Raw genomic sequence first — 72,089 nt, forward strand, 5'->3', positions numbered from 1 at the left:
AATAATTTTATCTGTATTTTTCATTTAAACTTGTTTATATCTGCTAAAAATTAGGATGTGATGGTCACACACATGGCTTGCTATCCCATGGCATGCTATGTGGTGAAAAAAGAAGCTTTATTTCAAACTCTAATGGTGACACACAGGTCAAATTGCTCGAATATACATTAACCACACTAAAACAAACACAATGCAATTTGTAGGCAGCAGTGTAATCGGCCCTAATATTGCAACATTGAAACAAACAACTTTACAAACATCCAACTCCATCCCATCCCCGTGATTTTTTGGCATATTTGTAATGTTTACACATGTCACAACTTGCACCTAAATGGAATCAGCCAAATTGGTTGTGTTTGTAGGTAAACAGAGCAAAGTTCGACATAAAGTCATAATTCAAGAATTATGACTTTGGATGTCCTCCTATAGAACTGCGTGTTAAACAGCCAAAATAACAAGCAGTATTTACGTCGTTATTTCAGCTCAAAATGGACAGAAACCATTCCCGATAATTATCACTAGTATTATTTCAGCATTTTTGAGTATATAATGACAAATTTAAAATTGGAAGTAAATTGTACATTAAGCCTTTAAGTGGTCTATGAATCACTGAATGTTCATTTAAATCTAGTAATGGTGCCAATATTCAAGCCGCGCAGGAGTTTTGATTATCATGTATTTATGCTGAAATTTCAGCTATATGTGACTGATATGATGACGGTAAAAGTTCTGTTATTTATTATTTATTTATTTATTTATTTATTTCTTATTTTTACCTGGGGTGACCAATCAATACACTGGCACTGTTCGCCCTTGGTTCCCAGGTGACCTAAAAAGCCTAGCATATTTGCAGCTCTGGTGCATTAAACAATTGAACTTTTAAGTTCAATTGTAAAAAGCCACAATTAGTACAGGGTGCTATTGGATATTTTTGAGTTAGCATCTAGTTTTCCTACATAATACATTTTTTGGCATCTTTACACCCAAAGCCTTAATGTACGATCTTTTTAAATTTTTAGATTTTTCTTTTTTTCTTCTAAAATGATAATAAGCAATCATTATGGAAGTTCCCAATACATTTGGACGCGAAAAACATTGGGATTTTGCAAAGAAACAACATCATAAACTTCACCTCTATCACTCGAAACATATCGCACTATTTGGATCAGGACAGCGAGTGCGGCCTCAGAGTTAGTCTCCTACGCGGCCAGTTTGGTTACGCTCCCTCCACATGTGGAGGGCGTAACAAGCTTAGTTTTGTACTGAGACTACGGTTTGCGATCGTGGCCGACATAAAGTCATAATCTAAAAAATTATGACTTTATGTCGGACCAACAGAAAATCCCGTTTTACTACAAATAGGACGAATTTGACAGTTTGCTCATAGATTTAAGTTATAACATGTGTAAGTATTACAAATATGCCAAAAAATCGGTTTTGAAAAAAATAAAGGTAAATTCTGAAAAAAGATCGTACATTATGACTTTAAAGGATAAAATTAGAATTGATTCCATTTTTTTCTATGCCCCTACCGAGCCCCTACCGAGGGTACGAATAAAAAAAGTCAATTGTCATAATGCACTAGGGTGCTTAGTTAAGGATTTATAGAGTAAATAAGGTCAAATGTCAAAATATCTCATGCACAGAAGTCAAATTTTCAAAATGCACCGATTCAATCAAAATTTGTCTTAAATTACTCCTCTCGGCAAATAGGATAATAATTTATTTGAAATATTTATAACCTCAGAATCGGATGAAATTGTGGGTCAAATGTTATGCTTTATATATATTTCTATTGGACTTCGGCTACATGAACTCTGAAAGGGGACATTATGACCAGGGTTGTAGCTAGGACATTTTGAGTGCTGGCAGCATTTGATGACAATCTTGCATGTACATGGTAATTTGTTGTCAAAATTGATCAAATTTTTGCAATTTTGGACTGAGTGGTGGGTTACAATGCCAAAATTGCAGCTGAGTGATGTAGCTACAACCCTGATGATGAAAATACAAAAATGCACTTAAAGTGAAATTTGAGACCTGACCATTTTTTAATTTTAATCTCTGTGTATGTAATTTTGGACATTTAACCTTAACTCCTGAACTAAGCACTGTAGAAAATTATGACAATTGACTATTTTTTTTACTCCCTGTGATGAGGATTACAACATAATGGGACTATTTTGGAAGTTTTGCCTCCACTGTGACTTGACCCATTAACATACCGAGGGCATAGAAAAAATGGAAACAATCAAATTCTTATCATTTCAGGTTTAAGTATGCCAAAAAACATTGGTTCCACTAAATATTATGCATGTCCACTAAAAATTGAAGTACTTTTAAATTGATTCAGACCTAACTTATTGGCTGGAATTGATGAAAGAAACATTTTGCCGTTTAAATAATTTTAATCGGACGTTTCCAGAGATATGGCCTTTCAAGTGTCACAGTTTTATATAGGGCTGCTAGAACATATTAAAAAGTTTAAGTCCAAAATGGAATACTAAACAGAAAGTACAATTTTAAGGTGCTTTTTTCTTAATGTATTTATTAACTAGCATTGTCTGGAACATTATATTTGCGTATAACCACATGAAATAAGATCATCCTAAAAATTTTAACGATTTTGTGCATGGTCTAAATATGCATTCTTTTGCACCAATAAATCTATGCATGCTTTCAGTGCGCCAAAATTCAAAATAATTAAAAAATCTAAGTGGCATTTTGACTGCAAATTTTTGTTTTGTTTACACCACATTTGCTGGCGTGAACAACATACCGAATGGCAGAGTTGTGCGCGTCACGCAACGCGAATCGTGCACGTAATCACAATATTTCGCATTCAGCGCATTTCTGATTCATTATTTCCGCCAATTTACTAAGCTGTCTTGAGCCATGTGACTTTTTAGAGTTGGAAAGAGTGAAACAAATCAAGCAAAAATACAAGTAAATATTAGAAAGTTGTATTTTATCACTTTCAAATGAAAGAATACATCTTAGTGTTGATAAATATCAAGAAATCTCAAATTCGGGGGTGAACGAATGTGTCTTCCATTACTCTGGCCTTAAATCTTCAGTTTTTCAAACGAAAAGTTCCTGACATTTTCGAGAAAATTGTAAAAAAAACTTTTTCAAAACAAAAAGTTCTATGGTCGGGACTGCCGAGACAGTCGATCGGAGGAGGACAAGCAAACACCTTTTTTTTGCCTAAGTGATGTACCGTATAAACTGTATGCTTATTTCACTATTCGTTGTATGTCTTGTCTGAACATCCCATCAGCTGTGTGTAGCTCCGCCAATAATCATGATAAATAATACACGCATTGTAGCCGCTGTACGTCGACTTGACACATAAACTGTGTGTATATTGCTATTAGTCTTGGCATCTTGTTTGAATTCCATCAGCTGCGTGGAGCTCCCAATAACCATGGTAATTATAATGGCGAGCTAGATACACGCATTGTAGGCACTGGAATGAAATACCAGTTTTACTTCATTTGTTTGGCTCGAAATAAAAAGGGGCAAAGCGATCAGTAGCTATCAGTGAAAACTAACATTTAAATAGGAATCTATTTTAATGCAGATAACACATTATTGCTTTAATCTTTTGTAAATTATGAATATTATCAATCATCCATGTAGATCAAATAGTTGACTAAATTATAATTCTATTCAACTGGACTTACTATTTATGATGGCTACGGTATCACGTCATATCCATGACGCATCATCAGGCCGAGTGATCTTGAATTGGCTCTGTATTCTTGACCTGTGGCGTCCACGATGGTAGAAGTGGCGTCACACGAGAATCGTCGAGGATCTTCCTGATGGTCAATTCAAGATCACTCGGCCTGATGATGCGTCATGGATATGACGTGATACCGTAGCCATCATAAATAGTAAGTCCAGTTGAATAGAATTATCATTTAGTCAGCTTTGTAAATTACACCTATAATGATTTATTGAGAACTTTTGATGTTGTGTGAAATACATATACTTTGTATTTCAAACTGTACCATTTATGTGGTGAAAGTTTTATAAATTATTGAGGGATTGATTATCATTAAAATGTATACATGTGCTTATACTTAATGTATTTGAAAGATGGGTATATGTATTCAAATTAGTCCCATGAACATGGCAGATGCTAAAATGCTGTGTGGATATAGCTGTTGAAAATAGTATCATCTGTTATAGAGTATTCACAATTAAAAGCGAATGATACATTTATTTTATCCATTCAGAATACACCAATTATGGTTAAAACAGCATGAATTGAATGTGCTGATCCTTTTGATATAATAGTACTGTTTATGAAACATTTATATATTATGTGTATACATATGAACTATGAATAATAAAAGATAAGAAAAACTCATTTATACCAGTGTTCCTGAATTTAGTTTTTTTATACAGAGTATGAAGAGTATTCACCAAAATCATCCTTATAGTGCAGAAATAAGGATTGGCCATACATATTATGTTCTTATCATTGGGAATGAGGACAATGTCAGTAGCTGCTCTTTGTTAGTGTAAACTGTGACTATCTATGTTGCAAAATGTACCTGTGGGTCATGCCGGAGGAGCATCGCCCCTCATCTTTGGCTGAAAGGTCATTTAGGTGTCAATGTCCAAATAGGTGTGATTGGGCTCAAATTTGGTGGATATAAAGCCAAAGGAGGGGAACATGTTAAAGGCTAAGTTAACTTGAGGTCAAAGTTTGTGTAGAGGTTAATTTCTAAATCCCTTTGATTAGACTCCATATTAATTAAATTGTGAATGCTAAATTCAGTCATGACTTCAGCATAGCTGCTATTGTTTAAGATATTGACCATATAGGCATCCAAATGAACTTTTAAAATTCACACACTGATCTGCAAAAAGATACCCCCAATCGGAAATAGACCAAAAATGAGAAAATGCTTTCAGGAGCCGGTCTAGCTCTGTATGATGAGAATAATTGCCTACCTGTTGGATGCTGCATTTATTATTATTTAGATAAATCATCATTTCACCGAGGAAATGAACATGGAAATTATTACCATTGATGTTTGTGGTCAATTCCTGCAAAGGAGAATGGGAAACTCTTGTTTTCTCCCTCACCTTAAATGAACACCAGGTAAATTCAAGTACATTCATAACCGCATAAATAAAGTGATGCATAAGGCCCAATCAAACTTATTTAGTAACCTCATGCAGTGTATGCGAAATGAACAATCCACATGCAAGCAATTATCGTGTCTGTATACATCGTATGATTAAGCACTGTCGACTATTTCTTGAGCACTGTCGACTATTATTTGATATCAGAAAGACATTCTTCAATGAGCTCTCATGTCCCACAAAAAATGCTGTCAAAATGCTCATTCCAGATGCCTTTATGACTTTGCGCCGGTTATTTTTCAGGTAATGTGAAGAGTCTCAACAGCTCATGTGGACCACAGAATATCCTTCACACCACTTGGGATTTTCCTTCGTTTTAAAACAAAATGTTTAGATTTTCCACAATTCCCTCAAAACAACTGGTGTGCAGTCATTAATCTCTAATTAATAAATTGATGTTGAAATGGAAAAAAACTTGGGGAAAATTATCATGCAGATAAGAATCACTTAGACATAACATGTTAACAACTCACACAACTTTACAACGAGATGCATTGCTGCATGTATGTACCCCGCTGTTTCAACAAAGAGTTTCTGTCCCTTTAAATATGAAAATGGTGAAATAAAATCCATAAAAAAATGCAGTTGGGGTTTACAAATCTGGATTATCTTTGCTTAAGCTCAATTCCTCTAAAGAAGCCACGTGTAGAGTACACATCAATGTTCTCAGCAGCACTCTCTTGTTATGACAACATCTCTGAGATACGTGTACTAAATACCAGGTATATTTCATGATGCTTTTACTCTGGATTTCTTGTATCCATGCATACCATATGTATACTGATGCAGGACTACAAGTCCGTATATAACAGTATGATTAAAAGTCCCATTTGGTGATCCCAGTGCAAATGTAAAAAATTAAAATTAATTGCTTAAAAGTGATGGATAAGGCATTCAAAAATTGTCGCTTTGAAATGAAAAATTTTCCAAAAAACAAAGAAAACAGCATGTTAGAATGAATATTTTAAACAGTTCTCTCAACAAAAGAAAACAGCAGTGTACATTTATATATATATTTGGTCTATTCATTAATTCAACCTATTGTCATGAGAGGGTTTGTTGCATACAAAATCAGAAATTAAAAAGTTGTACAAAGTGGTAAGTGCCCAAAACCATGGGGAAAACTGGAAAGATTGACAAACATCTCCCTAGTCGGTATATGCATGGTCTTACAAGTTGTGATTCACAACACAGGTGCTCGAGAACTCTAGCCATGCATTTGCTCTCCGATAGCTCTATTTTCGAGGCTAGAGACCAGTGCATTCGAAATCTAGTCAGAATCACTGAATCACAACACCATGTAAAGCAATAGAAATTCAGAAGTAAACAGCTGATAATGATGGGCGATTGCATCAAAATGGTCAGTGCAAAAATTGCACTTCAAGTTCAACTAAATTTGAGTTTGTTCAAAATATAGGCAACCATAAGTCCGATTCAGACTCCAAATCGCAACATCATGAGATATGATGTTGCACTGCTTTTTTACAACGTAACATCCTGGGGGGTCACTCGCATACCAAAGTGGTACACATGCTCGTCCTCAAAAACGTCGAAAAAGGGTTGATATTTGGTCTTGTGGCTGTGTCGACGTTTTTAGAAAAAACGGTGCTTTTCAGGTAAAGTTTCAACGTTTAGGGTATTTTTTGCAACTTCGGTGGGTTTATTTTACAATTTACACCATTTAGGGGTCCATTTTAGTTTCTTACGCCGAATTACGCCATATTTTAGGGGTAAGAGTTACAAAGCCTTACGCCAATAAGGGGAGAGATTTTTCCACACTGATTACGCCATTTAATAGGGTCCATTTTTGAGGTGCTGGGATGAGCATGCATACCACTTTGGTATCGAGTGACCCCAGACATAACATCTCACAATCAAATTAAAAGGGCATTTTGTGATCCACAGCCCCACTTTTTTCAAAAAAGTTGACTATTTTATACCACTTGAAACCTCTGGCTACATAATGTTTATGTACCAAAAATTTCTTGCAGATTAATTCGTTTAGAGCTGTTTAGCAAAAATATCGTCAAATTTGAATTTCGTTCTGGTATACCAGAACAAAATTACAACAGTGGCCTATGGAGCAGTGAACACATAATCATGCATAACTCATAAACGCAAAATCGCAATCATCCTAAATCAAATTTTGGGAATAAGCTTTATTCGTGGATATCTACTGAAAAATGTCATAAAAAGAGGATGCTAGCTAGGATCACAAAATACTCCTTTAAATGTACTGCAACAATATCGTGGTCATGATATGGAGTCTGCATCGGGCTTTAAGGTCATTCTGCCTACCTTGATTTTCCAGTAGCCAATCAAAACAAGAAAAAATAGTTGCACAAAATATAACTCTTGATTTTAAATCCCAGATAAAAATCCCAGCACCTGATGAGAATTCTCACTGCAGAGCTCGTGGTAGTGATGTGGAATTGAACTTTCATAAAAGATTCAGAACTTGAATCCTGGGTTTTCTTGACCCATGGCGAAATAAATTTAGGGGCTATCATTTTCTTTGGAAGGGGGTCACAAACCCGGTTCCCAAATTTAAACAAGTTAATAACGTCGATAAAATTGTGACCCCCCCTATTTTGGCAACAAACTTTTTATGACCCCCCACCACCGATACACCCTAACCCTAAGGGGTGGTGCAATAATTATCGTACCCGGGGGGTGAATTCTCAAAATGGTCTGCCAAAAATCGCTTGCCCCCCCCCCCCTTACACATGCAAGATTTTGGGGAACCCGAATTTAAAACCTTTTATTTAAGACAATTTAAAAATTGTCTTATCTAAACAGGCTAAAATTGTATTAAAAATCAGTCTTTAAATAAATAAACACACTATCTGTGTACCCCTATTTTTCTTTCCAAAATTAAATTTATGAAATTGAAGCTATATAAACATGATAAACACAGCATGCAGTTCAGGAAACGAGTACAGAATTTGGGTGCAAAGTAATCGTGGAATTTCAGGAAATATTTATCACTGATAATGAATCCAAATTCATATGAAGAATATTTAAGGGGGTACTACACCCCTGTTTGTAAATTCGTGACTATTTTTGCATTTTTCTCAAAAAATAATAACACACTGATAACAAAAGTTATGTATATTATTGGGGCAAGGAATCCGATTACTACACTGAAATTTCAGTGACTAACGACAAGCGGTTCAGTTTATATGATAGAAAATGAGGTACATTCTAGCGGTACCTCTTTTCTTATCATAAATAACAAACCACTTGTCCTGGGTCACTGAAATTCCAGTGTAGTAACTGGATTCCTTGCCCCTATAATATACGTAACTTTTGTTACCACTGTGTTATTGGTTTTTGAGAAAAATGCAAAAATAGACAAAAATTTATCGAGGGGTGTAGTACCCCCTTAAGGTCAAATATTTACTTTCGTCTCAAAACTGTAGTTGTTTTTGCAATATTAACACCTTTTTTTTTTTTTTTCATCTCATCGTGACCATTGTTTACATGTTTGTCCAGGAGGCGTATGCCACCAAGAGCATTAGCCTCTTGGCCAGTCGTTCAAAGTTATTTTGGGTCAGGGATCAAACCAAAAGATTGAAGAAGTCCGGGTTTCGTTAGGGTTTAATGTCAATTACCTTTCTCCTATACTCTAATAAAACATCCATGTTATTTTCACGCAATTACTGCTTACCATGCTTACAGACAGGGAGAGAGGAAGTCCGCTGTCAAGAAATACTACTAAAATTAGTGACGTTTATTATAGGCTTATCGATCTTTTGGTTTGTTCCCTTGATGTTAAGTTTTATTTAACAACAGAGGGCGGTGTTGCACAATTCGGGAATTTCCCTGAACGTTGTTGCCCCTGGAATATTACCTGGAATATCATCTCTTTAAATAGGTTCTTTTATTAAATTTGTTTCTACGGCATCATTGGTGGTACAATATTTGGGGAGAGGAGGGACGGGGGGTGTCCAAAGCAGGCATATTTAGGCCTATGTCTGATGAACATAATTTCACAATTATTTTTCCAAGTTTTTTTTTTCAATTTCTGTTTCTGTCAAATATTCTCATTTTGTGGCACTCTTTGACTATAATATTGTACAGGTTTCACTCTGTCTCTCTAATAAACAAGTTTTGATGCCCAGAAAAAGGTCAATTTCTGTTTCTGTCAAATATTCTCATTTTGTGGCACTCTTTGACTATAATATTGTACAGGTTTCACTCTGTCTCTCTAATAAACAAGTGTTGATGCCCAGAAAAAGGGCGATTTCTGTTTCTGTCAAATAGGCCCCCTATTCTCATTTTGTAGCACTCTTTGACTATAATATTGTACAGGTTTCACTCTGTCTCTCTAATAAACAAGTTTTGATGCCCAGAAAAGGCGATTTCTGTTTCTGTCAAATATTCTCATTTTGTGGCACTCTTTGACTATAATATTGTACAGGTTTCACTCTGTCTCTCTAATAAACAAGTTTTGATGCCCAGAAAAAGGGCGATTTCTGTTTCTGTCAAATATTCTCATTTTGTGGCACTCTTTGACTATAATATTGTACAGGTTTCACTCTGTCTCTCTAATAAACAAGTTTTGATGCCCAGAAAAAGGTCAATTTCTGTTTCTGTCAAATATTCTCATTTTGTGGCACTCTTTGACTATAATATTGTACAGGTTTCACTCTGTCTCTCTAATAAACAAGTTTTGATGCCCAGAAAAAGGTCGATTTCTGTTTCTGTCAAATATTCTCATTTTGTGGCACTCTTTGACTATAATATTGTACCGGTTTCACTCTGTCTCTCTAATAATCAGGTTTTGATGCCCAGAAAAAGATCGATTTCTGTTTCTGTAAAATATTCTCATTTTGTGGGACTCTTTGACAATAATATTGTATAGGTTTTACTCTGTTTCTCTAATAAACAGGTTCTGATGCCCAGGAAACGGTCGATTTCTGTTTTTGTAAAATATTTCCATTTTGTTGCACTCTTTGACTATAATATTGTACAGGTTTCACTCTGTCTCTCTAATAATCAGGTTATGATGCCCAGAAAAAGGTTCATTTCTGTTTCTGTAAAATATTCTCATTTTTTGGCGTTCTTTGACTGTAATATTGTATAGCTTTCACTCTGTCTCTCTAGTAATCAGGTTTTGATGCCCAGAAAAAGGTCTATTTCTGTTTCTGTAAAATATTCTCATTTTGTGACACCTTTTGGCTATATAGGTTTCACTCTGTTTCTCTAATAAACAAGTTTTGTTGCCCAGAAAAAGGTCAGTTTCTGTTTCTGTCAAATATTCTCATTTTGTGGCACTCTTTGACAATAGTATTGTATAGGTTTTACTCCGTCTCTCTAATAATCAGGTTTTGATGCCCAGAAAAAGGTCAATTTCTGTTTCTGTCAAATATTCTCATTTTGTGGCACTCTTTGACAATAATATTGTATAGGTTTTACTCTGTCTCTCTAATAATCAGGTTTTGATGCCCAGAGAAATGTCGATTTCTGTTTCTGTAAAATATTCTCATTTTGTGGCACTCTTTGACTATAATATTTTAACCCTGTCTCTCTTTGATTGCGATCACTATTTACGCCAGGGCAGAGAATGGAGGATTTTTGCAGATAAATGTCGCATCCCCCGCATATTGAAGGGAAAATTTCATGTCCCCTTAAATCCCCATTCCTTCTGTATAATTTCCTGTCCCCTCCAATATCAAGGTCAAATTTCCTGGCCCCCTCCTCATGTCAATTAAAAAGTTGCCATCCCCTAAAATCCTCCATTCCCCTGGGGTAAATAGTGATTGCTGTCTCTGTAAAAAAATTCTCATTTAGTGGCACTTTTTGAATGTAATATTGTACAGGTTTATACGCCCTGTCTCTCTCAGTGGCTTAGCCGGGGGGGGGGGGCAAAGGCAAAGGGGGAAAGTGGAAAGTCTAATGTGTACTTTCAATGAATGCCAAGGCTCAAAACCATTTTCACATTGATGTAATCATGGATTTGAGTATTGGTTGGAATTTGCCTAACTTCATGATACAGGACCTTAATTTGCCTAACTTCATGATAACATAATGGTGGGATTTAGTTATTTTAAAAGAGCTTTCTGAAGTTTTTATGGTAGGCAAGGCCTTTTCTAATGTTGCAAGTATCAAAATCTGAGTTTTCTTCTTACATAGCATTACATTTGTAAATTCTCATACCGTTTCTCATATCGCTTTTAGATCGATTTTTGAGAAATATATAACCTCGGAATCAGATTATATCATGGGTCAAATGTTATGCGTGTACATTTTTATTGGACTTGGGTTGCATGAACTCTGAAGGAGGACCAAGACAATAAAAAAATGCACTAAAATAGGGAATTAAGTATTTTTTGAGATTTCTTATGTTTGGGGAGTATTTTGAGACCAGTTTTGATGAAATTGGACCATTTTTTAAAATTTGGACCTCTATGTATGACATTGACCTATTCGACCTTTTAACTCCTGAACTAAGTACCATAGAAAAACATGACAATTGATTTTTTACTGTGGGAACAATTTTCACATTACAACATGGAATTATTTTCAAGTTATGTTCTCACTATGAATGGAACCAATCAAATTTGTATCATTTCAGGTCTAAGGATGCCCCAAAACATTGGTTCCACTATTTAAAATCCCAAACCCATAGTGCCACATACTAATATTTCACATACAAATAGACATAAACTGCTCAAATAAAGAAAGTCCGCAGTCATAACCTGTTCTACACCGAAGCCTGATCTTGTTATGACAATTTGATTGAAACGGTCGTGTGCAAACTCTTGTTATCTCCAATTTGATACCAAACACTTAAAAGTAACAAAGATTGACACCGGTTTATGGCATTTGGTGCATTTCAAAAGTTGCAAATCAAAAGTATGCATGCAGTCAAATTTGCTATGCGTGGCAATGTGGTCAAGCTTGTTGCCCACGATGGCCCCTGTCGACTATCCCAAATGCGCGCTTCATTCAATTGTCAATTTAAAACGCATGGATTGCTACAGTGCTTTACTGATGAATACTAGGCACGATGCGATTGAAATGACCTAGTCGTAGTTCTGGCTATGTCAATGTTTGCGCTCTGCTATTCACCTCTACAGGTCCGCGTGGTCTGTTTTTTAATTTGCAACTTTTGAATATGCATCAAATTTCATATACTGGAGCTAACAAGATTCTGCACACGACCTTATCAATTAAATTGTCATAACAAGATCAGGTTTTGGTGTAGGACGGGTTACATGACTGCAGACTTTCTTTATTTGAGCAGTTTATTATATGCACCTCAAAACTCAATCCCTGATTGATGATGATGATGATGATTATTAGTGATTCTTATTATTATTATTATTTATGGTAGAATTGGACTGACACCAACTGCAACTGTAATAATAACGCTACACAACTTCAAGTAAACACACTCCACCACATTTCTATTACTGTGTACATAACACTTTTTTATTGATCAACATAATACTTTACAGGAACCAAAGGTCCCGGTTTGAATTCTGGATGGCCAGTGGACTTTTTTTCACTGGTTATCATTCATGTTGTGTCAGTGGGAAGTTTAAATCCAATTACAAACACATCAAAAGAAGAAAGTCTCTGCTAGTTTGAGTGGTCATAACTTAGAACACAATTACTTAATGCAATAAGATTGATATGAATGTATAGAGATGTTAGCTGCAGTATGACACTTGTATAAAGGCGAATCATAATGATTGAGAAATAAGCGTAATTCGATGCAATTTTAAAAGTTACACATTCAAACAAATTACGCTGTGTAAAACCATGCATAATGCTCTCCAAATTGAAGACTAACATGTTCCACTCACATGAAGTGAGTGTCGATCAGTGTCATCGATCGAATAACAACCCACTTTGAATACAGTCTTTTCGATTTGGAGAGCATTATGCATGGTTGACACCCATTCCAACATGCTTTTACACAGAAAATTTGCATGCAACTTTTGAATCGCATTTACGCAAGTGTGGTACCATACTGAAGCTAACAATTTACAAAATTTTCCAAGCGTTCATATACATTAATACTGCTTTTACTTTCTTGTGCTCAAAGTCACGCCACCAGGGCATGCCACTCAAACTAGTGCAGACTTCCCTTTTTGATGTGTTTATTATAACATATAATACTTCATTTGAAATATATTCATATGAAACGCATCAGTGAAGAGGACGCAATGCCTCGAAATCAAATACCAATATTTCGGATATCATTAGCAAAGTATTACCATCACATGGCAATTGTTCATAACATAAACAGTGGCATAGATTTCTTTTTTACATGGGGGCAGGGGTTAGAAAAATTCTTGGAGTATAGTGAATGCAGCACCTTTTGGCGACACACTAAGTTTATGGTACAAATGCGTGCAAACATGTTTGCCATATTGAAGCTAAACTGATGAAATATGGTACAAAAGTGGAATAAAATCTAATGGCCATTAATTAGGTAATTATAAAAACTACCTCAAGCGATGATCGCATCCTTTAAAAAGAACAAACACTCCTAGTAAAATGAGTGTTTTGAGTGAATCGCGGATCCCTGTGGATCCCTGTCTTGCTTTTCAAAACCACCCTAAATATGTGTTTTCTTTCATGCGGATGCTTACAACTTTCATATATCAGTGACCACCTGGATAACAACAGTGGTTTTCTTCATCCCTGTCACTTCTGCAACACTAAGTAGGGCAGAGGTACATTGCATGATCTAGCAAATGTAATCATGTTTTGCTAAAAATAGAGTTGCAGTTTACAATGTATAATTCACAATAGTGACACGACCTGGTCCATGGAGGCCAAAGGCGGCAAATTTAAAACTGAGATAGAGGCAAAAATATGGAGTGAAAAAAAAAACAAATACAAGAAAATAGATATCACAAAAACTTCATACCTTTAGAACTAAGTATGCTAGACCTTTGGCATAGCCTAATGTTTGTATGAGGTAATGATTATAAATTACAATCTTTGATAAAGTGCCAATTCATTTTCATTGACTCCATTGTTTTCATACCTTGTGACCTTTCTCTGCAGCTCAGTCAGTATAATGTCAGAATGCAGAGTTCATTTTTTGCCGGCAAAAAGCCTGTTTTTGCCGGCAAAGTGGCAAAAAATGACAAAAACCTGTTTTTGTCAGTTTTTGCCTGGTTAAACCAGCAAAAATGCCAAAAACTGGTAAAAACTCATTTGTAGTTAGTCAAATATTAAAAAGTAACACTAATTAAAAACAATAGCACACAACTTTTGATCAATCATTCAACATACTTTTTGTCTCGCCAAGTCCTTAAAATGAAAATGTTTTGAATTTGATATGCCACATTGCAGTTAAATCCACTAGTGAGCAATGAAAATCCATGCCGTTAATTTCTTAATATGTTACTTACCAAATCTGGCCTTGTTACACTCAGGAAATTACTTTGTATAACTTAAGTATTTGTTTTGAAATGAAAAAAGTGAACTATTCATCACTTTTTTAGGTATTGCCATTTTAACAGCATTTTTAAGTGGTTAAAACCATGATTTTTCCCTCCTGCTTGCAAAAACCTGCAAACCCTGTGTCAGAGATGACAAAAATATATATTTAACATTTAAGGCACTTGTTAATCAGATACATTTATGCAACTTAGCCTGTTATTATGGCCATGATTTCTTTAAATACATTCTGTGTGCAAAGCTTATTAACCACTTCAAATATCAACAAATTACAAAATTAGTCAACCAACATGCATGTTTGGTTTAAGTTATTGCAAATCCGTCTATCTTTTGGCAAGATCCAACATAATCTGCCATGCAGCATTTGGTATAACTGCTGAATCATACACAACGTCATAAAATGGGTAGAATCACTGGTGGTGGAATCGTCAAATGAGCAGTGATGGCGCCACACGGTGGGGGTAGGGGCATGGGGTAAAATACTTCCCCCAGACAGAAGCTCTGCCCCCAGAAAAATTGAAGAGGGTGAAAAGCCACTTTTTAGCCAAATTTAGGTGAAAATGTCCCCCAGTCGGAAGCTCTGCCCTTTTGCCCCCAGAAAAAAATTTTCTGGTGCTGCCACAGCAAATGAGTCCAGAGATACCACTTGGTGTCGTCAAGATTTCCTGTAAAACATGGAAAAATCCTGAAAATTCATTTTTCCCTTTTCTTTTGCACAGGAAGGGTAGAGCAAAAATTTCCCGAAATCAGGAAATTTCCTGAAAAGCAGCATCTCTGAATGACGTCATTGGACATTTTGCACTTGTTCGAATACTGTATAACAAAAAGCATTCAATAAAATCTTTGTACAAGTTTTACAGGTGAATATTATTCAAAAGAGGATAATCGGATTTTACTTGTGCCTTTCCATAATAGTTGATTTACTTCATCCCCATTCCCAAACTCAACCTGTGGTGAATGAGAAGTTATATCTTTCACATTGTTCTTGTAATATCACTAAATGTATAGGCCTAAATTAGTTAACATTGGTTACATTTTATGCTTGCAAAATACCAACATTTTAGTACAATGCTTTCCCAGACAGGATGAGAAAAGTACAACTTACCACTAAATACCAATATCAATGTTTCATGCAGTGTTAAAAATGTGGACAACGTGGGAATGTAACTCTGAATTTTACCCTAAAATTTCATGAACTTTTCGTCTGAAAAACTAAAAATATCAAAGAAGAGAATTCCATAGACGAGGACCTGCGGTTTGAAACGCTTTGTCACCGGTGAGAGTCCTGGTTTTCGGAACAATGAGAAGTGTTCTGTCAAGTGATGAACGAGTGGCATACTTTGGTTTGCGAAATGTGATCAGTTCTTGCAGGTATTCCGGAGCTTGTGAGTTGACACACTTGTATGTGCATACATGTAGCTTGAATTCGACACGCTTACGGATCGGTAGCCAATGAAGATGGCGTAACAGAGGGGCACTAGATGTATCACGGCCAACCATCATTATAAGTTTTGCGGCTTAGTATTTTGTTTTCGTTGTAGGTCATATTCAGTGGCTCCAAACAGTAAGGCGTTACCATAGTCTATGCAAGAAAACACAAGAGCTTGAACAGCCAGTTTGCATGTGTATACGGAACACACCTTGGCTGGCAACATGGAGGAAATCAATGGATATGCATAATCAGCTTTATTGTTTTATATTTTTAGGCATGTTACAACCACTAGTCCCACACATTTTAGAAAGCAATAAGTCATATTAATAAAAGTCATTTCTTTCTGGTGAAACAAGTCTGAATGCGACTTAACTCTTTATCGGAGAATGTGCCATGTATGTACAGGCTTACAGGGTATCCCAAAAGTAACTTAACATTGTGAATTGGCCATAACTCGCGTTGGGTTGTATTGGGATAGTATTGTTACAAAAATTGTGCAGTATGTAGATAATTCTTTTAGAAATGTTATGATACCAAACATTTATATCTACTGTACCGTAAAACCCACTTTTATAAACACAAAATATAAGTCTCGACATTTGAGACGTGACAACACGATATAACGTGTTATCGTTTTCAAATCTGTTTTGTTTAATTTTGCTATGTTTGTTTGATTGTTTGTTTGTTTGTTTTCAATGCGTAATCTTCATTTTCTGTTTTATCTGGATTTTATATGGAAATTGCTTAAGTTGTTCTCCATGTAAAGTCGACAAACTGATCGTCTTGGGCTTTTCGCCACCGCTCTTCGTATGACATCGATGTTTGTAGCTGATCTTCCTGTTCTTCCACGTCTTGCCCGATCATGAACAGATCCAGTTGATAGGAATTTCTGCACTAGTTGCTGGATTGTATTTCGGCTGGGTGTATAATTTACATCAAAATGTTCCCTAAACTTTGCTTGAGTGAGTTTGTCCGACTTTGTCTCGGCAACGAATCTGAATCTGTTGATCTATAGGAAATTCATATTCACTTCAACTGTTTTAAAGTAAAGTTTAATATTGTCAATATATCCTAATTATAATCTAAAACAACAGTAACGCTTACGCTAGGCCATGTAATCCATGAATGTTCTTACCTAAATGTAGCGTGTGCAGTGTGTGAACCAACTCTATTGTTCAGGGAAGCACATCATTCATGTGCTTGAACTTGAGACTAGTATACCTATACTAGTCTCAGGCTTGAACAAACAACATAATAATGAGCTTGCTTTTGTGGGTTTGATACACACATATGTACAGTCGCACAGTAAGGTCAAGGGGTCATCAATAATGCTGTTTTTGGTATCAAAATAATTCTAAAAGATTGATCTATGTGAATATGTTCTCCATTTTGGTATGAAGTAGGAAATATTTGAGATATGGCAAATTCACAATGTTAAGTTACTTTTGGGACACGCTGTACTTACAAAATATAAAAACTGTGCATGCAACTTATTTGATTTTAACTTATGAACCAATTAATACGATTTAAACCAACAGGTGCTCACCCAATCAAAGTCAACAACTATGAAAAGGGTCAATATGAAAGATTTTGTTGATGTTTTGGTTGTGTTGGGCAAAAGACATGATACCCAGTAAAACTGTACTATCTGCAAGCATTAGATATTGATTAAATAATTTTCAGAACAAAATCTGCAATAATTTGCACATAGAAAATATGAGTAATTTCAATTTCCTGGCACATGAGATAACAGAGATATGACGATGGAGGTAGAACTTTTTGAATGATCCTTGTATAATAAGATCAAGACCAAATTTTTATTTAACAAACTTTTTTGAAACTATTTTTGGAATTCTATCCTTATCCATCTTTGAAAGGCAGCTAGGGGTACTCTCACTTTTCCAAAGGTCTGCCATTCCAAAGGTTCGATTTCCGAACATGCAATTTTACCATTCGCTATTCCGAAAAGGTTAGCTAATAAAAAAAAAACGGTTCTCTAATCCGAAGGCTCTCTATTCCTAAAATTCTCAAAACACAAACAGATTCTCTATTCCGAAAACAAAAAGGTTCTCTATTCCGAATATGAAAAGGTTCTCTATTCTGAATATGAAGAAATAGGTTCTCTATTCCAAAAACAAATAAGGGTTCTTTATTCCGAAACAAGTCCCAGTGTTCTCTACTCCGAATATGAAATAAGTTTCTCTATTACGAATATGAATAAAGTTTTCCATTCCTAAATCTAAATAGGTTTCTTTATTCCAAAATGAGTCACAAATTCCAAATTATAAAAAAAGGTTCATTTTTCCGTATCTGTCTATGTTGAATCATCTTTAGACTCTCTAATAAGACCAATTGGAGTTGAGCAAAGCACTGTTAAACCAATGTGTCATGTGCGGAAGAACCCTAATAAATGTCTGTTTTTTTTCAATTTCGATAGAGCTTCATGTATCTGGAGTTCCTCTGATTACTTGTAAAGGTAGAGAACAGTTTGAAGTTTGTAACTGTGGAGTCTGCAATGTTTTGCATGTGCAGAACAATAGAAAACTAGCTACTTTGCATCCAATTTGCATATATTAAGATGACAAACTGAAAATTCAACAAAATTTAACCATTAGGGTATAATGTAGACCTACATCACAAAATCACATACAAATGAAGCAAATTTTAAACACTGTTGTTCCTTATCTATTATAATATCCTTATATATCATAAATTTTAACAAATTTGGGCAATTTCTCTTTTTACATGATAATACAGTACGGCGGCAACTTCGTGACCTCTTTTGTTCGATAGAAAATTATTTCGAGTTGGTGAGCACGGTGTTTCATAACACAATGTTGAAAAATTTGGCCGGCAAACATGTTTTAGCGAAATAGCTCCAGAAATGGGAGACACAGGTCGTTTTTTGCTTAAATTACATACCTTTACCACAGATAAGATACCAAACATTTGTGTAAAGCATCAAAAAAACAAGTAAAAGTTGAATTATATTGAAAATAAAGAAGCTTGAACATGTCCAAAGTAGCCGGGAAAATGAGAAAAATTGCATGTCACGATCACCAAAATGGTTATATCTACAACAGGGAGTAAGTTACTCTCAAAACAGCCTTGTGTTGCAATCGTGCATGACCATTGGTGACTAGTGTCACTAGCAGGGCTGTCAACTCTCACGCATTGGCTGTGAGTCTCACGCATTGGGTCACTTTCTCACGGTCTCACGCCAAGGTAGTATAATCTCACTCCTAGGTAGTAAATCTCGTGCAAAATGCTGGAAAATGAGTAAAATCTCACGCATCATCAACCAAATTTGTTCGAACCTTACCGTAGAAATTTGATTTTTTTCCTCTCTTGTTCTGTTAGGCCTATGAGTATTATGATGATGATCATTTGGAAATATTTATATGCAACCTGTTTGTTTTGCCACAGTCTTCCCTGCAATGTTTTTCTTTATGTGTACATATCAAATAATGATATAGCGTCAGCCATAATGTACGAATTTCAAACCTGATTTTTGGGCATATTTGTAATTTTTACACATGTCCTTACACCATACCCAGATATACACCGAATTGGAATCAGCAGCGGCTCGTTGTAAAGAGCAACTTTGATGATCTCCAATAGAACGCCACAGTTAAGCGGTCAAGATAAAAAATGCTTTCTATCATTTTACCTCATTATTTCTACTTCAAATGACCAGAAATCCTTCCTGAAAGTTGTTTACTAATATCGTAAATATTTTCATAATTTAAAAACAAAACAAAAAAACTTTCAACCTCCCGCACTACAGGCACGGCCCTAGCCACTAGACCATCACATCTTGCTACCTTATTCTTGCACCTTTTACAATGTTATTTCTAATTCAGTGTCTCGTTCAACAATAATCTTTTTTAAACTGTTTGTAAGTTCAGTCAAATGGGATGAAATTACTTTTTATATTGACTTCGATATTTTGTAAGACATGGTAGTATTTTGTATGAATAAATATATATCACTGGAGTCAACTGGACGATTCTGACAATTATTAATCGATATATATATGGACGAGCCAGCGGCTATTTTGCTAGTGACACTGGTCACCAATGGTCACGCACGATTGTGACACGAAGCTGTTTTGAAAGCAACTTTCCAACCTACGATTCGATTATTCCACAAATCATTTTTGCTGAAAATTTAATACAAGCTCACATTAGTTAATATCTATCATTACGGAAAAAATACGACCGGCGTTTGCTCATAGTTGTAGATATAACCAATTTGGTGATCGTGACATGCATTTTTTTTTTTTTTTAGGCTACTTCACACACAATAAACATTCATTTTGTCCACAATAGGCTACTTCACGCACAATAAACATTCATTTTGTCCACAATAATTGGACTTTTACACATTACTGTTTGTTTCATATCTTATCTATGGGCCCAGTACAGGAATTAAGCGAGAAATGGCTTGTGTATTCCATTTTTTTAGTATTTCCAAAAAACCATCTTTGTCGTCTTATTTTCAACATTTTTCAACACAGCAAAGGTCATGCCGGTAAAAATTACCGGAAGTGAGCTAAGATGCCGTCGTACTGATAGCTAGGAATAAATACCAGAATCATCTCATCTGGAGGTTACTTCAAATCATCCCAAAGTCATGGTTTAGGGAATGTTCTAGCTGTACTCTCAAACCATGTGACTTGGGGATGATTTGAAATCACCTCTACTTATGTTAAAAGAGACACACGTAGCAAACAAATTTGTCATATGTCGACTAAAATATTAGTCTAAATTTTGTCAGAAACACTCACTTGCGTAACATTGTGGGGCTTTACCATGATGACTGCATGGACTAGGCCTATACCCCAGAATCAATGCTAGACATGTTTCATTCCGTGACTGATATTTTACTGCTTCCATGGAGAAATGTGCCTGAGAAGGGGTAAATTTTGACAAACTTTACACTGAATAGCTATAACCAAGGAAAAAAAATTATATACTGAGGTTAGCCGATGGCTTTGTGAAGTCATTTCTATATACTGAAGATATATATACTGCTGATGGCTATGATAAGTCATTAATATCTACTGAATGTAACTGATGACTACGAAGTCATTGCTATCTACTGAAGATAGCTGATGGCTATAAGAAGTCATTAATATCCACTGAAGATAGCTGATGACTATGTGAAGTCAGTGCTATCAAAGGAAGATAGCAGATTGTTCTGTGAAGTCATTGCTATCTACTGAAGATAGCTGATAGCATAGTTAACACAAAACATTTTCACAACATTCGCTGTTTTTAAAATGTTATAATAATGTTAAAAGTGTGGTTTTAGATTGGTTGAGAAATCACAGAAAAACATCTTGAAAATGTTTTATAAATATTTCTGATATGCAGAAACATATAAATTTCATATTTTATTTTATTTTGGCATTGTTTGCACCATTCATTCTCCATTGAAACAATCCCTTGTGCAAGACTTCTCACGGGGGAGGGGGAGCTGCTCCCCTTTACCCAGGCTACACCACTGTATGAGACCTAAATTTACCCATGATCCTTTGCGCATGCCTAACCCTCCGAATTATTAGCTTCGTAAAATGGCCTAAAATTCAACATGGTTCAATCCAAATGACGGTTTGATTTTCATTGCTATAGATTCCAGAAATATCCCATGGAAATAATACTAAAAGTTTACCAAAATATAAACAGATATTCTATGGATTTTCACCCCGTAATAGTAGTATAAATAGAGAGTTTTCGACCCAAGCTGGTAAGAAAAATGGTCCCTGGTTTATTGGAGCCATTATGTGCTCTCATAACCCATTCCGTAAAAACATACTGTCAAAACCCAATGGCATACCATCCAACCCTAAACTATGGCAAAGCACCATAAATTACACTGCACAGGCCTATATCATACCAGCAAACCTTAAGGACTTTGCTAGAGAGTGCAACATGATTCAACAACGACAGATTCAGAAAAAAGGAAACTCTTTTATAATTCGAAATAGAGATCACAGCGACTCATTTCGGAATAAAGAACCTTTTTTAGATTTTGGAATGGAGAACCTTTTTTTCATATTCCGAATAGGGAACTTTTTTCATATTCGGAATTGAAAACACAGTGACTTTTCGGAATAAATATTTTTTCGTTTTGGAATAAAGAACCCATATTTTCATATTGGAATAGAGAAACCATTTTCATATTGGAATAGAGAAACCATTTTCATATTCAGAATAGAGAACCTTTTCTGTTTTCAGAATTGAGAACCCTAGAGGACCTTTTTAATTTTCAGAATAGTGAACATTCGGAATAGCAAACATTCAGAATACCGAACCTTGGGAATAGCGAACTTCGCCCGGCAGCTACATTATCTGGCTACACAGTACAGGATCATTTAAATGACCATATGAACAACACTTGTTCTGTAAGAGTCTGATGGCATCTTGTACTCAATACATTTTTTGACTTATCAGATGTCCATGATCATACACATATGTCTTGTGCTCTATGTATGGGTGCATTTAGCCTGCCACAACTTTGTTGATAACATTATGGTTCTTCTAGTTCTCTGCCTGGAGAAATCCTTTGTCCTCCTCTGCACATTGTGCCAAATTGAAGATATGCACAGGCATTGTGGAGCCTTAGGTTGACATTGGTTCTCTGCAAGAAAATAAAGACCAAACAGTAAACATTTATGCAGTTGATGGAATCTCAAGCAAGGTTTGTTTCAAAAATTTTGTACCCTTTCAATAGTGAACTTTTCCTTTGAGGGGTATAACACATTTCCCAGGGGGTATTGTTTATTCTGTTTTGGAAGAACTTAAACACTGTGTGCCTCAATTTTTGGTGTTATACCTTTATGCAAGAAATTTCACTGAACAAAGCATAATTATGATATCATAATCAATAATAAAGTATTTAAAAATGTCTTTGTCTTTTGGGTCTCAAATGATTTCTAAAATTTCGGACTCCCATGAGGAGGGTTCTTAGTGGGTACAGGGATATGCAGCAGATTCAAGATGCAACATTTTTTCAACATTTTCTTCAAAAATGTCAACAAAACAGTCAATTGTTTGTTGTTACCATAAGAAGAGGATGCTACTGTCCATTCAGTTAGCTTAGATTATTGGATTTTTTAAAGATATTTTAAAATTACAAAATTGTGGTCAAAACCATCAAAGAAAAGTGTTGGCACACCTTAGACCCAGCATGGTTTATACTTTTCAAATTCCAAAGTTCAATTTGAAACCCCCATTTCTTTTTTTGGTCGTTTCCTGCGATATTCTTATAAAATGCAGTAGAACGTCAAGTACTATAAACTTTTTTTGAATCAATCAATTTAGAACAATGGGGAATAATGTTACAATTATAATAAATAGATGCGCTGAGATAGTATTCATTCAACTATCCGTATCAGGGTGTATTATCTGGCAAAATAGCAATATTTGCTAGTAATTGGGTGAAACTCACTGTTGAAACATTAGTTTATTATAAAAATGTGAACATGAACTAAGATTTTCAGAACATAGGCCTGGCTTACATAAATGCATTCCTTGCATACTTATACACTTATATAGCCTCACATAATTTCATACGGCCATGCGTTTTGAGTTGGGCCGGTAATGCGTTACATGTTTTCGCGAGATGAAAATGGCATGTTTTTTCGTTTAGATATGAATCTCTTTCATATATTATACCCAACATATATAAAAGTATACATTTTCTGGCTGCAAATGAACCAAGGAATCCAAAAATGCACTTTAAATTGACACAGGGTGTAACACTAAGGAGTTATGAAACTGAAAATACCAAATATTTTAGGGAAAAATGTAAAATTTGACAAATTAAAAAAAAGTTAGCTTCACCCCACATACTTAAAAGTTCCATATTTGAATTCCTCTCAGTCAGAGCTTTAAATACATATATAACATCATAGGGTTCAATAATATTAAAATGATTTTGCGCCAGCCTCTTTCAAGGCATATTTTCCCATTGACTTCAATGTATAACCCGAACGGAAAATAAAATATGCAAAATTGCTTCTCAAAGGAAATTAAATTACCTGGAATATGATTGTATGGTGTTATAGTATGCAGTTTAAAGTGAATTGTAAAATGTAAAAAAGAAATGGACCTCTTGCATCCTAAGACCCCTGGGGCTCACTTTTATTAAATTTGCTCCTCCTGATCATCCTCCTCCTGCTCATCCTCCACCCCGCACATCATGCTAATTAGATGCAAATTATTCAAATGTTAATAACTTTTTACAACTTTTTTAAGGTTTACTGTATTGGTCTCATCACAAGCTTTAGTTTGACACCAAATTTAACTACATAGGCTGCATATTAACTGAGAAAATTAAAAAGATGAACCCTAAAATGTCGCGCGCATGTAACATCTCCACCTATTTACTGGCCCAAATCAAAACGCATGGCCATACAACAAAACCTGGTGGACCATCATCACCTATACACCCTATCCAATAACCGGAATGGTATAACAAATGAAAGGGCAGCCAAGACAGTTCTAAGTGTCAGAGTGACATGTCCCTAGTTCGAACTACAACCATTCATACATATCACCTGTTTTTTAACTTTTATTGTATTATCATCAAAATTAACCCTTTGAGGCCTCTTGGGTGAATTTTTTTAAAATTCAAGTCTATGCCCTCCCTTAGTTAAGAATGGACCATCCCATACGATTTGTGAAAAAGTTGCAAACCCTTTTGGTGGACCCAGGGACGTGCCTAAAATGAGGCAAAATTGAAAATAAATAGGGTTTGAAATTGAACTTTGGAATTTGTAAAGTATAAATCACCTTGGGTCTAAGGGTAAGCTAGCACTTTTCTTTGATGACTTTTACCACAATTTCCTGTTTCTTTTTCAAATATCTTAAGGTGGAATCTCCCGGACCCGGTTGTGGGCAAAATTATCTTATTTTTGAGTAAAGAACTGGGTAAGAACACATGATTGCATGTTGACTTTACAAATTGGAATTAAGGAAAAAAATCCCTTTCTTCTGGTTTTTGTTTGAAAACAATCGGAGCTTCTATTCAAAAGTTATATTCAAAAATGTAACTTTGCGAGGCAAATTTTTAAAAATCAATTCTTATGTATTTTATTGTTTTCTCAAACTGCGATATTTAACGTTTTTCTCTTTAATAAACCATATCTAAAAAAATAATCATTATTATAATTATTTGTGATAATTCAAGTGTTTCGTTTCCAAATCAAAATTATAATAAAGCAGTGTTTCGAAAATATAGAAAATCCTAAAAACAGTGTTTCTCGACTAAAATTCACAAAATTGCTGATATCTCGAAAACCTTTCGCGAACGCATGTCCACACTGTGTGTTGCTGATACGCAGGGCTATAAATTGAACTAGAAGTTTTTAATTCCAAGCTTGGGGAACTATGTTGTTGCTATGGCAGCATCAAAATAGTATACAGCAATAATTATTAAAATTTGAATTTGACCTTCGACCTCCCGGTAGACCCCCAAGACATCACATGATTATCATAATTCTAGTTCAAATTCCAGTCCTGTCTATGAAGAACACATTCCAAACATTTCATTTCTATTGATAAAACACTTTTTGAGATATCATGTTCCAAAGGTCTCTACCTTTGAAATTTGTTTAAGATATACATGCCACCTAGTTATGGGAAGTTTCATTCACTAAGTTTATACCTGTACAAGCTTTAGATTCCAGATCACCCAAACCGGGGGTTCCACCTTAAAAACATAATCCAATGTAATTGAATGTGCAGAGTTGAATAATAAAATCTCAGACACTATCTGCTGTGTGAGTTTCAACAGCATCTAGTTAGTCTGGTTTGCTTTTAAGTATCAATTTGGAGACTATTTTAGCACCATATAGCATGCAGTGCAATCATTGGATTCATTCACGGCTGTTTCGTCAGTGAAATAACGACTCAAACAAGTCGAAATACAAACTTTGACCAATCAAATATATGCAATGTGCAGGTGCCCTTGGTCTCACTAGCTCACTTAGACCAGATCGTATTAAGACCTGTACCATTGCCATGGAAAACTCATATATAATTTCGAGTGTATGTAATATTGTATGTTCATGTATTAAGGGTCCCCTGAAGATGAAAACATTCTGCCTATAAACTATATAACTTTTCCAAATAATAAGTTTTTTCTTAATATCTCTAAAACAGTTTTGATGGAGTTGGGCCCTTCTTCCACTCAGGTATTCAATTATTAATTCTGAAGCTATAGGCGTATTTATAACAGCTGCGATACTTTTTGTGCAGACTTTACAATAGGAATAGACTAGCGGCAGCAGCAACTGAGGCCCCAATCGACTGATATCCCCTTTCATGCCAGAGAAGTCACATTGTGTGGATTAATACCACTGCATGGCTATCTGAATCAACCACTGAAGCCCAATGATTGATTGATAGCAAATTCATCATAGTCTATCAGAAGGACCACACTATTGTTATAATAAAAATAGTGTGATCTCTCTTAAAATAGTGTGGTCCTTCTGGATAGACTAGGATGAAATGGCTGTCAATCAAGAACTGGGCTTCAGTGGTTGATAGACTGCCACGCGGTGGTATAAATCCTGGTTTTAGACAGACTTGATGTTTGTCAATCAGAAAAGACAAAATATGAAACTTTTGTAATGAGGTTGTTACCAGATGGTTTGCTTGGTGAGGGAGGAGCACAAACAGGCTGGGACCGAGAATAAATGTGATCACACCATTACAATCTCACTCCCTTCCCTAGCGTACTGAAAAGGAACTCATATTAACACATTCATTTAAAATCTTACCTCCATATTTATTTTATGTCTCATGCATGCATAGATATTCAACAACATCATGTTTCAACCTTTTGATCAGTGCTGCTTTCTGTTGGAATTCCAGCTATCTTGGTGCTTTCTTGTATTCACGGTCTGATTATGTCCATCTCCCTTGCATGTGATGTCTTGATTCAAACTTCTTCAGCTCTTCATCAAAGCTGTCAACTACAATGCTGGAAGGAATTAAAAATTAACAGCATCATTGCAACCACTGAATATTCCACTGTCCATAGGTCTTGTTTCTTAAAACCAGTATTGTTTCTTATGATATTAACTTTATAACAAAAAAAAAATTATTGGCAAATTTTTAAATACTAGCTGTCACCCGTGCTTAACCATCTTTCGCGGTCACCACAAATAACAGTTGGTTAATGCACTTTGATTTTGGGTGTGTAAATATTCTAACTCTGAGATTTTCATTTACCATGTTTACAAATATATTATAATAACAAGGTGGATTGTTTTAATTTAAAAGTACAACTGTTATTCACATTTCCTCACAGCACTATCAATGATAGCTCAATGATATGAGTCAAAATATGCTAAGGTGTTATAAAAGTGAACACAGGGGTCAATTTCTAAACTTGGTTATTTTTCTCTGCAACTAACTTCATATGATAGTGTACATAATTAGCTACAATGATATAGAAAGCAAAATATAAGTTGTTGTACATGAACTTCAGATTTTATTTTTTTCGGTTTTGAACTTCAACCTTGCGTGACGTCAGATTTGACAGACAAAATATTTCAATTTTTGTGGCATAAATAATAAATTTATCATCAGGAGGTACTCTTTTGCACTTATTTTAATGTAACAAATATAGTTCTTATGAATAAATGTCAAAAAACAATCCAAATAAATAAATAAATAGTTCTAAATGTCTTTGAAAATTGGTTTGTGGTTCATACGACTTACAAAAGGTAAGGTACAACTACAATTAACCTCATTACAGCCACTGGATATCAAAGAATATTTGTAAATTTTTGAAAAAGGTTAAGTATAACATGTTTGCAGAGTTTAAATGAAGTTTAAAGATAGAACATAGTAAATAAGAGGATTAATTCAGATGTGCTTGACGTGACGTCAGTTTGACGGACACACATGTGCGTACGTCAGATTTGACGGACACACATGTGCGTACGTCAGATTTGACAGACAAAATATTTCAATTTTTGTGGCATAAATAATAAATTTATCATCAGGAGGTACTCTTTTGCACTTATTTTAATGTAACAAATATAGTTCTTATGAATAAATGTCAAAAAACAATCCAAATAAATAAACAAATAGTTCTAAATGTCTTTGAAAATTGGTTTGTGGTTCATACGACTACAAAAAGGTAAGGTACAACTACAATTAACCTCATTACAGCCACTGGATATCAAAGAATATTTGAAAATAATAAAAAAAGGTTAAGTATAACATGTTTGCAGAGGTTAAATGAAGTTTAAAGATAGAACATAGTAAATAAGAGGATTAATTCAGATGTGCTTGACGTACGTCAGTTTGACGGACACACATGTGCGTACGTCAGTTTTGACGGACACTTGCACAATTTAATATCACAAAACCTGGCCAATATTAGAAAAGACATTGAATTTTAAAAAGTGCAGGTGTGCTACAAATCCCTTGCTTAAAAGGAGCTGTATATAGTGTGATTTGGCAGATTTACTTGAATTTTCTAGCCTAGATCTGCAATTTACAGTGGGCAATAAATCTGTCCTCCTGATTCTATATGTGATCGCACTCCTCCAAACTCAATCCCTTTTCAATGACCAGCTTACAATAAGTGTATTTGCCTTTAAATTCGAGTATTACATGTAGATGTACATTGCATGGTAAATTTCACAAGTTTGTTATTACATAATAAGAATTCTTAACATATAAGAATTAAGAATTCATGCTTTCCATAGTCAATTTTTTCAGAACCTATCGTGCCATAGATTGCTGACTGGACATGTACATGTAGGTAAGTTATATCATCCAAGTTGCTCCATTTTGCAAACAATACAGCCAGCTACTTTAACACCAATCTAGAATCACCATGAAAATGTGGTTCAAGTTGTTCCAATAATAATAATGGAATTTGTACAATAACATTGTTTGGTTTTAACTTTTTTTTCTTTCTTTTTCTTACACAGATAAGTCAACTGTAAAACAAAGAAGACACTCGCTGGTCACAACAATATGAGTGCATTCATCAGTCATAAGAACAAATAACTTATTTACACATCTATGTGCTATAGTTAGCAAGTCAAATTTACCCAACCATTTAGGTGTATACAACTAAGCACTATGTTAAGCCGTGCATGGCAGTGTAATTTAAAGTTCTGCTGCAAACTTGAACTGTCCTCTGTTGCTGATTGGGAATGGGGCAGAAAGAGTTCTTACAACCTTGTGTGATTCATACCAAAGAAGATCTGCGGGATCTGGCCACTTCCAGAACTTGCCAGCTTTCTCTAGGCAATCGATTTCTGTTTCATCTCCTACAATTTGTTTGACTATCCCAGGATAATACATTCCCTTATATTCGGCTAACACCCAGTCACCAATTCTCCACTGCTTATCTTCATAATCTGAAAAATGCATGAAAAAGAATTGTAATATAATGTACAATATAATATTATTCTTATACTTGTAGAGAAAATATATATTTTAAGTGTACATTGATATGAAATAAATGCATGTGTAGTAGTACTTGTCATAAATATGTCAATCTAAGATTACTGAAGACAAATCTTACCTCAGCATCTACTTAAGAAAATGTTTCATGCATCTTTGAACTTTGTAATCTAAAGTTATATAATAAGCATATATTTCATAAAGGTTCCTCAAACAGACTTGTCATAAGTAGATACTCATTATATCACAATATGAACCAACTTTTAATCAGGGTGTACAAATTTACCTGTCTTGTGATTCTGCACTTGATTAGTGAGAGATGCATCCAGGTCTGGCTCAGATTCATCCGATTCATCACGTTCACCTGAAATAGAGCAAACATTAAATGCCAAATAATGTTACTTAAGCAGGGAGGGTTGATAGCATACTGTAAGAAAGAAATATACTGCAATTGTGATTAAAAGTAACATTAAGTTAAGCACAGGGAAAATGCGCGATTTCTGAGAGTAAAATGCGCGCGCCAGTTTCTGAAAATGTGCTATTTTGCGTAATTTGCACATTTTTTAACAAAATGCGCAATTTTTCTCCCCAAAAAGTTCAAATACATGCAATATTAAAATTTTTATTCTTTTTTCCTTCTATATTTTTATGAATTTTTTTTGACGGCCTATTTTCTATACTTTAAATAGCATGGATTGTGTTGCAGGTCATTGTGGATTCTTTGATTTTGTAAAAACTTCAGGTTTTTGCAAAGTTAGTACTTGAAAAATGGTTATTTTGGTAAAATCTTAAAATTTGTGGTCGGACCCAAAATGCGCTGATTATACCCAAAATGCATAAATTCCCTGCTTTTTGTGCATCACACATTTTCCTGTCCTTACATTAAGTCTTTGCATTTATACGCATTACACGTTTTTTTGTAGGTCATGATGTTATCAGCAATTTTGTATTAACAAGTTTCCACTTTGTAAATAATAAATTCAACATGTACTGTTAATGACATTGAAAATAAAAACATTTCTGACATACCTTGCAACTGTCTGAACAAGTCTTCAATACTTTCTTCATCAGGGGAAGGCTTATCTGCACCAGGGGGATATCTGCACCAGGGGAAGGCTTATCTGCACCAGGGGAAGGCTCATCTGCATCAGGGGGAGGCTCATCTGCACCAGGGGAAAGCTCTTCTGCAGTGTCATTTGGGGAAGGTTCTTCTGATGGTTGGTTTTCATGAGAAGTGGGTATTTCACGATCCATCTTCAATACTTGTCTCTGCCACGGGTTAACGTAAGTTGCATTGGCACAGTTGGTTGGGGACTTGAAATGCACCCTTCACAGAAGCACCCCAGTAAACGAGTTTTTATCACACCGGGCGACACACACTTGATGGCATGAAAGGCACGGGTTCCTGCTACTGGCTTCTTAACTCCTTGTTTTCTTTCTCTTTGGATTTCATTTCTTCTGACGAAGAAGAACGTCTGGCGTTGTCCCTTGCAACTTTCTCTTGACAGTTCTTCTTTACAGTAGGTGTACATTTCTTCTGCTGTATTAATCACAGCTCTTCTCGAAACAACGGCTCTCCTGACTGCACTTTTTACCACCCCTGAAACCCCATCGCTAGGCCCCTTTCCATGCCTTGATCCGAAATATAGTCTTTCAAAGTCGTCGACCCCATAATCCTCTGTGGCATAGCTTATGTCACCAAATGGGCCGCGGGATTTATATTGACAGCCGCAGCCGTCCGTGTACTCAACTATGTGTTCCAAAGGAAGTCCCTACTTTCCTTGAGGTGCTTTACAGCGACCTCTTCGAAATGATGCACTGCATGGAAATCGTGCCCTAAATCTTCGCTTATGAAAACCATCGCCTCTTGGACTATGTGGGACTGAGTTGCATCAGAGTGCACACAATTATAATAGCCAACGATAGGGTGAACAGTCACTTGTTGAGTCGCCCAATGTGCAGACTGTATTTCATCTTGAGATAGGCATCCATAATTTTCTGCAAAATCCAGTACCAGCAAGGCCCAGTTCTGTGGGAGCTTTGTACTAATTTCTGTAAACATGTCCTGCTGCCAGTTAGCAACAAATACATGCTTGGCTAGAGTTTCGGTTTCATTCAATAGTTCTTCCACCAGCTCGGATATGGTCTTTCTCTGTGTGATCAGAACTTTTTTTGCTTTTGTTTTCCCATTGTGTTCATAAGTTTGAAGTGCCCACTTTCGCCACTGTACCATAGAGTCACCATGAGCTGCTATCAGTGGTGTAAATCGGTTACGCAGCTTTTCAGTTCCACATTCTGGGCAACTCCTGTTTATGCAGTCAGGTTTTGCATAGTTGTCACCGTCGTTCTTTGGGCACATTGATAGACCAATTAGCTCATACTTATTTTTGACTTTTATGTCTGGCATCTCATACACCTGAGCAGCCCTGTTCAATGACTCCAATTTAAGCAGAATATCAGTACAGTACTCACAGAGACATTGATTAAGTTTATTTCTGTGTTGAAGGAGGACATTTTCAGGTCTCAGCTTTTGAAACAACGAGCGACTAACAACGGTAACATGATCTGGGTGTTCTTCCTTCCACATTGTGTATGCCTGATCAATAGAGACTTCCATAACCCTTCTCTGTGTCTGCTGTTTCACTGTTCTCATGTACGGCAATTCCCTCGATACCTTCGGTAATCTGTAAAATGACTGTATTTCGTTAATCACCTCCATGCTTGTAGCATCGCTTCGTCTTTTCCGCGACTTTGACATCATATCCTCATCAAGTGATTTTGAAAGCTCCGACAGGTAATTGGGCGCACATCCAATTGTTTGGCTAAGTGACTTTGCATACGGTATTTCTTACTTATTAGATTTGCTCTCACCAGTAGTCGCTCTCTTTAAGGGAAGCGGAATCTTTTTTTTCTTCAGTTCTTGGACTCTCCTTTTTACACTGTCTGTCATGCACTTTCCTAACTGTAGGGTTCTTTTTGCACTTAATACACCAATACCACGTCTTTGCAATGCAGCTTGTTTCCTCGGTGTTGTGTGCTTTCCTGACACAAAGTCTTCTACTATGGACATAAATTTTTCTGGATCGTTTATTGGAAATCGTTCCCACAATCTCTTGAATGCCATCCGTTGTGCAGACTTGGATATGAAACCACTAGATGTCCGGGGAGGAGTGCTATTGACTGGACATTGCTTTCCTTGGTTTTCCTTTCGCTTTTCACTTCTCCTTTTTGCATCTATTTCCCTTGCTCGCCTCTTCTGTTGTGGGTTCATCCTAGCTCTGCGTTCTTGTTGTTTAATCCGATTATATTCAGTTTTTTTTTTTTTCTGTGCGAGTAAGTACTTTTGACTTTTTTCCTTGTGTTGTACATTTTCCTTTGGCAGATTCTACAGCTCCTTCAGAGAGTCGTTTTTCATAGCGTTGTTGTCGAATACGGCCTGTTTCTCTATCTCGTTCTCTTTGCTTTTCTGTTCTTTTGGCTCGTCGTTCACGTTGACGTGCAGCTTCCGATGCTAAAAACTTTTTCCTTGCTTCAGGATCTTGCTTTAATTTTTCTCGCCTATTTCTAGCCCAACGTACAGAAGATGCAGAAGGTGTATGTGCAGAAGATGTAGAAGGTGTATCTTCATCATTTTCAGGCGAATCATTCTCACGCTCGGCAACATCACACGGTTTTTTACGATTGAAACTCCTCATCCGAATACTCAACACCATCTTGACAACACTAGCCTATATTAAAAAAAGGGGGGAAAAAAGGTAAGTGTTAGAACACAGGGCGATTCTTTAACCCACATTACCACAAGTGTCACTGCTTTCTTTTAAAATGTCAAAACAAATGCAAAATGATGTGATTGGACGCCCTGTGTCTACTTTTATTGTATTTTTTACCCACTTCCCAAGCAATATAAAATAAACCTCGGCCATGTGAACATCCCCACCAGAGGCTCAGTTTTTTTTATTATGGAGCCCAGACTACCCACCACTAAGACCACTTTACTAAGACCTATCAGAACCATTCATGTGAACACCCCGCTGGAGGATCCGTTTTGAGTTATGGAGCCCGGACTACCCACCACTGAGACCACCTTACCAAGACCTATCAGAACCATTCATGTGAACACCCGGTAGGTTGACCTACAAAAGGGAAAAAAAATGTTTGTGTTTTTAATATGCATAGTGATAATTTGTGTTCATGCCATACTATGCACACAAATTATCACTTTGCATATTAAAAACACAAACATTTTTGTAGGTCAACCATGAATGATCCTAGCATTTAGTACTAGGTCCAGGGACACTCCAAAACCGAAAAAAATTTAAAAAAAAAAAAAAAAAAAAATTTTTTTTTTTTTTTTTTTTTTTTTTTTTTTTTAAATCCGGAAATTCCAGAGCACATAAAAAATCTGGAAATCCGGATAAATCCGGAAGTGTGACATCTCTGCAAGCCCTATCAGAACCATTCGTAGTGAACACCCCGCCGGAGGCTCCGTTTGAGTTATGGAGCCCGACTACCACCGAGACCACTTTTCCGAGACCTATCAGAACCATTCATGTGAACCCCCGCGGCTGGAGGCTCCATTTTTGAGTTATGGAGCCTGGACTACCCACCACTAAGACCACCTTACCAAGACCTATCAGAACCATTCATGTGAACACCCCTGCCGGAGGCTCCGTTTTCGAGTTATGGAGCCCCGACTACCACCGAGACCACTTTTCCGAGACCTATCAGAACCATTCATGTGAACCCCCGCCGGAGGCTCCATTTTTGAGTTATGGAGCCGGACTACCCACCACTGAGACCACCTTACAGACCCCCCAGGCTCCGTTTTGGAGCTTAATAATTCAAGACTCAAACAAATTATGCACACAACCCCCCCCCAAAAAAAACCTAAGCAGCCCGATTAATTTCAAAAGAAGTCCTCATTATTTTTGTTTATGGCAGAAGTGGCTTTATACGATAAGGCTATAAGCACAATTGGGCTACTAAATCAGGAGTTTGGCAACCCTGTTGAAGCGAGTGAGCCAATGATCAACCATGGAAGAAAGAGATAAGAAGGAACCACAACGAACACATTCACTTTGTCCACTCCCTTTACCGACATTTAATTGACATTGTTATTCATGAGGATTTACTTTGATCAATACCCCGCGTTAAATAGGTGATTGGTATTGTACTCTATGTATTTGCATGTCTTCTGGAGCGTGTCTGAAGGATGATTTGAACTAATGACCTTCCGTGCAAGCACTCTATAGGATTTTCTCTGGTGACGTGATCATCGGTCATTGATGGCCTACATCTTTTTCTTCCATTTCGCCCAATTTTCCCGAACTTTGATGACTTTTTTTCTCAGAGTTGGCAGTCTTTGGCACTGAAACGAGTTAGCTAGTTACGATTATACACATATAAACTATTAAATTAAACAGGTTTCATGTACCGGACTCAACCGGAACATTGTGCATTATTTAAGAACATTTTGCATCTATTTTTCATCGAAAAAGTCACCAAAATCTTACCTTATTTGCTAAAGATGAAACTCAGCAAATAAACGGCCGATTTTGATGACCTTTTCGATGTGTTAAAGGACATTTTCTACACAACACGATCAAGAAAACAGTTTGACTGTAGATCCCAAAACAAAGCTACTATACATGTTCAGAGCATCAGTGAAATTCCATAATCTTACTTCTGGGTAGCGTTTGTTTGTTCTTGGATGGGTTTGTTATAGTTTTTTCCAGTAATGATTTCGCCAAGCATCGATCGCGGTAAATGGATCATACATGAAAGTAAGTACCATTGATAGCTTTTCTTTTCATGCGTCAATGGATAAGCGGATTAAAACTTGGTCGATCGAAGTCGTTGTGGTTCCTTCTCATCTCTTTCTTCCATGGATCAACAAAGCCTGGTGCACCACTAGACTTGAGGTAGCGCAAAAAAAAAGAAGATTGGAAAAACTGTCCTTGGCTGGCTTGGCTTGGGTGCCGGCGCACGTGGCACGTCTGTCAACAATCTGACGAACGTGCAGCACATCTGTCAACAATCTGACGAACGTACACGGAATAAGCTTTAATTTTTGTTTACACCAGTTTAATCACAAATGCGTTCGTTAAAGCACATCGTGTATATTGGGGGTTCTAAATCTAGCATCTTGGTGGAGAAACGACAACAATATCTTTAGCGAGGTAGCAAATATCAAAGTTTAAAAATAAAATGGCTGTCAAACCCTGACGCACGCCCAGAAAGTCTGTAAAAATCTAACGTACGCATGCAACGTGTCCGTACAAAAGCATTGGTGCGAGTATAAACACAAACATCCTCGAGGCAAAGCCCCGAGGCAGTGCGTAAATCGTGGTTTAAATTACTCTAATTTACACATGGACTGGCTCAGTTTTGTCTATATATACCGATTTATCAGTTGTAATATATTTTCAAGGAAATTTATACTCACGTACGTCAGAATAGTCGGTCGTCAGGTTTGTTGACAGACGTCACTATGCAACTTGTCATGCCGCCATTGCTTGTAATTTTGCCAAGAGCTGATGACGTTCAACATCCGGGCACCTATTACATCATGTGACGTTGTATTATAAAGGCTGGTCTGGCTTTGAGTAGGGATAACCATCAAAATTTCATGTTGACCCTATTGCTACAAAAGATTGTTTTCTGGGTAGAACTCATCAACAGAAGTATTTTGGTGGTTAAATGGTCAAAATCGGTCAAAAACTTTTCGAATTATGAATTATCAAAGTTTCCCATTCTGACCGGTCATTGGAACGAAATAAAATGACAAGGTCCAAAAATAGCAATTGGGAGCAAAATTGGCATAAGCATATATTTACCTTTATATATTTCTTTATTTTAACATATTTGCAAACATGAAACAAGCATATTGTGAAAGTATCAAAGGTTTTTTTTATGAAATGGCACTTAACTAGTCACTGGCATAACTTATTTTTTCAAACCGAGGCATTGAAATCATGCATTTAGAGGACATTTGCCAAAAATCATCCAAGATAGCCAATATGGCACAAAATCAAAATTGCACTAACTAAGAACATGGAAGAAAGAGATAAGAAGGAACCACAACGAACACATTCACTTTGTCCACTCCCTTTACCGACATTTAATTGACATTGTTATTCATGAGGATTTACTTTGATCAATACCCCGCGTTAAATAGGTGATTGGTATTGTACTCTATGTATTTGCATGTCTTCTGGAGCGTGTCTGAAGGATGATTTGAACTAATGACCTTCCGTGCAAGCACTCTATAGGATTTTCTCTGGTGACGTGATCATCGGTCATTGATGGCCTACATCTTTTTCTTCCATTTCGCCCAATTTTCCCGAACTTTGATGACTTTTTTCTCAGAGTTGGCAGTCTTTGGCACTGAAACGAGTTAGCTAGTTACGATTATACACATATAAACTATTAAATTAAACAGGTTTCATGTACCGGACTCAACCGGAACATTGTGCATTATTTAAGAACATTTTGCATCTATTTTTCATCGAAAAAGTCACCAAAATCTTACCTTATTTGCTAAAGATGAAACTCAGCAAATAAACGGCCGATTTTGATGACCTTTTCGATGTGTTAAAGGACATTTTCTACACAACACGATCAAGAAAACAGTTTGACTGTAGATCCCAAAACAAAGCTACTATACATGTTCAGAGCATCAGTGAAATTCCATAATCTTACTTCTGGGTAGCGTTTGTTTGTTCTTGGATGGGTTTGTTATAGTTTTTTTCCAGTAATGATTTCGCCAAGCATCGATCGCGGTAAATGGATCATACATGAAAGTAAGTACCATTGATAGCTTTTCTTTTCATGCGTCAATGGATAAGCGGATTAAAACTTGGTCGATCGAAGTCGTTGTGGTTCCTTCTCATCTCTTTCTTCCATGCTAAGAAGGTGAACTTTTTTTTCACAACCAAGAATTTCAATGTTATTGGGTTTAATATGACCAATTAGTAGGTGTATGTAAACAAAATCTTAAGTTTTGAAGGTCATTGACTCATTCACAACAATAGAGATTATCCACTCATCATGCTCATGTGTGACTTCTAACAAAAGGCGCTGGTTCCTGTAGTATTCCTCATTCAAACCAAAGATACTCAATACATTATATGAGTATCTTTGTTCAAACCAATTCAATGCTTGACCTCGGAGTTACCTGCATGACTATCGCGGGCTATTTTGAAACAGTTATGGTTGCACATTCAAGTACTTCTTTTGAAAGTCCTAAACAAGGTATAGCCAGCAGCAAGTTGTAGATGTTATAGGCCTACATATAAGAAAACGTTTAGGGTTGATATCAGGTGAAAAATACATCGAATGAGCACGAAACTTCACATTTATGTTCAGAAAGGTGTCTTCTTAACATGAGTTGAAAGGAGTATGGAAATTCCAAAGGGAAGCTGGTGATTTAATTTGTAACTCGAGATCTACATGTTCAATTTTTTAACCTTTTTACAGAGGGTATGATAGAGGTATTACTGGCAACTCTGCCAAATTACAGCTCAGTAGGCCACGTTTTTCACCTGAAATTATTGACATGAATATTTTGTGCCATTCTTGAGCAGTGCTTAACTCAGCCACTGGCAATTAAGCGCACTGTGGCGATGGACCAATTTTGACTCGCACTTACAGAAAAACGAAATAAGTTATGTTGCTGTAATTTGCAAGATAGTTACCAAATATAATTGGCAGTAACTTCCCAATTTTTACAGAAAAATATTGAAAAATAAAAGAATGAGATCAATTTAGAAATGTCTGTGCAAGCAGTGCACAGTTGAGCTCCCTGCATGTCTATGGGAGTGTTCTAATCAAGTTGATGGTTCATTGGTCATCCCTACTTTGAGCAAGAAATATGGTCGTATCTTAAGTACGTCAGATTTTGACAGATAGAAGGAAGAAGTTTTTAAAACCATGATAAAATCAAAACAAATTGTAGCCTAAGAAAAAAATGAATATAGTTCAAGACAAAATGCATTTCGTTATAGGTTGACCATTGTGGTTTTCATGGTAGACACTGTTTAGTGAAGTTACGATCGCTTGTAACTGAACCACGAGTTTGACAGACATACCTGACGACGTAAGGGTGAATTTCAATTTGTTTTATTTATAACATTAATCTTACTTAGGACCACGATATTTACATTTTTGTAAATTATTGTTATGTACTTTTGACCCACCTATCATGTAGTTCTATTGGGAATCACAATAAAACAGTATGAGCTGTTGGGAAAGAGACGTCACTGCATGTTCAAAAAATCAATGATGAAAAACGTGGAATTCAGAAAACTTTTTTTTTTTTTTTTTTCAAATTTTTAATGAAAAGATCGACTCAAAACTGTGTGTGTTGTGTCTTTATTAGTTATTTTTGCCTCTGAACTTACAAATAAATCAATTCCTTACTCATAACATTAAGAAAAAAAGAAATGAAATAAGCATATTTCTTTGGTTGTAAAATAACGCCTTAGCATATTTTGACTCATATACATGAAGTTACACAGTTGCAATGCATGTATAATGCTGATCACATACATGTATATGCCATAAAGCAGGGTCGACTTAGTACACATTCTTTGTCTTGAATTGGTAATTGGATCATGATTGAAGCAAGTTATATTGCCACCATACCATCATCAGATACAACCCTATTCTACATATCATCGCAAAAGCTTCTTTCCTGAAATACCATATTTCCTTGAATAGTCACTCCCCAAAGGGGGGGGGGATTTAATTATTATAGAGGTCATTTTTAAAACAATAATTCCTGTTAAAATCATTAGGTAAGGGACGCACCATTTGATACTCATGGGGGGTAGGGCAGCGAAGTTTTTTTTTTTTAATTTCATGCATTATACACAGTTAGGTGGGGAAAGGTTTTTTTTTTAGTGTTGTTGGGGAAAGTTTTTTTTTTGCTCATGTAGTGGGTGAAGTTTTTTTTTGTAGAAAAACTTCCTACCCCTAAGCTTGAAACTCATGCGAAATGACAAACTATGAACTTAGGAACGATGACTTCCGGTTCACTTCCGGGTTTCAAGCAGATATTCGCCAATTACCGACGCCATTAGTGACCATGTGTGCACCTTGAAAAGCTTACTACACAAGATAGCATGGAAATATCAGCATTTTTTAAACATCTTGGTGAAAAAAATGGTGGGGTGTTTAATTGAAGGGGCGACTATTCAAAAAAATACAGTGTTGTAGTCAAATTTGTAGCAGTAGTACAAATTCACCAAACTTCTATTACAAATTAGGGAGTATGACAAATTTGTAATTTTTTACAGATCCAAAGTAGATAACTGCTTGACTGCCTCAATTATCTTATGTTTGAGTAAAGAACTGAGTAAGAACACATGATTGCATGTTGACTGAGCAATTTGGAAAATTTGCCAAATACCTGCTTCATTGGTTTGTTTTTTTCTTCTTTTAAGACTGAGAGGTAAATGGATCTTAGAATACATTTTTTTTTAATTCTCAAAATGGATTGCCAAAAATTGTTTTTACCCTTTTCATGTGACACTAACAACATATTCCCCCTTTCAACATGAAAAAAAAATCTTCGCCTCAAATTATGTGATGGCTAACATTCCGCATATGTGAACATTTTCATACTGTTTTTCTACACATTTTAGGGCCTTTCCCAACTTTGCCCAAGTTTCGCAGGAGCAGGTCTCATTAAATTTGTTTACAGTTTACAAGGCCATAGACAATTTAACTGGACAAATTATAATTTGTGCACAGTACCCTGTACATTGTTGTCATTGTCTGTATATAACTGGAATCCAGGTAATATACAAATATACTTCAGGTTGGTCTGAACCATGGCATTTTTTAAAAATGACAAATTCCAGTTTTCTTGAATTCTATATTCATTAGTCTGTGTACCGGTACTTAAACTTTTTTAAACAAATTTCTATCATTTTTAAATATGGTATTTCACCCTTTTCCATCTGAAATCGTCCACATGGTCAATGGCGGGAAATCTTGCCATTTTTTAAAATTTCCATCAAAAAACAAAAATATACACAACATAGTCTAAATTAGGCTGAAGCTGTCAGATTTCAACTATTTTAAACGAATATTTCATAAACTTAGTCAAAATTCAAAAAAATAAATTTAACGGATCCTAGATTTTCATACCTAGATTTTGAAAATCAAAAGAAAAAATTTTACTGAAAAAATAATTAGTTACGGGTCAAAATCACGGTTTTTGATGATTTTCTCCAAAATTGAGCATTTTATAAATTAATCTGACGTCACCACTGGATTTGTAAGCTAATTTCCATTCGAAATATGTATACTTTTATACACTTTAGACAGTGACTGTCTTTTGAAATATGCAGGAGAGCATTAAATAGCTCTTCTGGAGCCTTCAAGGAGAGCTGATTAGATCATTTACAATAGAATGTAAGAGAGAATGGTCAATTAAGGAGAGCTAAAATTCACTCTCCAATATCAGATTTAAGGAGAGCAGTAGAGAGTGATTGCTCTCGCTCTCCTCAAAAGTCAGTCCCTGTTTAGATCAACAATTTAGAAGTTGAAAGGCTAAAATGTTTCCATAATTCCATGGTTCAGACCAACCTTAAATAGTACTACCAGATATACATGTATGCACTGCACATGCATGCGTGCCACATGATGTGATAACACAATCACCATTTGAGATAGCATGCTTTCATTGGCTGGGCCAGCAAAACACCCATAGCTACCGGTCAGCTACCAGTAGTCGACCTAGTGCTTTGATGAGAGGGGTCGGGTCCGAACCCTGACCCAAAACAAACTCTTTAATCATTCCAGATTCCAAAAGCCATTGGGGCTCAAATATCCAATAAAAGCTGTACATTTGTGAAGATTATCATTCATCCAAGTAGTAAACAATAATAATATTTGTATTAGTCTCGTCAACTGGACTTTCAATTTTTGAGTGGGAAATTTCACGTTCAATTAGCCCTACCGACTTTAGGCAGTAAATGTTTATTGAACTGTGAAGTGGATGCTTTCGTATCACAGGTTTAATACATTTGAATTCAACCTGATAGATATCTTCTTGATCGCTAAACTGTATAGGCTCCTGCAACGTTATGACGTAGGCCACTCCGTCCTCCCGTTTCACATAAATTTGCTCATACCAATTACCATCTGCTTTCTCTGTTCAAGATTTATATCCTTGTTGTCAAAAGAATGTTTGCATAGTCTCCACAACCAGTGCTGGCTCGTCTATGCTGGTACATGCATTCTGCAAACTTGGCAGGAGCTCATGCCAATAGTCAATACTTTGCGGAAGCCTACAGTCCAGCGATCAAAAAGATATCTCTCAGATTGAACTCCAATGTGACCAGTGATACAACAACATCTGAACTTTTACTGGCAGATGATCAGAAGGGCTAATGATGCGTACAGGGATGAACATGAAAATTTCCCACTCAAAAATATTAAGTCCAGTTGACTAGATTATACCAGTAATATAAATATTATTATTTCATAAAAGTAAAAAGCTGTCTTCAATGAATCAAAATTTATGAGTATTATCTCATTTTACATCATATAACAACTTTGTCAAAGTACTTGTCATGAAGACAGAAACTTTTACCATACCTTACCTTCTTTTTCAGCAGCACCTTTAAAGACCCTTTTCTCCTTTGTTTTATCTCCAAATCAAATACTTCACTAATCACTGCACTCCGCTGACAGCCCTGATCTGAATCCCCAGTTGCACTATTGTCACTCATTGTGATGAATTATCTGTAAAACAACCAAGCAAGCAAACAAACGAAAATACTCATTAAAGGTCCATCAGAATACCAAATACCCTCTAATAAAAATTCCTTTAAAAAAGGAATGGGCGCCCAACTGTTTGGATACTTTTTTTTCTCTTTAAAACAATAATGTAATATTAGCATAGAAAGTAGTCCATTAATTTTGTATTTTAAACAAAGAATATACGCACAACATTTTATCCCGAACATATCAGAAAACAATAATAAAATCAAATCCAAGCAAATTGTGGTTTTATTTCTAAGCTGGGCATACTTTTAAGCAAAACAGTTGCGAAGTAAATCTAGCAAGACCGAAATTAGACGCTCTTTGCAAAGTCAAGCCAAACAAGAGAAATGTGTCTGATTGGGGAAGGTGTTCTGACAATCCAAATATAAACTTAGTCCACCTCAAATGACCTGTAACAATTTGTGATTGACATTACTTAATTCGCCTCGGATGACTTTGATCTGACATTCAACTTTTTCGTTCTTACACCAATCATATCCATAACAATTTAACTCTTACAACTTCCTGTCAACTCTCTAATTTAAAACTCTAAATTTCTCTGTTTGCCTTTTCTGTCTACAGTTTGTTACAATTATTATGATAAGCAAACATTGCTGGGTAGATAACAGGATTTAGTTATTTACTTAATCCAATCATGGAGGTAGTATAGCTACAACCTTGGCGAAATATGTTGCCACACCTGAGCGTTAATTGGCCAACATCCTTCCCCGCTCCCCTATTGCAATGTTGATTTGGACAAAATCGTCATCATTTCTACATTACAGTCTCCCAACATTGGAAAATGGGGTGGGGGTGGGGGTGGGGGTGGGGGGTGGGGAAGGGCAAGTGCATTTGCAACTATTATACAAAATAGTACGGAACTATCCCATATTTAGCTTCGATTGCGTGCTTTTAACACCAGAACGTGCTGGTGTGGCCCTGGTGTGGCAAACGCAATTTCCGCCAGAGTTGTAGTAGGCTTACTACCTCCATGATCCAATCATGGCAATAACGCCAATTTTGGTCTTCAGTGTTTTAAAATACAACAATGTAGAACATGTATAATTAATATGCCGTGTTGTTTGCATACAGTTTTCCACCAATTGTGCCACCATATTGCAACTTTGGCAATAACCGCTATATAGATTCTATGGTAATTAGCAAACAAAAGCCATCAGTAGAGTCCTCGTTAATTGATCTAATCACTATGGACCACAATAGTCTCATCCCAATGGCATAGTCCAATAACCTCAATTACATAATCATAGTGCAAAATTTGACCTCAAGTTGCAGAGTATGAGTTTGTGTACCCAAATTTTCAAAGGATGAAAGTAGGCCTACAAATGTATTAGGGCTTAAGAACTGTTCCCATGATAGATGAGCATGTTGTGGATCCTAGTGTATGGTCAAATGTCACCGTCTATCGGGTTTCTAAAGGCACACGGTAAACTGGTTGAACCCATACAAAGGTCAGGATTTATTTGGTGTTTTTATAAATCCTAATTTTGTATTTTAAACAAAGAATATACGCTCACCATTTTATCCTGTGCATATCAGAAAACAATAATAAAATAAAATCCAAGCAAATTGTGGTTTTATTTCTGAGCTGGGCATAATTTTAGCAAAACAATTGCGAAGTCAATCTAGCAAGAGTGAAATTAGAAGCTTTTCACAAAGAATCACAAAGTCATGCCTATATTTTGGCGCCTCCGTAGAGGGCGCCAAAAAGGGGAGCATGATCACAAACCCGGAAGAATGAACACACAATGGTTTTGCACATGTTATGTGATTTTCAGTATTAATTAAAACCTATAATATTAGCAGGGTGCACTACTGTACCTTGATGAATTTAGATGTTTTAAATATCTTTTGAGGCATAGTAAAAAAAAGCAACACAAAAAATACTAAAATTGTCCCTCATGGAACAAATGGAATGTCCAGCATAAATGTATGAACCTCTGGCTCTGCATGCCTCTTGCCTACATGTACAAGGGCACCCTCTTTTGTGCCCTACGCCCCATGGGGGTCCCTGGGTATTGATCAGTATTCAGTAGGTATCTATCATAATTATGTGGAAAAAAAATTCATGAAAAATTATTATTTTCAAGACTACTGTACATATGTAACATGAATATGGTCTCTCTAAGACAAGCAAATTTGAGAAAAGGTATTGCTCAATAGATCATGCATATTAAAGGTCCTATGGAAACTTTCTGACCTTGTGAGTTTCAAGTAACAGTTTTCAAGTAGTGTAATAAAGGATCAATTGGACCAATCGTCAACATTGTTAGAATAATTTCACCACACAAAAACATCGGGTGAAATATTTGCAAAGCTCCATTCTGAAAGTAATGATATCATGTAATTAACCAGAGGCAATGTTAGATTGGCAGGTAGTGTTCAGGGGGTTACTAACTGGTTAAGAGTCCATAAAATTTATACTTTACTTACTAGTTAGGGAATAAGATAATGCCAGTGACATTTGCCATACTTGTTTGAGTGCATTTTCGTCCATGCTCAAGGATGATAACGATTGATACCCCCTTGACAATGTTAAGTGTCCCCTACCCCAGCCCTGCACACACTACATGTAGTAAAGAACCCCTTCCCTGCCAGCGCAAACATTGATTAACATGATATGTGTTTCGACTAGGTGATATGAACAAAATTATGGTAGTTTGAAGGTGGTAGACCTGGGAATAAATGAAAGTAGCATGTGACTCTATACTACCGTAAACATTTAAAAAAACATTAATTAGCTAATTAGAAAAATTCATTAGCCGATAAGGTCATATTTTCAAAAAAAAATTGGAGCCTCAACCGAACATCTTATAAAGCTCATTGAGGTATCAAATTGAAGCTCTTTCGACAGAGATCTGTTATAAACTTCTTTGTGTAGACTTCTAAGGGAGGGGGTTAGGTTATTCACTGTCTGTGAAAAACCAAAATCTGGAATGATCAAATATCGCTCAATTATCAGAATTTGTCATTTTAGTGAATACAATCTACTTTTACATTTTTCAATTGAGGTTTAAAATACAGATCACAGATTAAAGTACAATCATGCAAAGTTTCAAGTTCATAGGGGATGTAGTTTTGACTCTCACATTTTATGGAGATCATAAACTCATGAAAAATGAAATGATAGAAATTTGCATTGAAAGTAATTATAGTTTAAATTCCTTGATTAAAAAACACAGAAAATCATGATTTTCGCTTCAAAATTAGTCTTTTTCAGAGATACATGTAGTACCGTAACATCATTTGGGACATCTGTCAAAAACATGCGTTTGGTTCAGCATTGGTTCTGATAATCTAATGTTAATTTATAAATTTGGTCAACAAGGCTTGGCAAAAGCAATAAAATACATAAGAAATTGAATATGTACACATTTTCTATGGGAAAGCAATTTGGATTCAAAATTGTGGTCATTAGCAAAATAATGTTTGATTAGTTCTAATGTTTGAATGGAAAGTCAGATTTCAGTCAAATAAAAAGCAAAACACAGTTTTGTTTTTTAATGACAGAAAATAAGAAAAATGCTGTTTTTACCACCCAATCCCAGGTCTACCACACCGGAAGTTGTATAATTTAGAGTCACAATCACACGGTAGCTGTGAGCAGCAAGTTTGAAAAATAATCGACTGATAAAGAAGACTAAACAGATGCTCCAGCGAAACTATATTTACACGTAACATTAAAGTACTTGAGTTATATTGTTAACTTTCTATGATACTTTACAAAAATATGCAATTTTGAGTCCCATTCACCAAAAAATCCAAGTTTTTCACATTATTCTTTAAATTGTTCTTTCTGGACGATGCATCCATTCATATAATAAATGCTGTACATCGACACAGCAATTTACATCAGTGTCCCGTGGCTAAATGGTTAGGACCCATTCCATGTCAACTCCAGGGATGTGCACCGCAGCACCTCTTCAATTTTTTTCTTTTTTCAGGGATTGATGTGCACTGGCATCAATTTTAGCACCTCTTCAATTTTTTCTTTTTTCAGAAAGGTTTCCACAGAGTTGTACATGTCATTATACATGAAATCAAAAATGTACAACTCTATGGAGAATGCAAACCTTACTGATGTGTTGAAGCCATCGAGTCCCAATTTGTAAAAAGCCAATATCTCTCAGAAATGTTGTCCAAGGACATATTTTCAACATACCTGAAGTTGATGGTGGGGAAAATGTCTGACATTGGTTTTCAGGGGGGTCAAAATGTACAAAAAATGTACAATTGGGGTTTTGCATGGGTAATATCTCAGCTAAAAATATTCTAATAGGCTCAATATTGGTTAAGAGTAATGTCCTACCAAAGGGCTCTGACTAGAAAAAATGGACAGTAAAATTATTTTTACTTTTTGAGTTTTTACCCCCAAAGTTGGTCCCGGATGGACGGTTGCATTTTGAGGGCCCTATATCTTTTAAAGTAAAGGAGTTACAAGTTTTCTGATGCCAGATTTGAATTCTACACAAATAAGTACCCCAGGATACATACTTTTCAAAGTTGTAAATGGTTCCTTTATACATTCATGGACCTCCAACATCGCCTTTTCGCTATGGACACATTTTTACGCTGACCCTCTAAATTTCAAATTGATGCCAAGGGAAACCGTCAAACTTTTCAAAAATGTAAATGGAGTATGAAGCTCAAATTTTCGGGATTTTACTTTCATCAATATCTACCACCACACAGAAAAAAAAAAAAATTGAAGAGGTGCTGCGTGCACATCCCTGAGTTGACATGGAATGGGCCTTAGGGCGTTCGACTCCGGATACGCTGACCCAAGTTCGATATCCGATGACCAAGTGAATTTTTTCAATATTTTATTAAACAATTTATTGTCATCAATCATGGATAACATAATTTTAATCATCCAGTGCTATTGTGATATTATTTTTTATCAAATCAAGATCTTTGATTATCAGGGAAATTGTTTATTATATTTTTAAAAAATCTGTCCTACCACGGACGACCCTGGCAATTCACATGATAATAGGACAATAAAACATGTGATATGCATGAATGGTTGTTGAATCAATCTAGAGACTTATCCCTCTGTCATATTCAGCTATTGTAGAACTGTATTTCAACATATTCCAACATGACTGTCATTTCAATTGTTATACAATTGCATACACTCTATAGGTGTGAAAATTGTGTAGTATGGGAGGTCAGCAAGGAAAAACATATCCAAAAAGAGAAAAACAAATATGGAATGCCATTAAAGTCATACATAACGTACGGTATAGACAAATTATCAAGGCGGCAAAAATATCCATAGGCCTATTGAAAGGAGGTCCCCACTACAGACACAGGGAACAACTTAAACCCAGCCTATTAAGTAGGACGTCTATGTGCATTGGTTCAACTCGCTCGCAGACCATGAGAAGGCATGCCGAGAGTGAGGATGTAGTCCACAGTGCAAGAAATATTATGCCTATAAAAGTTTCATTTATTTTAATTTGGGGATCACATTTATCATGTCCATTATGGTTACATTAACTTACGCCTAATAAGCTCTATAGACATTTTGGAATATATATGCTGTACGGGGGAGAAGATTCAACTGTGGCCCTATTTTTAGGGACTTTGTGGTTGTATGGGGGACTTTTATTCTTTTCAATGAATGGGCTTAGTCCGATGATGCCTTCAGCAACTTACTTAAACCTCCAAAGGTCACAAAATGCAAAGATTTCATGCAACACTGAAGTTGCACACAATCAAGTCCAAACTCTATGCATTTATGAACCACAAAATTACCTGTAATTACTGACAACAACTTCCCTTACTCCCAACATGTACATTACGTTTGAACACACACATATTTTTCATTTCATATTCCTTCTTTTGTCTCAAAAAAGTTTTGGGTATAAGGCAGTGGGCTGACAAAGCTTACCTTAACATCTGTAGATCTATAGAATGGTGTGCCAGCAGTGATCTTTTAATATACCTGTAAATAACATTGGAAATATTAAAAGATTAGTTTGCCTTCAACATTGTTTAAAACATTTAGACAGTGGCCTCTATTCATCAGTAAAACTGTCCTCAAATGAAAATTCTTATGATTCAAATTAATCACTTTTTGGTTGGAAACAACCATCCTTAGAAATCAATGAAAGTTAAAATATAAATAAATTGAGTTTACAACCCCGTTTATTGATGGTGGTAATGGTACCCTCCAACAATCTTGGTTGGACAACCATCCTAAAATTAGGGATTCAATCATGTTTCACCGTTGTTCATCACCGTTTAACAGCGATGCGTTGACAGCGTCGTCTGCGTGGTTTATTTCAGCGAGGGCAGCTTTAGCTGCCCGGCTAAGTAAACCACGCAGACGCGCCGGACGCGAAGTTGTTAAACGGTGATGAACAACGGTGAAACATGATTGAATCCTTTCAACAACGTAAAAGAAGCTAAAGATCGTATAATTCACATGATTATTTCATGAGGAATGTCAATTAATCATTGCCACTCGGCCTTACAAAAGCGTCGATGATTTCTCTGTTGATATCAGCAATAAAACCACAGAATAAAACTGCATGTTTAGCCGCTGCCTGAAAAATACTGAATTCAACTGGCAAAGTTTGCATATGCACATAGGTTCCCGGCATAGGTTCCAGGCGTGACGAATTTTACGCGTTCTCGCGTAACGCGTAGTCTCGCTGCGTTCAGATACGCTACAGTAAAAGTGTGGATTCATCACGGATTAACAACGGTTGGCTGCTGTACAAAGGTATAGGAGGAGTTGTTGAAATCAATGTAAATGAATTGTTTCAGATGTCCAATGTTTAATATTTATAATTACTTGTTACTCGAGAAATTGTACAAACTGCACTTGTGCCGAGATGTTGATGCATCGATTGCACTCCTTCGGGCTCATCATGCATTAGACATTTCAGTACGTGTGCATTCATTTGTACAGTTCCACTTCCAACAAGTGATACATGTTTAAAACCTATAAATACAACCCTGTTTATATTGGTAATGGTATTCCACAACCATTTTGGTTGGATACAACCATCCTAAGAAATCAATGTAAATGAAGTGATTTCAGGTTGCAATACTTAATATTTACTCGCAACTGAGTTTACAACCCTGTGGTATTGTACAACAGTACAACCATCTTGGTTGGATACAGCCATCTTTAAAAATCAATCAACAAAATTTTGTTGAAAATAGCCACTTGCACCTGTAGGGAAATTTTGCTGGAACATGTACATTTTGAAAGAAATGGCTAATTTTGCGCAGGGATATGCGAGAGTTTTGACATCACAGATAAGAACACCTCTTGTGCAAGCTTAGTTTCTACATGTAGGTTGTCAGATCATTTTTTGTGAGTGAAATAGCAGAGAGCTAGTACAGTACCTTGACTATAGAAAAAAAAAAACCTCTAGATATTTAGCTGGAATTTAGATCAAACTAAAGCAGGACTGTCAACAAATTTCCGATTGCTTGACATGAGATATTGTTGAACAGGGGCGCACCGGGACTGAAATATTGTTTGGCGACTAAAAAGTGTGCTGTAAAGTGTGCTGAGGCTTGTGGATCAACATCTAGGCGTTGTGCCTGTGCGTAGCGCACTATCACTGCGCATATTTTACTGTTGGTGTGTGAGTGTGAGCATGATAGAAAGTGGGAGAAAGTATCTAAATGTGTAAAAATGTGTGAGACTCATGCATGATGCCAAAAAGGTCATTGCATCTACCAAATCTTAGGGCTCATATTGAAATTCCCTTACACAGGAAGGTGTGCGCCATCCTGCAGCTTTCCTGTGCTAGCCTTCTTTTGTTAAAATCCTGGGCAGGATGTATCACGGATGCATATAATCCATCCGTTTTATGACCGAGCTTTCCCGAGGCACGCGCTTTAATAAAATAGCGAGGGGAATCCTGCCTTCTTTCTGTGTGAAAACGTGGTACCCGGTAGGGTATTTCAATATGAGCCCTTATTATAATATTCTTAGGAAATACATTGCAGGATGGTCAATGAGAAAAATATGATTCATTTTATGATATATCAAAAACTCTTCAACAATGAGAAAAATTTGGGGGATGATGCTGTTGATAGGGTTACAGACCTTTAATGATGAAATTTGGATGAAAATTATTTGGAATGAGTTCAAGTTCTATAAAGATTGCCTTTTTTTTTAACAGTCCAAAATTTTGTTGAAGTGCAATTAACAACATTTTTGATGTAATTGCCTGTCATGATCGGCTGTGTTTAACCTCAGGGGGGGGGGGGAGTGATCGGTATGACTTGGAAATTAGCCCAATTTTGCCTCAATCTAGCCGAAATTCAGGGGAAATTGGTAAAATTACTTGGAAAGATTGCGAATAGGGGTGCAACTCGATTAGTCTTAAATTACAAGACTGGTCTACCCCAACCATAGCCCCTAACCGAAACTCTGTAAACGTGGACTGGACTCAAGTCTAGCAAGTTGCACCCTATTCGGTAATTGTACCAATTACTTGATGATTTGGGTTAAATTCTAAATTTTGTAAATTTTGGTACCAGTAGGCCTACATACTAAATACATACCGATGGGTCCAATTTTTTACAAATTTAGTACCGCACGGTAATGCCTATTGATAGGTTCATTTTCAAATTCTCAGTGGCACATCCGTTCCAAAACCAAATACCCAAAGCTCCACCCCCCCCCCCGCGGTTCGGTTTTTGCCATTACCAGTGGCAAAAACTGGCAAAAACCTGTTTTGCCAGTTTTTGCCTGGTTTCAACCGCAAAACTCACATCATGATATAGTCACTCAAATTAAGTCAAATATTTTTAAAAAAATACCAGAAAACTCATATATACACACAACTTTTAATGAAAAACTTTTTAATCTGATATATGCCACATTTCGGTTAAATGCACTTAAGCAATGAAAATGCATGCCATTCATTTTTTAAAAGGGGTACTACATTTCTGGCCAATTTTGTGCCTATTTTTGCATTATTCTCAAAAACTATATAGCGCCTTGGTGACAAGTAAGATATGTAGGCTATATTGTAGGGGCAAGGACTACAACTACTGCACTGAAAATTCAGCAACTCAAGGCGAGTAGTTATTGATTTATTGATCAAATATTGGTTTTCCCTCATTTTTGACTGTAACTCCACAACTGTTGCTTGTGTTGAGATAAAATTTGCAGTGCAGTAGTTGTAGTCCTTGCCCCAATAATATCTTACTTGTCACCAATGCGCTATAATTTTTGAGAAAAATGCAAAAATAGGCACAAAATTGGGCAGGGTGTAGTACCCCTTAATATGTTCTTTTAGAATAACAAAATCTGGCCTTGTAACACTCGGGTAGACATGATCACAAAATGTTCAAGTCTACAGGTTTTTTCACATGGAAATTATTTTGTTTAAAAAGGTGATTATTTAACTTAAAAAAATGAGGGGTCGATCAACCATGTCTGTAGCTCAAATATTTGAAACAAAGTTATGAGCAAATGTCTGTTTTTAAGATTTTTCATTAAATCTGCGGCCATCATTGACAATGCCCTACAATGACTTACTGTACAATAAAGCAAGCAATGCATCATTTTTCACCACGGCAATCCGTTTTACACAAAGGCAATTTTATTTTATAAAATTTAACTATCACTGCATAGTGACTTCTGAATCAAAGATAAAGTACGTCAGCACTACGTCTCCAAGTTTCTGTTGTCCAAATTTCAAAATTTTGAATTTTACTATGGGGATTACACAGTTAAGCCATTTACTGTGGTCGCAACTCTTTGAACTTTTTGAGTTGAACGTCGCCCTCTATAATAAGCAATGTGGACATACCTACTCAGGAAACAATTTTTGTAACTTAATAATTTGTTTCGAGATTTTATAGTTTTTTTTGGCTTTAGCCATTTTTGGCAAGCGGTTATAACTGCGGTTAAAACCGTGGTTTTTTCCACCTACGCATACGGCAAAAACCTGCGAACCCTGCCCCCCTCCCGTGTCAAATAGCGTACAGCTGAGCTGACGAGCTGTTGAAACTTGAAAGCTGACAGCCAGGCCCGTACACAGGGGGGGTGCGACACTTGAAATTAATGATTAATGATTCTGTATATTCAGAACATGAATAGTACACTATACATGATAACACGTCACATGTCAATGTATTTATGCATGTGAGATTATGATTTATATGACAACGTCAACATACTTAAGCTTAATGATTAAGTTAATCATACTACTACCGGTACTACAAGGAAATACGTTGTCCAAGTATATAATCTGATAATTAATGGCGAGCGGTCAGATATTTTAAACCATATTATGCATTATGTTTAGTTTACCATCTTTACTCAAACTTATACATTGTTAAGCTTACCTGTAAATTCACCTCATCATCATGCAGCATGATCGTACTTGTTACAAGGGTTGCCACATAAATTCGCGGGTCAGATAGTTGACAAGTCGCCCAATTTTCTACTAAACATTTTCAAAGATCGACTTTGGAAAATTAGTTTTTGTTGTTGTTGTTGTTGTTTTTGATTTCTATGGGAGAAAAACTACAGATACTGGAACACATAAACCAAAAGTGCAAAAAGACTGACCAATATTAAGGAAGAAGAAGAAGAAGAAGAAGGAAAATTTCAAAAGTCGCCCAAATTAGGCTTCTAAAATAAATGATGACGGATTATCAAACCCTGCCGATGCTTTATCAACAGCATATTTATGCTCCTCATTAATATTCATTTCATTACGTCATCTCAGAACTGGTAATAAAATACAACAATAACTAGACTTAGCTGTGGTCTAAGACCACGAACACAGCCGTGTTGTGACCCCTTAATGACCTTTGACCCTAAAATATATGAAAACCCCATAGATATTGGCTAATGTCAATGTATGTGTGCACGTGGCATCACTTTTGCCATGTTATTTGTGGCAGAAGGAGCATTTTGAAGGTTTTTTGTCTCAGACCGGAAGTGACACCTTAATGACCTTTTGCCCCCAAATAAAAAAAATACCACGTATACACTGAGTAACATCAATTCATGTGTGAATGTACCGTCTCTGTGCTATATTTTTCTTGGCTGATAAAGTTTTTTGAAGTTATTTCGTTTTATACCGGAAGTGACCCCTTAATGACCTTTGACCCCAAATCTGTGTACACCCCATAGACACTGGGTAATAACAATGCATGTGTGCAAGTGGCATCACTGTCCTACGTAATTTGTGGGAGAAGATGTATTTTAAAGGTATTTCGTTTTATACCGGAAATTACCCCTTAATGACCTTTGACCCCAAAGAAAAAAATACCATATATACATTGGGTAAACATAATTCATGTGTGAACATACCATCACTCTCCTATATTTTTCTTAGCTAATAGAAATTTTTTCAGATATTTCGTTTTATACCGGAAGTGACCCCTTAATGACCTTTGACCCCAAATCTGTGTACACCCCAGTGGGGCTAGGGTAATAACAATGCTTGTGTGCAAGTGGCGTCTCTGTCCAACGTAATTTGTGGAAGAAGATGCATTTTAAAGGTATTTCTTTTTATACCGGAAGTGACCCCTTAATGAGCTTTGACCCCAAATAAAAAAAAATACCACACATACATTGGGTGACTGAAGATCATATGTGAACATACCGTTACTGTCCCATGTTTTACTTAGCTAATAAAATTTTTTGAAGGTTTTTCGTTTTATACCGGAAGTGACCCCTTAATGACCTTTGACCCCAAATCTGTGTACACCACATAGACACTGGATAATAACAATTCATGTGTGCAAGTGGCGTCGCTGTCATACGTAAGTCGTGGGAGTAGATGCATTTTAGTTGAAATCACGTTTTTGACCCCTATGACCTCTGCGTGACCTTTAACCCCACAAGTTTCATGTGACATGTAGGGGCACGGTCAATGATCATTGTGACCAAGTTAGGTCAAAATCGATGTAAGCGTGTGAGTGCTAGAGCAAATGTAATGGTTGACAGAAGAAGAAGAAAGAACTAGACTTAGCTGTGGTCTAAGACCACGAACACAGCCGTGTTGTGACCCCTTACTGACCTTTGACAACAAAATATATGAAAACCCCATAGGCATTGGCTAATGTCAATGTATGCGTGCACGTGGCATTACTTTGCCATGTTATTTGTGGCAGAAGGACATTTTGAATGTTTTTCGTCTCAGACCGGAAGTGACCCTTTAATGACCTTTGACCCCAAATCTGTGTACACCCCATGGACACTGGGTAATAACAATGCATGTGTGTAAGTGGCATCACTGTCCTGCGTAATTTGTGGGAGAAGATGCATTTTCAAGGTATTTCGTTTTATACCGGAAATGACCCCTTAATGACCTTTGACCCCAAATAAAAAATACCATATATACATTGGTTAAAAACAATTCATGTGTGAACATACCATCACTGTCCTATGTTTTTCTTAGCTAATAAAAATTTTTGAAGATATTTCGATTTATACCGGAAGTGGCCCCTTAATGACCTTTGACCCCAAATCTGTGTACACCACATTGACACTGGGTAATAACAATGCATGTGCGCAAGTGGTGTCACTGTCCTACGTAATTTGTGGGAGAAGATGCATTTTAAAGGTATTTCGTTTTATTCCGGAAGTGACCCCTTAATGACCTTTGACCCCAAACAAAAAAATACAACATATACATTGGGTAACTGCAACTCATATGTGAACATACCGTTACTGTCCTATGTTTTCATTAGCTAATAAAATAATTTGAAAGTATTTCGTTTTAGACCGGATGTGACCCTTTAATGACCATTGACCCCAAATCTGTGTACACCATATAGACACTGGATAATAACAATGGATGTGTGCAAGTGGCGTCACTGTCCTACGTAATTTGTAGGAGAAGATGTATTTTGAGTTGAAATCACGTTTTTGACCCCTATGACCCCTGCGTGACCTTTGACCCCACAAGTTTCATGTGACATGTAGGGGCACGGTCAATGATCATTGTGACCAAGTTAGGTCAAAATCGATGTAAGCATGTGAGTGCTAGAGCAAATGTAATGGTTGACAGAAAGAAAGAAGAAGAACTAGACTTAGCTGTGGTCTAAGACCACGAACACAGCCGTGTTGTGACCCCTTACTGACCTTTGACCCCAAAATATATGAAAACCCCATAGGCATTGGCTAATGTCAATGTATGCGTGCACGTGGCATTACTTTGCCATGTTATTTGTGGCAGAAGGGACATTTTGAATGTTTTTCGTCTCAGACCGGAAGAAACCCTTTAATGAACTTTGACCCCAAATCTGTGTACACCCCATAGACACTGGGTAATAACAATGCATGTGTGTAAGTGGCATCACTGTCCCGCGTAATTTGTGGGAGAAGATGCATTTTAAAGGTATTTCGTTTTATACCGGAAATGACCCATTAATGACCTTTGACCCCAAATAAAAAATACCATATATACATTGGTTAAACACAATTCATGTGTGAACATACCATCACTGTCCTATGTTTTTCTTAGCTAATAAAATTTTTTGAAGATATTTCGATTTATACCGGAAGTGGCCCTTAATGACCTTTGACCCCAAATCTGTGTACACCACATTGACACTGGGTAATAACAATGCATGTGTGCAAGTGGTGTTACTGTCCTACGTAATTTGTGGGAGAAGATGCATTTTAAAGGTATTTCGTTTTATTCCGGAAGTGACCCTTAATGACCTTTGACCCCAAACAAAAAAATACAACATATACATTGGGTAACTGCAACTCATATGTGAACATACCGTTACTGTCCTATGTTTTTCTTAGCTAATAAAATAATTTGAACGTATTTCGTTTTATACCGGAAGTAACCCTTTAATGACCTTTGACCCCAAATCTGTGTACACCATATAGACACTGGATAATAACAATGGATGTGTGCAAGTGGCGTCACTGTCCTACGTAATTTGTAGGAGAAGATGCATTTTGAGTTGAAATCATGTTTTTGACCCCTATGACCCCTGCGTGACCTTTGACCCCACAAGTTTCATGTGACATGTAGGGGCACGGTCAATGATCATTGTGACCAAGTTAGGTTAAAATCGATGTAAGCATGTGAGTGCTAGAGCAAATGTAATGGTTGACAGAAAGAAGAAAGAACTAGACTTAGCTGTGGTCTAAGACCACGAACACAGCCGTGTTGTTACCCCTTAATGACCTTTGACCCCAAAATATATGAAAATGCCCATAGACGTTGGCTAATGTCAACGCATGTGTGCACGTGGCATCACTTTGCCATGTTACTTGTGGCAGAAGGGGCATTTTGAAGGTTTTTCGTCTCAGACCGGAAGTGACCCCTTAATGACATTTGAACCCAAATAAAAAAATAACACATATGAATTAGGTAACCACAATTAATGTGTAAACATACCGTTACTGTCCTATGTTTTTCTTAGCAAATAAAATTTTTGAAAGTTTTTCGTTTTATACCGGAAGTGACCCCTTAATGACCTTTGACCCCAAATCTGTGTACACCCCATAGACACTGGGTAATAACAATGCATGTGTACAAGTGGCGTCACTGTCCTACAGAATCTGTGGAAGATGATGCATTTTGAAGGTATTTCGTTTTGTGCCGGAAGTGACCCCTTAATGGGATTTGACCCCAAATAAAAAAAAAATACCACATATACATTGGGTGACTGCAGATCATGTGTGAACATACCGTTACTGTCACATGTTTTACTTAGCTAATAAAATTTTTGAAAGTATTTCGTTTTATACCGGAAGTGACACCTTAATGACATTTGACCCCAAATCTGTGTACACCCCATATACACTGGGTAATAACAATGCATGTGTGCAAGTGGCGTCTCTGTCCCACATAATTTGTGGAAGAAGATGCATTTTAAAGGTATTTCTTTTTATACCGGAAGTGACCCCTTAATGAACTTTGACCCCAAATAAAAAAAAAAATACCACATATACATTGTGTGACTGCAGATCATATGTGAACATACCGTTACTGTGCTATGTTTTACTTAGCTAATAAAAATTTTTGAAGCTTTTTCGTTTTACACCGGAAGTGACCCCTTAATGACCTTTGACCCCAAATCTGTGTACACCACATAGACACTGGGTAATTACAATGCATGTGTGCAAGTGGCGTCACTGTCCTACGTAATTTGTAGGAGAAGATGCATTTTGAGTTGAAATCACGTTTTTGACCCCTGTGGCCCCTGTGTGACCTTTGACCCCACGAGTTTCATGTGACATGTAGGGGCACGGTCAATGATCATTGTGACCAAGTTAGGTCAAAATCGATGTAAGCATGTGAGTGCTAGAGCAAATGTAATGGTTGACAGAAAGAAGAAAGAAAGAAGAACTAGACTTAGCTGTGGTCTAAGACCACGAACACAGCCGTGTTGTGACCCCTTAATCACCTTTGACCCCAAAATATATGAAAACCCGATAGACATTGGCTAATGTCAATGCACGTGTCCACGTGGCATCACTTTGCTATGCTTTTTGTGGCAGAAGGGGCATTTTGAAGGTATATCGTTTTATACCGGAAGTGACCCCTTACTGACCTTTGACCAGAAATGTGTGTACACCATATAGACACTGTGTTATAACAATGCATGCGTGCAAGTGGCGTCACTGTCCCCCGGCACTGTCCTACGTAATTTGTGGAAGAAGAAGCATTTTAAAGGTATTTCGTTTTATCCCGGAAGTGACCCCTTAATGACCTTTGACCCCAAATAAAATAATACCACATATAAACTGGGTAACCACAATTCATGTGTGAACATACCGTTACTGTCCTATGTTTTTCTTAGCAAATAAAAATTTTTGAAGGTTTTTCGTTTTATACCGGAAGTGACCCCTTAATGACCTGTGACCCCAAATCTGTGTACACCCCATAGACACTGGGTAATAACAATGCATGTGTGCCAGTGGCGTCTCTGTCCCACATAATCTGTGGAAGAAGATGCATTTTAAAGGTATTTCGTTTTATACCGGAAGTGACCCCTTAATGAGATTTGACCCCAAATACAAAAATACCACATATACATTGGGTGACTGCAGATCATGTGTGAGCATACCGTTACTGTCCCATGTTTTACTTAGCTAATAAAAAATTTTGAAGGTATTTCGTTTTATACCGGAAGTGACCCCTTAATGACCTTTGACCCCGAATCTGTGTACACCCCATAGACACTGGGTAATAACAATGCATGTGTGCAAGTGGCGTCTCTGTCCCACATAATTTGTGGAAGAAGATGCATTTTAAAGGTATTTCTTTTTATACCGGAAGTGACCCCTTAATGAGCTTTGACCCCAAGTAAAAAAAAATACCACATATACATTGGGTGACTGCAGATCATATGTGAACATACCGTTACTGTGCTATGTTTTACTTAGCTAATAACATTTTTGAAGGTTTTTCGTTTTATACCGGAAGTGACCCTTAATGACCTTTGACCCCAAATCTGTGTACACCACATAGACACTGGGTAATAACAATGCATGTGTGCAAGTGGGGTCGCTGTCCTACGTAAGTTGTAGGAGAAGATGCATTTTTAGTTGAAATCACGTATTTGACCCCTGTGACCCCTGCGTGACCTTTGTCCCCACGAGTTTCATGTGACATGTAGGGGCGTGGTCAATGATCATTGTGACCAAGTTAGGTCAAAATCGATGTAAGCATGTGAGTGCTAGAGCAAATGTAATGGTTGACAGAAAGAAGAAGAAGAAGAAGAAAGAACCTGTAAGAAAAAAGACACAGCCGTGACTAACGTCACGGCTGTGTAAGAAGAACCTGTAAGAAAAAAGACACAGCCGTGACTAACGTCACGGCTGTGTAAAGAAGAAGAAGAACCTGTAAGAAAAAAGACACAGCCGTGACTAACGTCACGGCTGTGTAAAGAAAGAATTAGCTGTGGTCTAAGACCACGAACACAGCCGTGTTGTGACCCCTTAATGACCTTTGACCCCAAAATATATGAAAACGCCCATAGACATTGGCTAATGTCAACGCATGTGTGCACGTGGCATCACTTTGCCATGTTACTTGTGGCAGAAGGGGCATTTTGAAGGTGTCTCAGACCGGAAGTAACCCCTTAATGACATTTGACCCCAAATAAAAAAATACCACATATGAATTGGGTAACCACAATTCATGTGTGAACATACCGTTACTGTCCTATGTTTGTTCTTGGCAAATAACATTTTTTGAAGGTTTTTCGTTTTATACCGGAAGTGACCCCTTAATGACCTTTGACCCCAAATCTGTGTACACCCCATAGACACTGGGTAATAACAATGCATGTGTGCAAGTGGCGTCACTGTCCTACAGAATCTGTGGAAGAAGATGCATTTTAAAGGTATTTCTTTTTATACCGGAAGTGACCCCTTAATGAGCTTTGACCCCAATTAAAGAAAAATACCACATATACATTGGGCGACTGCAGATCATATGTGAACATACCGTTACTGTGCTAAATTTTACTTAGCTAATACAAATTTGTGAAGGTTTTTCGTTTTATACCGGAAGTGACCCCTTAATAACCTTTGACCCCAAATCTGTGTACACCACATAGACACTGGGTAATAACAAGGCATGTGTGCAAGTGAGGCCGCTGTCCTACATAAGATGTGGGAGAAGATGCATTTTTAGTTGAAATCACGTTTTTGACCCCTATGACCTCTGCATGACCTTTGACCCCATGAGTTTCATGTGACATGTAGGGGCACTGTCAATAATCATTGTGACCAAATTAGGTCAAAATCGATATAAGCATGTGAGTGCTAGAGCAAATGTAAAGGTTGACAGAAGAAAGAAGAAGAAGAAAGAAAGAACCTGTAAGAAAAAAGACACAGCCGTGACTAACGTCACGGCTGTGTAAGAACCTGTAAGAAAAAAGACACAGCCGTGACTAACGTCACGGCTGTGTAAAGAAAGAAGAACCTGTAAGAAAAAAGACACAGCCGTGACTAACGTCACGGCTGTGTAATAAAACTGTAATGAAATAGTTTATTGTAAATAAATTAAGGGGGCTGGCATTTCCCTCGGAAGGGGTGGGTCCCAAATATACTGGGGGGTCATAGAATTTTAGACCAAAAATAAGGGGGGGTTATAATTTTTGAACACCCAAAAATAAATAGGGGGGGTTATAGAATTATTATTAAGGGCTGGTGACTCAAAATTTCTGCGCACAGACTTTAACTTCAAAATCATAATGTGCATACAACCTATAGCTATATGCAAAATTTTTACGCACTTCACGCGCCTTCTTTTACACTTTCTTCGCTCTTAACTTTTGGCGTGCTCCGGTCCTTAGGGGTGGTGCAATAATTATGTGTACCCGGGGGGTGAATTCTCAAAATGGTCTGCCAAAAATCGCTTGCCCCCCCCCCCTTAAAAAAAAAAAAAAAACCTTTGCCCCCCCCTTCCGACGTGCCAAAAACCTTTCCCCTTTTGACGTGCCAAAAATCTTTGCCCCCCCCCTTACACATGCAAGATTTTGGGAACCCAAATTTAAAACCTTAAATTGTCTTAACATATAATGTGAACGTAGCGAGCAGGAATTTTGCATATTTGAAGCGTGTTAAGTAACGTTTTCCTATGCCTTTTAGGGCGTAATATAGAAACGGTGTAGGAAAACATTAGGAACACATTCAAATATGCAAAATTTCCTGCTCGCGCGCTGCACTCGATTATACTGAGGGCTGTGCAATAATTATGAGCCTGGGGGGTAAAATTTGGGGGGGCAAGAAATTTTTGGCGAACCGAAAGGGGGGGAAGCAATTTTGGCCAGCTGAGAGGGGGGGCAAGCGATTTTTGGCACACATTCACTGGGCGTCTTTTAAATAAATCACTCTAAAAAGGCTTAGGAAAACAGTACGGAAATGGTTTAATATGCAAATTTTCCTGCTCGCTGCGCTCGCAACATAATAGACCATTAACGGTTTGAAAATTGGGATCCCAAAAATTTTACATGTGTAAGAGGGGGCAAAGATTTTTTGGCGGGCCGAGGGGGGGGCAAGCGATTTTGGCATGCCGAGAGGGGGGGGCAAGCGATTTTGGCATGCCGAGAGGGGGGGGGGGGCAAGCGATTTTTGGCGGGCTTTTTGGCAGACCACATAATTATTGCACAACCCCACCAGAATCCTGAAATAACTTGGCAGAGAGCATTTACTATGACGTTACCTAATGAATATTCATGAATGTTTGCGAAAATAAACATTTTAAGCTGGTCTAGAATATTTGACCTTGACCTTACAACCTTTAAATTAGGCCTACTTCGGTGGCGTGTTCTGTGGCTGAAATATACAGTAGTCTCCTTTACAGCCTGTTCTTGTCGCCGTTAGGCCTATAGCTGGCTAGATTCTATGTCCGAGACTAATGTAATGATGCGGCAAAGCAAACTCGAAATTCGGGTTAATTTTAAAAGTCAAAATATTATGAATAAGACATTTTTTTCAATTAGACTGGTTAATGCAAGTGTTCGCGACTAGGACTGCCAACCCGCGGTCCGGACTAAGATGCAGCAAATATTATCCATACGTTTTACTAGTAGGCCTATTTTAAAAGAAGCCCAATTGGGCGTTTTGATTCGATGAGGGGTATACTATAAGTTTTTACTGGTTTTAGGATATTAAATCATTCCCAACAGCATTTATACACTCCGTTGAGGGGGTATTAACCAAAATAGTATAGTAAACATTGGTCATCAAATACTAATTTCTCGTGTGATACTAAAATATATCACAAGACAATGAGCAAGGCATACTATTATCTATTAGTATGCATTAGCCAATGTATACTAATGGTAGAATCGGGTGCGTGGGCATTAAATTTAGTGCCTTTTATCTAATACCCTATGGTAACTGTCAATCAAGCCTTCAGTGCAATTTTCCAACTTCTCAGTTTGGGAATATCCCCCTCTGACACCCCTTGCATATATGCATAAATATGTTGCCCTTTTCGTTTCTGTTTTGGACAACCGGTACATTATGTTTAAAGCAACAATATAATAGCAAAAACTTGTCCACAAATGGCTTAATTCAATTGGGTCGATCGTCATTTCACAAATTTCGGCTTTTTCAAACTATAACATTTTACACAATAATAGTGTCAAAATGATCCACCAAAAGGGCTTCAATTTAGGTCTCTATTTTGAAAAGCACATCCCCCCTCTACGTAGCACAAGTGTGACGCAGTGGCATCTTCGCACCCATTTCTTACACATTTCGTGTACATATCCTTAACATTTGAATTCATGCTTTTTTCAAGTTTTTTCTGCTTTGACAGCTAGTTGCCATGGCAATTGTCATGGCATGAAAGTTAGTCTTAAAACACACTGGTTAGCCTGTCATCATAACCAGCTGGACTTGGGCCACCATATTATGCCCTCTGGCAATTCCACGCTGAGACTACTTTCAACCACTATTTTTTATCAATGGCATTACAGTCATGCCACTGGCCTGCCCAGCTGACCTCCAGAGCACCAGGAATGTGTTGACATGCCAAAGGTCAAACATCAGCAGGTGTCGACGAGGTAGGGGAGAGCGGGGAGTGTTCGCCCTATTTTTTCTGACCAGCCTAGCGATGTCAATTTTAAGGTTAGGGATGACCTGATTAGCCCATGTGAAAGCCCTATGTCTTAGCTATATACGGCCATAATCCCAGAACTATAGGCCTTACAATAGCAACAGGATAGAGCAAACAAAAAAGTTTTTGTAAAGTGGCGAACTTGCCCCATATTGGGGCAGGTTCGCCCATATGGTGGGGTAAGTTCACCCTAATCACAAAAAAGGTTTAAACATTGCATAACAATAACATATTCAATGCAAACATTTAGCAAGAGTATACAGGGCATTCATTCTCTTCTGGGGAGTCACTAAATTTGTTGCAGGGGTCGGGTCAGGGTAAAATGTAGGGGTCCAAAGTGAGCTGAAACGTATCATGTTTACAACTTCGGGGAGAAATGGATTAGGACATAAACGGTGGTATGAGTAATACCGATATCACATTACTTTAAAAAAACATGTTTTCAGTAGTTTTACCTTTTTTAAAGTTTTATAATTATCAATATTTTGCATAATACGCTGATGGGGCAGGTCCGCCCTCCAGTTTGGGGTAAGTCCGCCCGGGGAAGATATAGGGCGAACATGCCCCATCCTCAAAAGGGCGAACGAGCCCCTTGTGCACATTTTTGTATTTTCTTCGGGGTATGCAAAACACAAATCGAATAAGGAGTTTATAACTGCATTAAATCTTTGACAAATCCCATATGTTCCCAATACAGATTTCCATTAAAACCATCTGTATTTATGTATCAATGATAATACAACATTATGAATGCAAGAAAAATTACGTTTTGGTGTAATTTTTTTTTTTTGTCTGCAGTTCGATGAACACGTCCCTATATGTCGTGTAGCTAATATGAGAAGTTTATAATGACCTATGTCACCTAATTTTGCCATCACCAAATTCCCTGATAGCCGTAGTGCTGAGAAACAAGGGGTGGGCGAACCTGCCCCTAGGGCGAACACTCCCCGCTCTCCCCTATATGAGATCAAATTATGAAATCCAAAATCGGAAAATGAAACCAGTGGAACAAAATGTATACCCTCGCTTTTCTCTAATCGAGGGTAATTTTGCTAAAGTTCTTTAAGCTAGGATCCGTTGACGAAATGATTTTCTCAAATTGGGCCCCCTCTGACTGCTCTAGATCTGCCACTGGATATCATGGATATGTTTTTGAAAATTATACATAATTCCAAACATTAATGTATGTTGTATATTAACATTTCAAATATTTTGATCCACAGATATATCTGCATTTGGAAATTGGCAAAAGAACCAGGCCTAATACAGAAGCTATGGCACATGTTGCCTTGTATATTACTTACCATGCTTACTGCTCCACTACATCGTTGCTAGAATTAGCATCCTTGTGGGTTCGGAGATGCGAACATAACTAGATCTACATCTTTGAATGTTTTTGGGTTCATCATATGTACTTTGTAAATTACATGTAACAAACATTAGATGAAAATGAAACTTTTGCAACCATTTTCTTGCACATTTTGCAGCATCAAACATTCTTCTTTGGACAAATTGAAAACCCATGTCAACAGACATATGATTAAATATGTGCAGCTACTTCGATGCAGATCATGTTTTAGTCGGGAAAGCTTTTCAACAAACCTGCAAAGACAGTTGAATAACCACAGTAAGATATGGTACCAAATTAATAACTGCTGGAACATTGAAGAAAAACCCTATCAGTGTATGCATTGTCAGAAATGTTTTGGCCTAAAAAGTGTCCTTTTTTACCACATCAGAAATCACAACAAAGAGAAACGTAAATCCTATCAGTGCGAGTATTGTCAGAAATGTTTTGATAATTATAGTAACTTCACATATCACATCAGAACCCATACAAACGAGAAACCATATCAGTGTGAGTACTGCCAGAAATGTTTTAAACAGAATTCTGATCTGAAAAGACACATCAGAATTCACACCAAAGAGAAACCATATCAGTGTGAGTATTGCCAGAAATGTTTTGCTCATAAAGGTAACTTCACATATCACATCAGAACCCATACAAAAGAGAAACCCTATCAGTGTGAGTACTGCCTGAAATGTTTTGCACATCGGAGCCATCTGACAGGACACATCAGAATTCACACCAAAGAGAACCCCTATCAGTGTGAGTACTGCCAGAAATGTTTTAAACTGAGTCATCATCTGAAAAGACATATCAGAACTCACACCAAAGAGAAACCATATCAGTGTGAGAACTGCAAGAAATGTTTTACTGACCTAAGTAGTTATAAAAGGCACATTCGGATTCACACCAACGAGAAACCCTATCAGTGTGAGTACTGCCAGAAACGCATTACACAGAGTTATAAACTGAAAAGACACATTCAGAATTCACACCAAAGAGAAACCCTATCAGTGTGAGTACTGCCAGAAACGCATTATACATCTGAAAAGCCACATTCAGAATTCACACCAAAGAGAAACCATAATAATATAACTTATAAGGCAAAAAAACAAAAAACGTTTGCTTGCCCTCAACCGACCGGCCCTAATTTTGGAAATCTATTTACTGTTCAAAAGAATACCAACCCTTTTTTTGGAAATTCCTAAAAAAGTTTTTTTTCTTTTCAAATTTTTGCATACTGAAGATGTAAAAAAAAATGTTTAGACATTTTAGAGCTTGTGTTCAACATTTTAGTTGTTTTGTAATGTTAGTTGATTAATTTTGACACCAAAATTATCTGATTTTTCATATTTTGAGCTTTAATTAATACTAACAGTAGAGTTTGCTAGTAATTAAAAAAAAAGAAGAAATCCTGACCAACCGACTCAATTGTTAAAATTCATTTGAGGGCAAGCAAACAATTTTTTTTCTTGGCCTAAATAAAGTAGTATCTTTTACTGACCAAGGACCAAGGGAGAAACCTTATTAGTGTGAGTATTGTCAGATGTTTTACTTGTAACCGGTTATCAGCGTAAGTACTGCCATAACTAAACCGCCCGAGACATTGAACTGAACCACCCGCATATTAAATCTCAATGCAATCCCCATAAGTCCACATACAGCTCAAGCAACACTAAGGTAGGACGACCTACCCCATGGGGAATGACAATAATTGAGGGAATATTTGTTAATACAATCGGCAATCATTCCTTGTGCGACTACGCAAACTGAATTAAAGCACTCGACTCTTACATTGTTTTTGAGATAACATTGGTCTATAATTAATGCCCTAAATATAAAGCAGTCAATTTTTGCATAGATCCAGTTTTCCCATGTTTATTACAGGGATGAGATTTCCCCTGGGATAGGAGGAATTCCTTTTATTGCAAATTTTCACCTCTGTACAAAAGTATAGGAGGTCATTTATTTTTCCTCCTTTTTGACATTTTCCTCCTTTTTGGCAAACTCCTGTCTCATGTCTGTTATTATCGACTGCAAATGGATAAATTACTTCTCTTCAGTGGCTGGGCCACAGGGGGCATGGGGGGAAATTCCCCCAGTCAGAACTCTTGCCCCCCAGTAAAAACCCAAAATTACAACAATGTCCACTTTTTGCTGCAATTTTGCCCCCCCCCCCTCCCCCCGCCCCCTCAAAATTCACTCCCCCCTCCCCCCAAATGCCCAAAAAAATTCCTGGTGCCACCACTGCTTCTCTTCATCCGGTTTGTCAGTTCAGGTGGGGAAGCTATAGGGCCACAAGCTGCCTGGAATGAAACTCACAAATCAAAACACAAAATTGACCCTGGGAAAATTGAATGATCAGTAGGCCTATGTGGCAGATCTACTATGGTGTTATCAAATATTTATACTGTCAGAGCTGGTCCCATGCACTTGCACAAGTTAAATGCACTAATTATAAGCTATCGGGCTTGTTTCCTGTTAGCTGTGTGCATTTTGTTGGGGGGCAATTTACCACTTTTTTGTTGTTGAAAAATCTAGAAAAAATATTTTTAATCAAAAATTAATGACAAAACTTGTTCAAAAGAGTTTTTCTCTTACATGTTATTGAGCAGTGTGAAATCAATAAATCCGATGAAAATTGTTCTATAATTTATAATATCTAACCTACTCTGCACTGATTTGCCATTAATATTTGTGATTTTGGGTATTTTATGTTACCATCAATTCTGTAAAAATAAAATTAAAAATAAATTAAAGAATGCATACTACATTTTGGTTTTCAGGCCACTTACAGTAAAACAAACTTCTTTATTTTTAAGCTTATGAAAGCACTGAAAATTCATGTTTTAAATATTGTGTTATAGAATTAACTTGATATTTTGAAGACAAACAGTTTTAAAATATTAAATTGGTTTCAGATATTTTGAATGTTAAAAGTGTTATTAATTTCCCATGTAGTTTAGATTTGCTTTTCTCTTAATGAAAAAAGAACATATGCCTACTAGTTTTGTCAAAACATTCAGGTATTTGACATGATTCCTAAAATTCACACAAAATTACATGACATGTCTAAAAATAGCATGGCCTCAACATGCAGAGGTTTACTGACTCCCTTTGTTAAATGGCAACACTTTCCATAATTTTATTCCCAAGATATTTGGAAATGTGTAGTAATGCCCTAGCAAACACAAAAATGTTCTTTTCACGTTTATTCAAAACGTATTAATAACATTTAAATGTCGGGTTATATAAAGATCATGAATACGTTTTTAAAACGTTATTGTAAAATATTTTTGGCAAATATTTTTCCAAAATATTTTGTCAACAGTTTTTATACCCTTTGAAACATTTTCTGTAAAACGGTGTTTGCTGGGGCCTCCATCTGGCTTGTATTTTCTTTGCTGTTTCGGAATTTTTCAGACAGTGTCCAATGTTCATAAGTTATCATTATACCCAGCATCCCTAACATGATATTTTGTGATCTGAAAGCCAACGTTACATACTTTAATTACATAATTGCATCAAATTCACTGAGTGGATAAAAAAAACACCTGTTGCTGGAAGTTTTTGTGAAATTTTATCCATCGTATTTGAATTCTTTTAGGTTTACTTGTGTGACTCAGGAGGACTTTTGTGGCCAATAATCATTTAAAAATACTTTTTCATAATAGGGCCTATTTATAACAAACATGTAGCCCAGCTATTACACCACCAAAAGGTGTTATTTTCTTGTTAAATTGTAAAAACAGTTATAGTTTGAAGTGTTCCTATAAAATTACAGTGATAAAATAAATTGGTTGCCGTAAATGTGTTATTACATGTCTGTAAGTGTTTTACTTTAAGGGTGCTATTTAATATGTGACATGATCTGGTCCATGGGGGCCAAAGGCGGCAAATTTGAAACTGAGATAAAAGTAAAAATATGGTATAAAAAACAATAAAATACATAAGAAAATAGACATCAAAAAACTTCATAACTTAAGAACCAAGTAATCTAGACCTTTGGTGTTTTCAGTAAATTACAGCCTATTGTATGTATAATGTAATAATTATTGTAACTCAATTTTCAAAAATGCCTCCTGTGGCCCCCATGGACCAGATCGTGTCACATATTATCTTTGACAAATTCTAAAAAGTAAAGAATTCTAATAAAAATGTATGTACATTAAGAAATTCAAGTATTACAATATACAGTAGGACTGTAGATAATACTGTAGGAGCAGCATATACCCACTTCATCAATACTGATATCAGCCATCAAATAGCTACTGCAGACTGCAACAAAAAACTATACAATTGCAATTTTTTTGCTTTTCAGACAAAAATAAAGGGTCATTATAACCGGGCATTATGACAATATTATATGCAGTGAAATGGCCAATAGAAAAACTTTACTTACTTTTTTTTTTATGAGTTCAGGCTAAAACGCTAAGGCGACGAAAAAAGAAAACTGCTCTACGGGCCCGTCAGCCAGATTTTGAACAAATTCGGAAAAAAAAAATTTTCCTGTACAAATGAATGCCGACCCAAATTTCGGAAATTTCAGGAACAAATTTTTTTTTTTTTTGTTTTTCTCAAATTGCAAATTATTTACATATTTTGGTGATTTTTGGGTCATTTAAAAAAAAAAAAGGCCGACCGACCGACCCTACTTGAAAGGTCCGTCCGCCCATAGAACAGGGTTTCTTTTTTTTCGTCGCCTAAGCGTAATAACTTAATTATCTTGAAAATGAGTGGGTCACTTTTAGTGTGTTTGCACTTTAAAATTCACAAATGCAAATCTGATTGAAGCTCACAGAAGAATACGACAGCTCTCGTTCTTGAGAAGTTTAAAATCCATTCATAACTTCATAATTGAAAAGCCCCCACATTTTATCAGCTCAAATGGATCCATTTGTCCAAAAGCTAAGCTTTGCGAAGTCGAAGTGCATCTGTGCGTTAACAATTTGCGCAATGGGAGACAACTTCTTCATCAATACGAATATCAACAGGCTACCCAGCAAACACAAAAACGTTTTTAAAACGTTTTAAATAAGTTATATTTTGGCTTTTGGTTTAGGTAAAAACGTTTTAATAACATTAAAATGTCGGGTTATATAAAGGTCATGATAACCTTTTAAAACGTTTTGTATGTAAACACACAACCACAATATTTTTGAATGTTTTCAAAAATTGTTGTAAACTATTTTTGCAAACATTTTTGCCAAATATTGTGTCAATACTTAAATAACATTATGTTAAAATATTTGAAACCAGGAAACACAGAAATGTTCTTAAAATGGTTTTTTTAAAACCTTTTAATAACATTTAAATGTCGGGTTATATAAAGGTTATGAAAACGTTTTTAGAACGTTATTGAAAATATTTTGGGCAAACATTTTTCGCAAAATATTTTTTCAACTCCCAAAATAACATTCTGTTTAGAATGTTTTGTATCAAGTTTTCAAGAATGTTTTTGGAATGTTATTAAAACGTTTTTATACCCTTTATATAACCCGACATTTAAACGTTTTCTGTAAAACATTTTTGTTGGCTGAGCAGTAGATTATCAAAAATGTTTTTAAAGTTATGAAAATGTTTTATACTCTTAATATACCCTTTATATAACCCGACATTTAAACGTTTTCTGACAACCTTTTATAACTTTTTGCGAATGATGTCGAAAACGTTTTGTGTTTGCTGGGTAGGCGATTGTTACTTCAGCAGTCCCAATATCAGCATTAGATAGCGACTTTATCAGTACCAATCAACAGAAGATAGCTATGTTATCAAAAGCAATACCTGCAGTGCCTACTTCGTGAATACCAATATCAGCAGTAGTTAGCTACTTCATGAACACCAATATTAACAGTAGATGGCTACTTCATCAATACCATTATCGGCAGTAGATATATACCCCGGATACATACTTCATCAATACCAATATCAGCAGTAGATAGTTACTTCATCAATACCACTATTGGCAGTATATAGCTACTTCAACCATTCCAATATCAGCAGGAGCAGCCAGTGGCGACCCCCTTCGCCAGGACAATTACAATGCGTCTGGCCAAAGTTTTGTCAGCGTTATCTCTTATATTTCAGCTGCTAATCATGCCTAGATATGCTTGACATAAGAAAATAATAAAAATGCTTTCAAAACATATTCTTATCAACATTTTCATTAAACCTTAAAAAAGCAGTGCTGTGTTATTTTTTAATTGTGATTATAATATCTGCATGTAATCATATCAATATAATTATGTGACTTTATATAAATTTTATTTACACATCAACAGTCCTCTTGTTTGAGGCGGTAAACTTGGTAAAGAGAAACACAAACAATGTTTGAAGTAAATGAACAACACTGCAAATATTTTTTTTGAAGGCAGTCCTTGTTTTTGAATGTTGATACCCAGATAACATGCATGCATATTATATCATGTATATTGGCCCAATGTTGGTTTTCGAACACCAATCTTGGCATCGGCATTATTTTGCTGCCCATATTGGCAGTGGCGTAGCTGCCGGGGGGGCAGGGGGCAATTGCCCCTGGCAATGCCTATTTGGGCTCGCCCCATTTGCCCTCCCCTAGCGCAGGGCAAAATAATAAAGGAGTAAGAGAGATGGAAAAAAGAAAGAGAGAATCCATAGGCCAACGATTTTTGATGAAGGGCGGCAAAATTTTTGTTTGGTTGATTTGGGCCCCGCCCCATACAGGCTTGCCCCCCCCTGGAAAGAATCCCAGCTACGCCACTGCATATTGAACCAATCTTGGCTTACCATCGGTAATCTTCATATTGGCATCACATTGGCAGCCTCAATTGGTCCAATATAGGTCCAATATTTCAATCTTGGGCCCAGGAGCAAATGATATTGGGCCATTATTGAACATAAATTGGGCCACCATCGGACCAATATCGCCATGTTATCTGGGTAATAGCTCTGTAGTACTCCATTCCTGTATCAGTATGAGATTCAGCCTGAGGCTGATGTTGTCATTAAACATTTACACAGCAACTCCTCTTGTTTGAGAGAGTAAACAGGGTAAAGAGAAATGCAAACAATATTTGATGTAATCAACAGGTCTAATTTCTATGAATTGTGGTTCAATTAATTTTAATACTCAGGTTGCACAAAAGTTCAGCAAATTAAACATCTAGTATGTATGCACAGTACACGATATCCCCTAGCAACCCTATGATCATGGATAGTTGACACAACTTTGTACCAACGTGTACCAGGGACCTGACTAAACCGTTTTGGTTTCAGTAGCAGTTCTGTCACCAACACGGACAAAAATAGCATAATGGTTTTATTTTTAGCCATTTTCATTGAGATTTGGAAATTTATTCATCATGAGTAGTCGCCAATTCTTACCTTTTGGAACTACTGACCAAACTGCCTTAAAGTGATGATTACTCAGTAGCAGATATGTAAGAGCACTCAATTTTCATTTTTGTAGAGATGTAGGCTCTTAGGCTAACCCCTTCAAAATCAGATCCTATGATTAAACGTATGTGTCCCGAACATGTGTGTTTCCTAATACTATTGTATATTTTTGTTACAAACTGTAGTTACCCAACTCCCGCTAAACGTACCATAAATCCTACGTGACTCCATGACCGATTCTTTGATTGCATTTTGCTCAAAATAGGTGGTCGATAGGGAAGTGCGTAAGATAATCACTTCATCTCCCACGTCATCGTGGGAATAAAGGTGCTATCTACTGCTGATAGCAGATAGGCCTACACTACAGGTGGATTAAGAGCTCTATCCACGAGCGAGTGGCCTATATTTTAGTATTACTAGCTGCAAGAAACAATTTATTTTTGTGTTAGGCCTGTATCTGATCACTGCATGTGATGACAACCTGATGGACATGGTGATAATAATTGAGGTTTAGCTGCCGTACTGGTTATTGTTTTCAAATTAAACATAGGCTT

General features: G+C 36.6%; 2 long non-coding RNA genes across 2 annotated transcripts; both read right to left on the reverse strand.

The window, feature by feature from the left end:
* Positions 1-13,504: 13,504 nt before the first annotated feature.
* On the reverse strand, positions 13,505-14,628 carry LOC140137961 (uncharacterized). Its single transcript, XR_011856930.1, has 2 exons — positions 14,333-14,628; positions 13,505-14,283 (listed from the first exon to the last, which is right to left on the reverse strand). It is a non-coding gene; the product is annotated as an uncharacterized lncRNA (long non-coding RNA).
* Positions 14,629-22,291: 7,663 nt separating this feature from the next.
* On the reverse strand, positions 22,292-48,222 carry LOC140137962 (uncharacterized). Its single transcript, XR_011856931.1, has 4 exons — positions 48,161-48,222; positions 42,084-42,225; positions 26,817-27,019; positions 22,292-22,669 (listed from the first exon to the last, which is right to left on the reverse strand). It is a non-coding gene; the product is annotated as an uncharacterized lncRNA (long non-coding RNA).
* Positions 48,223-72,089: the final 23,867 nt, after the last annotated feature.

Source organism: Amphiura filiformis, chromosome 17 (genome assembly GCF_039555335.1).
Source record: "Amphiura filiformis chromosome 17, Afil_fr2py, whole genome shotgun sequence".
Lineage (NCBI taxonomy): Eukaryota > Metazoa > Echinodermata > Ophiuroidea > Amphilepidida > Amphiuridae > Amphiura > Amphiura filiformis.